The sequence below is a fragment of the Salmo trutta genome, unplaced genomic scaffold (genome assembly GCF_901001165.1).
Source record: "Salmo trutta unplaced genomic scaffold, fSalTru1.1, whole genome shotgun sequence".
NCBI lineage: Eukaryota > Metazoa > Chordata > Actinopteri > Salmoniformes > Salmonidae > Salmo > Salmo trutta.
Window position 1 is genome coordinate 12,946,485 of NW_021822911.1, and position 72,089 is coordinate 13,018,573.

General features: G+C 39.7%; 1 protein-coding gene across 1 annotated transcript; it reads right to left on the bottom strand.

Moving 5' to 3' along the window:
* Positions 1-28,995: 28,995 nt before the first annotated feature.
* On the bottom strand, positions 28,996-36,581 carry LOC115186484 (zinc finger protein 239-like; the record flags this gene model as incomplete). The annotated part of the gene is made up of 2 exons (XM_029746106.1): positions 28,996-29,133; positions 36,012-36,581. Coding segments are annotated over 2 exons (708 nt in total), but the record flags the coding sequence as incomplete, so codon positions are not given.
* Positions 36,582-72,089: the final 35,508 nt, after the last annotated feature.

Here is a 72,089-nt window from a genome sequence, read left to right on the forward strand (position 1 = left end):
CTGAGCGTTAATGGCATCTAATTTAATGTTGAGTTCTGTACGTTAGGATCTCAGTTCAGAAAGGATGTCTTCGACAGAGTGCGAGGTTGGGCCTTGTGGGGGAACGGGTCCTCTTGCTCCTGGCTAATTGCGCTAGCTTTTTCTAAAGCTAGCTGCTTCTTGGAGTCTTTTTCCGCCGCCAATGCTCGAGTCAGGATAAAAATGTCACTTGTAACATCGCCTTTGTAGGCGCCATGACTTTTTGACAAAAGCTAAAGGAGTTTTAACTTGAAGTGGAGGTAAGATTAGGAATTGGAAACTACTTATGCGGAGCTCTTAGTTCATGCAGCCATCTTGATCAAGGGTCACGTGATTTCCCCACGGTAATTTTTTTATAGTTAAATGTAATTCAAGTAACAGTACCCCGATAATGCCATAATATTACAATACTGAACTGTATAGATGGGTTATGGTTAAGCTGGCATAAGCGAATGATAGTGGATTTCAGTGAACTTGTTTTTTTTTGTTTCGTTTTGAGTTATCTGACTGAAATTTACCTCTAGGTTCTTAGAGAAATGCACATGCTAGTTTAATTTGTAATTTAAAAAACAACCTATTCTTATGTTTTTTTGAGTGACAATTGGCAGCCAGCAGGAAGCCTACATAGCTACAGTAGGTATTTTCCTTTCTGCAACTTCTACAAAGAACGTTAACCATTATATTGATGAAAAAGGATTTTTGTGTTTACCATCAGTGGCATTAAAAAGCCTTAATTATCATAATGGTATTAAGATATTGACTCTTGATTAATCTAATGTATTGGAAGACTGTACTAAATGTCTTGGGTATGATGGGATAAGTTATACTATCCTGACTGTATTAGTCTCAACCTACCATTTCTGAATTTAACTATATGGTTTAAAACATATTTGGTACTGTTGGGTTCGCGTCAATTCGAATCTGGTATCAGAACAAAATAGTCAGCACAGAGTAACTTCTGATTTCTTTGTACTTTAATTAATGCAAACACTTGAATGGTAAATATGATGTTCGTATATACGGGCTCACTGTGACACCACACAGGGCAGACAGAGAACTGGAATGACATCACAAGTTTTTCTTTAAATACTTCTTGACAGACTTAGTTCCCTCTCCCTGAGGGCCTGTCATAGTAGAGGCTTGGGTGTGGTTTAGACTTACTCCAGCCTATCGTTGGCGTGCAGCCTGTAGACGCATCTTTGTTGCCAAGCATAGTTGTCTTCTAGCTTATCTTCGTGTGTGTACCTGAGAGTCAGACACCCAAGGACAGTGCCTGTTCTTATGACACAGCCATTTTCCCCTCTATCAGTTCCTCACATACACCTGTCCTTGAGAGGCCCCACAACCAGGCATTGTGTGTGTGTGTGTGTGTGTGTCACGAGTCTACTCAGCCTACACTCCAGTAACCCTCCAGTTAGTCACACATTATCATATGTAGCTCAATCCATGTTAGTACAATACAAACCTGTTATGTTTAACATTAATTTACTCATAAGCTATGCATCACATTAAGTTTAAGAAAATATAACCCAACAGTACAAGGTGACTTATCAATATTTACAGTGATTTGGAAAGTATTCAGACCCCTTGACTTGTTTGACATTTTATTACGTTACAGCCTTCTACAATTGATTACATTGGTTCTCTCATCAATCTACACACAATAGCGAACAACGTCAAAGCAAAAGCAGGTTTAGTATAAGAGCACAAAGCGAGACCCAGATGCAGACACGGGAGGCAGATGGTTTGAGTCTTGATATTTATTAAACAATCCTAAAGGGCTAGGCAAGAGTGGTCGTGGAAAGGCAAAATGTCAACCAGTTCAGAGTCCAAGAGGTACAGAGTGGCAGGCAGGCTTGAGGTCAGGGCAAGCAGAATGGTTAAGCAGGCAGGTATGGAGTCACGAAAACGTGAGGACTAGCAAAAGAGAATAGAAGCAGGAGTAAGGGAAACGCTGGTTGCCTTTAAAAGCATACAAGATGAACTGGCACAGAGGCTAGGGATAATAAGCGACACCTAGAGGGGGTGGAGACCATCACAAGAAAGGTGAAACAGATCAGGGTGTGACATTTAGAAATGAATTCCAATTTATTAAATCAAAATTTGATAAAATTTACATAGGTATACAGACCCTTTACTCAGTACTTTGTTGAAACACCTTTGGCAGCGATTACAGCCTTGGGTCTGATGCTACAAGCTTGCCACACTTGTATTTGGGGAGTTTCTCCCATTCTTCTCTGTAGATCCTCTCAAGCTCTGTCAAGTTCGATGGAGAGCGTTGCTGCACTGCTATTTTCAGGTCTCTCCAGAGATGTTCGATTGGGTTCAAGTCACAGTTCTGGCTGGCCCACTCAAGGAAATTCAGAGACTTGTCCTGAAGTGTCAATACAGGACTAAGATTGAATCCTACTACACCGCCTATGATGCTTGTTGGATGTGAAAGGGCTTGGAAAATATTATTGACTACAAAGGGAAACCCAGCCAGGAGCTGGCCGGTGACAAGAACCTACCAAATGAGCTAAAAGACTTTTATGCTCGCTTCGAGCAACGCAACACTGAAGCATGCACGAGAGCACCAGCTGTTCTGGATGAATGTGGGATCACGCTCTCCATAGCCGATGTGCGCAAGACCTTTAAACAGGTAAACATTCCCACAGCCGCGGGCCCAGACTGATTACCAGGCAAGTGTCTTCACTGACATTTTCAACCTCTCCCTGACCGAGTCTGTAATACCTACATCTTTCAAACAGACCACCATAGTTCCTGTGCCCAAGAAAGCAAAGGTAACCTGCCTAAATGATTAGCGCCCCGTAGCACTCACATTGGTAGCCATGAAGTCCTTTGAAAGGCTGGTAGTGGCTGACATCAAGCAATCATGCCGGAAACCCTAGACCCACTCCAATTGGCATACTGGCCCAACAGATCCACAGATGATGCAATCTCTATTGCGCTCCACACTACCCTCTCACCTGGACAAAAGGATCCCCTCTGTGAGAATGCTGTTCATTGACTACAACTCAGCGTTCAACACCATAGTGCCAACAAAGCTGATCACTAAGCAAAGGACCCTGGTACTAAACACCTCCCTCTGGAACTGGATTCTGGACTTCCTGACGGCCCGCCCCCAGCTGGTAAGGATAGTTAACACATCCGGCATGCTTTTCCTCACCACGGGGGCCCCTCAAGGGTGTGTGCTCAGTCCCCTCCTGTACTCTGTTCACTCAATTCTGCACAGCCAGGCACGACTCCAACACCATTATGTTTGCTGATGACAACAGTGGTAGGCCTGATCACCGGCAACGATGAGACAGCCAATAGGGAGTAGGTCAGAGACCTGACCATGTGGGGCGAAGACAACAACCTCTCCTTCAACGTGACCAACATAAAGGAGATGATTGTTGTCTACAGGAAAAGGATGACCGAACATGCCCCCATTCTCATCGATGGGGCTGTAGTGGAGCAGGTTGAGAGCTTCAAGTTCCTTGGTGTCCACATCGCCAACAAACGAACATGGTCCAAGCACACCAAGACAGTTGTGAAGCGGGTGCGACAAAACATATTCCCACTCAGGAGACAAAATATTTGGAATGGATACTCAGATCCTCAAAAGGATTTACAGCTGTACCGTCGAGAGCATCCTGACAGGTTGCATCACCTCCTGGTATGGCAACTGCTCGGCATCCGACCATAAGGTGCTACTGAGGGTGTATCGTCGGACGGGGCCACAGTGTCTCCCGACCACTCCTGTCTCAGCCCCCATTATTTACGTTGCAATAGTTTGTGTAGGGGGGTTAGGGTCAGTCAGATATACCTGGAGTATTTATCCTGTCGTATCCAGTGTCCCGTGTGAATTTAAGTATGCTCCCTCTAATTCACTCTCTCCTTCGCACTTCTATCTTGGAGGACCTGAGCCCTGGGACCACGTCTCAGGACTACCTGGCCTGATCACTCCTTGCTGTCCCCAGTCCACCTGGTCATGCTGCTGCTCCAGTTTCAACTGTTCTGCCTGCAGCTACGGAACCCTGACCTGTTCACCGGACGTGCTACCTTGTCCCAGACCTGACATTTACTCCGGAGATGCTGACCTGTTGCACCCTCTTGAACCACTGTGATTATTATTATTTGAGCCTGCTGGTCATCTATGAACGTTTGCCCATGTTCTGTTATAATCTCCACCCGGCACAGCCAGAAGAGGACTGGATACCGCTCAGAGCCTGGTTCCTCTCTAGGTTTCTTCCTAGGTTCCTGCCTTTCTAGGGAGTTTTTCCTAGCCACCGTGCATCTGTACTGCTTGCTGTTGGGGGTTTTAGGCTGGGTTTCTGTACAGCACTTTGTGACATCGGCTGATGTTGAAAGGGCTTAATGAATAAAATTTGATTGCGTACGGCCGAGTACATCATTGACTAGAAGCTTACTGCCATCCAGGATCTACTGTATATACTAGGCGGTGTCAGAGAAAGGGCAAACAAAATGGTCTGCAAAAGGCAACTTTTACCTGGGGGGCATGCTTTGTAGACCCTTCAAAGGCGTTCCGATACGTGGTCCCCAAGAAAAAACCCACATGGTATGATAGCTTATAGACAGTAGTAGGCAAATGAAGGGAAAAAGTGACAATATTAAGATCATGGAATAACATTTCGAGGGTCTATTTGCTGGTAATTGGAAACAGGTCCCTTTGGAATTTCGTCCCCCGTTCCTAAACACATCCATCCTATAGTGTAGGTTTTGAAGATTCATAATCTCTGATTGTAGTCATCAGAAGAAGATTGAGGAACGGTTGATAGGTCCAAGAAGTACAAGCCCCCACACCGTTCTCCAACCTCTGAAATGTTGTCTGTGATGCGTGCATTTTGATGGACCCCTTAACATTTTGACTCTGTCTGTACGGTAGAGTAGTGGTTATGGTGGATGCTCCCCATACTAGAGTTTGAGAGTTCAAATCCAAAAAGAGCATTTTTTAGAGAGCCATTTTTGTTGTTGCCTTTTGTTGGCATGAAAGAGCAAACTTCAGGTGTGTAGGGGCTCGTTCCCATGAAATAAAAGGAATGAAGTGACACTTTGTGTAGAATGTCCTTTTAATAGAGTTGTGATAACATATTATGTCGTGGAGTAACAATACAATCCTTGTCTGCAAAAGGCAACTTTTACCTGGGGGGCATGCTTTGTAGACCCTTCAAAGGCGTTCCGATACGTGGTCCCCAAGAAAAAACCCACATGGTATGATAGCTTATAGACAGTAGTAGGCAAATGAAGGGAAAAAGTGACAATATTAAGATCATGGAATAACATTTCGAGGGTCTATTTGCTGGTAATTGGAAACAGGTCCCTTTGGAATTTCGTCCCCCGTTCCTAAACACATCCATCCTATAGTGTAGGTTTTGAAGATTCATAATCTCTGATTGTAGTCATCAGAAGAAGATTGAGGAACGGTTGATAGGTCCAAGAAGTACAAGCCCCCACAGCGTTCTCCAACCTCTGAAATGTTGTCTTTGATGAGTGCATTTTGATGGAACCCTTAAATTTTTGATTCTGTCTGTACGGTAGGGTAGTGGTTATGATGGTTGCACCCCAAACCAGAGATTGAGAGTTCAAATCCAAGAAGAGTATTTTTTAGAGAGCCATTTTTGATGTTGCCTTTTGTTGGCATGAAAGAGCTAACTTGAGGTGTGGAGGGCGGTAGGGGCTAGTTCCCATCAAATAGAAGGAATGAGGTGACGCCTTGTGTGGAATGTCCTTTTAATAGAGTTGTGATAACATATTATGTCGTGGAGTAACAATACAATCCTTGTCTGCAAAAGGCAACTTTTACCTGGGGGGCATGCTTTGTAGACCCTTCAAAGGCGTTCCGATACGTGGTCCCCAAGAAAAAACCCACATGGTATGATAGCTTATAGACAGTAGTAGGCAAAGGAAGGGAAAAAGTGACAATATTAAGATCATGGAATAACATTTCGAGGGTCTATTTGCTGGTAATTGGAAACAGGTCCCTTTGGAATTTCGTCCCCCGTTCCTAAACACATCCATCCTATAGTGTAGGTTTTGAAGATTCATAATCTCTGATTGTAGTCATCAGAAGAAGATTGAGGAACGGTTGATAGGTCCAAGAAGTACAAGCCCCCACACCGTTCTCCAACCTCTGAAATGTTGTCTGTGATGCGTGCATTTTGATGGACCCCTTAACATTTTGACTCTGTCTGTACGGTAGAGTAGTGGTTATGGTGGATGCTCCCCATACTAGAGTTTGAGAGTTCAAATCCAAAAAGAGCATTTTTTAGAGAGCCATTTTTGTTGTTGCCTTTTGTTGGCATGAAAGAGCAAACTTCAGGTGTGTAGGGGCTCGTTCCCATGAAATAAAAGGAATGAAGTGACACTTTGTGTAGAATGTCCTTTTAATAGAGTTGTGATAACATATTATGTCGTGGAGTAACAATACAATCCTTGTCTGCAAAAGGCAACTTTTACCTGGGGGGCATGCTTTGTAGACCCTTCAAAGGCGTTCCGATACGTGGTCCCCAAGAAAAAACCCACATGGTATGATAGCTTATAGACAGTAGTAGGCAAATGAAGGGAAAAAGTGACAATATTAAGATCATGGAATAACATTTCGAGGGTCTATTTGCTGGTAATTGGAAACAGGTCCCTTTGGAATTTCGTCCCCCGTTCCTAAACACATCCATCCTATAGTGTAGGTTTTGAAGATTCATAATCTCTGATTGTAGTCATCAGAAGAAGATTGAGGAACGGTTGATAGGTCCAAGAAGTACAAGCCCCCACAGCGTTCTCCAACCTCTGAAATGTTGTCTTTGATGAGTGCATTTTGATGGAACCCTTAAATTTTTGATTCTGTCTGTACGGTAGGGTAGTGGTTATGATGGTTGCACCCCAAACCAGAGATTGAGAGTTCAAATCCAAGAAGAGTATTTTTTAGAGAGCCATTTTTGATGTTGCCTTTTGTTGGCATGAAAGAGCTAACTTGAGGTGTGGAGGGCGGTAGGGGCTAGTTCCCATCAAATAGAAGGAATGAGGTGACGCCTTGTGTGGAATGTCCTTTTAATAGAGTTGTGATAACATATTATGTCGTGGAGTAACAATACAATCCTTGTCTGCAAAAGGCAACTTTTACCTGGGGGGCATGCTTTGTAGACCCTTCAAAGGCGTTCCGATACGTGGTCCCCAAGAAAAAACCCACATGGTATGATAGCTTATAGACAGTAGTAGGCAAATGAAGGGAAAAAGTGACAATATTAAGATCATGGAATAACATTTCGAGGGTCTATTTGCTGGTAATTGGAAACAGGTCCCTTTGGAATTTCGTCCCCCGTTCCTAAACACATCCATCCTATAGTGTAGGTTTTGAAGATTCATAATCTCTGATTGTAGTCATCAGAAGAAGATTGAGGAACGGTTGATAGGTCCAAGAAGTACAAGCCCCCACACCGTTCTCCAACCTCTGAAATGTTGTCTGTGATGCGTGCATTTTGATGGACCCCTTAACATTTTGACTCTGTCTGTACGGTAGAGTAGTGGTTATGGTGGATGCTCCCCATACTAGAGTTTGAGAGTTCAAATCCAAAAAGAGCATTTTTTAGAGAGCCATTTTTGTTGTTGCCTTTTGTTGGCATGAAAGAGCAAACTTCAGGTGTGTAGGGGCTCGTTCCCATGAAATAAAAGGAATGAAGTGACACTTTGTGTAGAATGTCCTTTTAATAGAGTTGTGATAACATATTATGTCGTGGAGTAACAATACAATCCTTGTCTGCAAAAGGCAACTTTTACCTGGGGGGCATGCTTTGTAGACCCTTCAAAGGCGTTCCGATACGTGGTCCCCAAGAAAAAACCCACATGGTATGATAGCTTATAGACAGTAGTAGGCAAATGAAGGGAAAAAGTGACAATATTAAGATCATGGAATAACATTTCGAGGGTCTATTTGCTGGTAATTGGAAACAGGTCCCTTTGGAATTTCGTCCCCCGTTCCTAAACACATCCATCCTATAGTGTAGGTTTTGAAGATTCATAATCTCTGATTGTAGTCATCAGAAGAAGATTGAGGAACGGTTGATAGGTCCAAGAAGTACAAGCCCCCACAGCGTTCTCCAACCTCTGAAATGTTGTCTTTGATGAGTGCATTTTGATGGAACCCTTAAATTTTTGATTCTGTCTGTACGGTAGGGTAGTGGTTATGATGGTTGCACCCCAAACCAGAGATTGAGAGTTCAAATCCAAGAAGAGTATTTTTTAGAGAGCCATTTTTGATGTTGCCTTTTGTTGGCATGAAAGAGCTGACTTGAGGTGTGGAGGGCGGTAGGGGCTAGTTCCCATCAAATAGAAGGAATGAGGTGACGCCTTGTGTGGAATGTCCTTTTAATAGAGTTGTGATAACATATTATGTCGTGGAGTAACAATACAATCCTTGTCTGCAAAAGGCAACTTTTACCTGGGGGGCATGCTTTGTAGACCCTTCAAAGGCGTTCCGATACGTGGTCCCCAAGAAAAAACCCACATGGTATGATAGCTTATAGACAGTAGTAGGCAAATGAAGGGAAAAAGTGACAATATTAAGATCATGGAATAACATTTCGAGGGTCTATTTGCTGGTAATTGGAAACAGGTCCCTTTGGAATTTCGTCCCCCGTTCCTAAACACATCCATCCTATAGTGTAGGTTTTGAAGATTCATAATCTCTGATTGTAGTCATCAGAAGAAGATTGAGGAACGGTTGATAGGTCCAAGAAGTACAAGCCCCCACACCGTTCTCCAACCTCTGAAATGTTGTCTGTGATGCGTGCATTTTGATGGACCCCTTAACATTTTGACTCTGTCTGTACGGTAGAGTAGTGGTTATGGTGGATGCTCCCCATACTAGAGTTTGAGAGTTCAAATCCAAAAAGAGCATTTTTTAGAGAGCCATTTTTGTTGTTGCCTTTTGTTGGCATGAAAGAGCAAACTTCAGGTGTGTAGGGGCTCGTTCCCATGAAATAAAAGGAATGAAGTGACACTTTGTGTAGAATGTCCTTTTAATAGAGTTGTGATAACATATTATGTCGTGGAGTAACAATACAATCCTTGTCTGCAAAAGGCAACTTTTACCTGGGGGGCATGCTTTGTAGACCCTTCAAAGGCGTTCCGATACGTGGTCCCCAAGAAAAAACCCACATGGTATGATAGCTTATAGACAGTAGTAGGCAAATGAAGGGAAAAAGTGACAATATTAAGATCATGGAATAACATTTCGAGGGTCTATTTGCTGGTAATTGGAAACAGGTCCCTTTGGAATTTCGTCCCCCGTTCCTAAACACATCCATCCTATAGTGTAGGTTTTGAAGATTCATAATCTCTGATTGTAGTCATCAGAAGAAGATTGAGGAACGGTTGATAGGTCCAAGAAGTACAAGCCCCCACAGCGTTCTCCAACCTCTGAAATGTTGTCTTTGATGAGTGCATTTTGATGGAACCCTTAAATTTTTGATTCTGTCTGTACGGTAGGGTAGTGGTTATGATGGTTGCACCCCAAACCAGAGATTGAGAGTTCAAATCCAAGAAGAGTATTTTTTAGAGAGCCATTTTTGATGTTGCCTTTTGTTGGCATGAAAGAGCTAACTTGAGGTGTGGAGGGCGGTAGGGGCTAGTTCCCATCAAATAGAAGGAATGAGGTGACGCCTTGTGTGGAATGTCCTTTTAATAGAGTTGTGATAACATATTATGTCGTGGAGTAACAATACAATCCTTGTCTGCAAAAGGCAACTTTTACCTGGGGGGCATGCTTTGTAGACCCTTCAAAGGCGTTCCGATACGTGGTCCCCAAGAAAAAACCCACATGGTATGATAGCTTATAGACAGTAGTAGGCAAATGAAGGGAAAAAGTGACAATATTAAGATCATGGAATAACATTTCGAGGGTCTATTTGCTGGTAATTGGAAACAGGTCCCTTTGGAATTTCGTCCCCCGTTCCTAAACACATCCATCCTATAGTGTAGGTTTTGAAGATTCATAATCTCTGATTGTAGTCATCAGAAGAAGATTGAGGAACGGTTGATAGGTCCAAGAAGTACAAGCCCCCACAGCGTTCTCCAACCTCTGAAATGTTGTCTTTGATGAGTGCATTTTGATGGAACCCTTAAATTTTTGATTCTGTCTGTACGGTAGGGTAGTGGTTATGATGGTTGCACCCCAAACCAGAGATTGAGAGTTCAAATCCAAGAAGAGTATTTTTTAGAGAGCCATTTTTGATGTTGCCTTTTGTTGGCATGAAAGAGCTAACTTGAGGTGTGGAGGGCGGTAGGGGCTAGTTCCCATCAAATAGAAGGAATGAGGTGACGCCTTGTGTGGAATGTCCTTTTAATAGAGTTGTGATAACATATTATGTCGTGGAGTAACAATACAATCCTTGTCTGCAAAAGGCAACTTTTACCTGGGGGGCATGCTTTGTAGACCCTTCAAAGGCGTTCCGATACCTGGTCCCCAAGAAAAAACCCACATGGTATGATAGCTTATAGACAGTAGTAAGCAAATGAAGGGAAAAAGTGACAATATTAAGATCATGGAATTACATTTCGAGGGTCTATTTGCTGGTAATTGGAAACAGGTCCCTTTGGAAATTCGTCCCCCGTTCCTAAACACATCCATCCTATAGTGTAGGTTTTGAAGATTCATAATCTCTGATTGTAGTCATCAGAAGAAGATTGAGGAACGGTTGATAGGTCCAAGAAGTACAAGCCCCCCACACCGTTCTCCAACCTCTGAAATGTTGTCTTTGATGCGTGCATTTTGATGGACCACTTAACATTTGGACTCTGTCTGTACGGTAGAGTAGTGGTTATGGTGGATGCTCCCCAAACTAGAGTTTGAGAGTTCAAATCCAAAAAAGAGAATTTTTCAGAGAGCCATTTTTGATGTTGCCTTTTGTTGGCATGAAAGAGCAAACTTGAGGTGTGTAGGGGCTCGTTCCCATGAAATAAAAGGAATGAAGTGACACTTTGTGTAGAATGTCCTTTTAATAGAGTTGTGATAACATATTATGTCGTGGAGTAACAATACAATCCTTGTCTGCAAAAGGCAACTTTTACCTGGGGGGCATGCTTTGTAGACCCTTCAAAGGCGTTCCGATACCTGGTCCCCAAGAAAAAACCCACATGGTATGATAGCTTATAGACAGTAGTAGGCAAATGAAGGGAAAAAGTGACAATATTAAGATGATGACGTTAATATAAAATGACTCAAGTAAAAGTGAAAGTCACCCAGTAAAATGCTAATTAAACGTCATTGCTAAAATATACTTAAGTATCAGTGGTAAAAGTATAAATGATTTGACCTTCCATATATTAAGCAAACCAGACAGCACGATTCTCTTGTTATTTTATTTAAGAAATAACCAGGGGAACACTCCAACAATCAGACATCATTTACAAATGAAACATGTGTTTAGTGAGTCCGCTAGATCTGAGGCAGTAGGGATGACCAAGGATGTTCTCTTGATAAGTGTGTGAATTGAACCATTTTCATGTCCGGCTCAGCATTTGAAATGAAACAAGTACTTTTGTGTGCCAGGGAAACTGTATAGAGTAAAAAATACATTATTTTATTTAGAAATGTAGTGAAGTAAAATTTCAAGTTGTAAAGAAACAGAAAGAGTAAAAGTACAGATACAAAATAAACAGATATATAAACGAAATGTAGTGGAGTAGTTTAAATACATTTTTTGTTAAGTAATTTACACCACTGGAATTGAAAGGAACACCTCAATTACCTCGACAAACCGGTACCTATGTATATAGCCTCGCTATTTAGATTTTACTACTGCTCTTTAATTATTAGTTAATTTTATTTCTTATTTTTTACTTAACACATCTTTTTCTTAAAACGAAATTGTTGGTTAAGGGCTTGTCAGTCAGCATTTCACTGTAAGGTTGCACATGAATACATGTTGTGACCCTGGTGTGACATTATTGAAGCTGTGATGACACCTAGTGGACATCAAGAGGAACTACACCACACACATACACACTATAACCTTAAAACAGATGGGATGCTTTACATACGTTGCCCTTTTTTAAGACACTAATATATATGTCCAATAAACAGACGTTGAAAAATCGTAATGTAAAGCACAAACGATTGGAAAGTTCTTCAAAAGCAACTATAGTGAATCAAGCATCTTTAGGTTACCTGAAATAGGTCAAAGCATATTGTATACGTTTATTTTATTTAATATTTATTTAACTAGGCAAGTTGAACTAAACAACATCGACACAGACACAAGTTAGCTGATATTTGGGAAACAGGATTAACACAGAGAGAACTTGGCAAAATACAATGTATGTTTCTGTAATACGAGTAGGCTGGTATATACAGTATCATCGGTAACAATTGTGTACAATCCACCTAGCTAATAAAATACTGGGGCTGGCAGTCATTAGTTGCATTTCAACCATAGCGATTCCCTAATTGAGGCGCAACAGAGTTCACCGGCGAATGCAGGAACACCGGAAATAATAACTAAACCAACGAACGAGGAATGGTGGAGGCTACCAGAACGAAGAGACATTTTTCGGGATAAACGTGGTGAGTGAAAAACGTTATTACATTGCTCACTCCCTACCCGGTATCTCATTCTACCGTTATACGACTTTGTATGCGTTGTTGGTTGGCAACCTTGACATTTACGGAGCTTTTGGAACGGATTCCTGTTGGAACGTTCCACAAATTATACCCACCCTCAGAATACAGCAAAGGTAACAATCCAAAATCAGCTCCTTGGAAGTGTGTTCTCTCTCAGTATAAAGTTCTATTGAGAATGACTTCTCTTGAGAAGGCCATTATATACACACTCAGATAGGCACAACCCTTTTTCAACATTTAAATATTGAAACAAGAAAAAAACCTGGGTTTAAAGTTGTGTTAAATTGATCATTCAGGAGATGAGATTAACACCTTGCATTGATTGTCCATCCAAGGTGGTTGCCTACGTCATTGTTATGTTGAGGTCAGAGGATCATCAGGGTGATTCATTTCAGGGCTGGGCTCTCTTTCATTCAGTAATACAGAGGCAGGGCAATCAAAGGCTCCAACTCACTGAACTGCCCATCAGCCCAGCCATTGTTATTATTCATACTGTTCATACCATACGTATATATATATATATATATATATATATATATATATATATATATACTTCTGTGAATATCTGAACCATTTGCATCCAAAAAAAACTGCTCACATTCAGGAGATAAACTTTGTAAGGACTCTGTGTGTGTTTTTGTGTAAATAGTTTCTGAAAAGAAGTGTGTCCAGCTCAAACGCTGATTGTTGCGTCATTGGTAACTGTCCGTTTTAAAAGAGGGTTCTAAAAGAGCGTTCTAAACAAGCGTTCTAAACGAGCGTTCTAAATGAGCGTTCTAAAAAGCGTTCTAAACGAGCGTTCTAAATGAGTGTGTCCAGCTCAAACGCTGATTGTTGCGTCATTGTAAAGTGTCCGTTGTAACGGGGTTCCAACCTACTAATCAACCCGCTTCAGGGACTGTAGAACGGCTGGTAGGAATAATAACAATGGCTGGGCTGATGGGCACTTCAGTGACTTGGAGCCTTTGATTGCCCTGCCTCTGGGAGCCTGTCCACTTGTTACATGATTACTGAGTGAAAGAGAGCCTATGAAAGTTTTCATGGAGGGTGGGTGACCCCCTTGGTGGCTGAACCTGAGATCAATGAGAGAACTTGTCAGAAAAAACGACAGAGTCCCACTTTCTCTGTCATTGTACAAAGTAGAGAGTGGGGGAAAAATGTGTAAAAATGTATACAGAGGCTCTGGAATTTGTCATAAAAAAAATTAAAAAAAATAGTGAAAAAGGATTAAAATAAAGTTCCAACAGTACATGAGATGATCAGACTGAACCAACTGCTATCTTAAAATGTTTATTCAGTTAGGAAACAGAGGATGTATTACATCAAGTTATCACACAATTAAATAATAAATCTTCACTCACACTATCGTGGACACTTGTCTCCAAGCAGCATTCTTTTGTGTTTATGTCCCTGTAGCTGTCAGCAGTTGTGTCAAAAATACACGGTTTTGAGGATACAGCGAAAATGATTCTCTCCTCCATGTGTACAACCGCATGCGACCATCTGCAAAAGGTTCCTGCATCAGTATCGTTGCGTAGCTGCGTAAAATGTTACGTAGCAGTGACGCCATGACGCAGTCGGTGTGTTCGAAGCGTAAGTGACCCGTTATACAAAATAAGAATTGTTCTTATCAGCCTGACTAGGGCTGGGCGATATATCGATATAAAAAATATATCGATATATATTTTAAATGTGATATGAAATTAGACCATATATCGATATAGTTGAAATTTGCGCTTTGATCCTTGCTCCAAGCAAGCTGCAGACCCGGAGCTCTCTGCGCTGCTCCCCGCGCCTCCTCTTTCATGCACAGAGGGCGGAGGGGCAGGAACAGACACTTCAACAAACATGGAGGAAGCAACAGCGTCTGCGGAGCGTTTTGACGAGGAATTGGTTAGTAAAAGAAAAAGCATTGGCTCAGTCATTTGGAGATGGTTCGGATTCAAAGTATCAGATGAGCAACAAAATCACGTTATATGTCGGCAGTGCCATAAAAAAAGTTCCAGCACTACAAATCTTTTTCACCACCTAAAACAGTGGCACAAACTGCAATACGAAGAGTGTGTGAAACTGCGCGCTGCAGAAGCCCCAGCCGCAAGCCGTCGACAACCCGAAAAAGCTCCAGCCCCGAAACAAAGCTCACTGCAAACTTCATTTTCCCGCAGTGTGGTGCCTAATGAAAAGAAAATTGGCAAGTGGTGTACTATAACTAAAGCGGTGTCCTATCACATTGCTAAAGATATGGTCCCTGTTGCAACTGTGGAACAAGTCGGATTCAAAAAGCTACTGAAAACTATGGACCCGAGATATGAGCTTCCCAACTACTTTGCACGAGAAGCACTGCCACAAATGTCCACTGAAGTCAGGCAGAGCCTTGCTGACCGGCTCGCTAACGGGACCCATTTTGCGTTGACCAGCGATATGTGGTCGAGCAGGACATGTGAGCCTGAGATGATGATGAAAACAGCGTCGTGTCGTCTCCAAAACAAGTTATTTCCCCCCCCCAGGATCACACCGGTGAGCATATAGCTGAGGCCTTGCAGGACGCAAGCTGGGAAACTCCCGAGAAAAGCATCCGGTTGCTATAACAACCGACAACGGGAGCAACGTGGTCAAAGCGGTGGAGCTGAACGAGCGGCTGAGGATGCAGTGCTTCGGTCAGACTACACTTGGCTATTGGGGAGTGCAGTGTTTTAAGGACTATTCACACATTTTACTGATTACAATATTACTTTTTCATTCTTTTTTCCTTTGTGTCTTGTCTGCAACTTTTTTTGGTTTTATGCTGCTGTCTTGGCCAAAAATTTATTAAGTAGATTAATAAAACATATTAAAATATTAGTTTTTCATTATTTTCCTTTGTGTCTTGTCTGCAACTTTTTTTGTTTTATGCTGCTGTCTTGGCCAAAAATGTATTAAGTAGATTAAAATATTAGTTTTTCATTATTTTCCTTTGTGTCTTGTCTGCAACTTTTTTTGGTTTTAAGCTGCTGTCTTGGCTAAAAATTGATTAAGTAGATTAATAAAACACAAAACATAAAGTACTTTAAAGAAAAAAACATATTAAAATATTACTTTTTCATTATTTTCCTTTGTGTCTTGTCTGCAACTTTTTTTGTTTTATGCTGCTGTCTTGGCCAAAAATGGATTAATAAAACACAAAACATAAAGTACTAAAAGTAAAATCACTTACAATACAGGATGGTAGATTTCAGAAGCATATTTATTAGGTTATTGGATAAGAATTAGTGATGCATTGATGTGTTTACCACTTTAATGTTACAGCTGGTAAAGGTGAGGTAATTATGACTTTAAAATGCTCGTTAGCCTGTTGATATCATCAAGGTAACATATTTAGTTATTATGATAGACTATAGTTTTTTCTCTGGATTGAAAGAGCCAACTGCAAAGTAACTAGAAACTAATGTTGACACGTAGGTCGGCCTAAACATTGTGGAGTTTTTAGTGGAGTAGAAATATGAAGTAGCATTAAATACTAAGCATAAATACTAAGAACAACAACAAGAACGAAACATGAGTAAATGTACATACAGTATAGTCATCATTTATAAATTATACAAAAATAATAATACATAAAAATCACTTACAGGATTAAAATTCAGAAAATAAATGAATATAATATTTGATATTTATGATTAGGACTGGCGTTGATTAAAAAAATAAACTATGAAACAAGAAAATATTAATGTAGAATATTTCTAAAGCTTGATTTTGGAAAGCACTTAGTTGTATGAGTGTGTTAAAGTGAAAACAGAGTCAAATTTCTCGCATAAGCACATTTGTTTAATAGTTTTTTTATGATTCTGACAGGACATGGCATGAATGACAAGCGCTTCACCCGGGCCATTTCTAATTAATCAGATTACATGGAGAGGGGGGACCTGATCCTAGATCATAATGAATCAGATTACATGGAGAGGGGGGACCTGATCCATAAGCACATTTGTTGAATAGTTTTTTAATGATTCTGACAGGACATGGCATGAATGACAAGCGCGTCACCCGGGCCATTTCTCTGTGCAAGAGAATTGTAAGCTGTTTTTCGTACAGCTGGAAGAAAAGGAGACATCTTGCTGAAGTCCATATTCAGCTGGGTCTGCCAAGTCACCAACTCATAACCGAGTCTGCCACACGCTGGGGATCAAGGCAGCAGATGATAGAGTCCTGGAGCAGGAAGGAGCACTGGCCAAAGTCCTGTCTAATGACAAAAAGACCAGGCACCTTGTCCCTACCTGGCAAGACTTAGAGGTCCTAGAAGCAGTCCAAAAGGTCCTGAAACCTCTCCAGGACTTTACCGATGCTTTGTCAGGTGAGGAGTACGTCACTCTATCATCTGTAAAACCTGTGCTGCACCTTTTTAACGAAAGTCTCCTGGCATGTGAAGAGGGTGATAGCGAGCTTTGCAAATCGATCAAGACCAGCATTGTTGAGTACCTCAACCGCAAGTATTCTGACCCAGACACTACTGACATATTGGAGATGGCTTCATTTGTGGATCCACCTATATCCCAAGTGAAAAAGTTGATGCATTGAAGCACAGAGCTGTCTTGGAGGTGGAGACGCTACTGGCTGATCAGAGCAGCTGTCAACCGCCTTACCTACGTGTGCCAACTGAGCCTGCAGATGGAGAAGCAGCAGTGGCACCAAAAGCTAAGACACTGGCAAGCTTCTTCAAGCAGCGCACAGCCACCACCACCGCGCCACCAACCAAGAGGGAGGCTATTGAAAATGAACTGTCAAGTTACTTGCAGTCAGCAAGTGTGGAGAGTGACACTGATCCCCTCAAGTGGTGGAAGGATCATGAAGTTGTCTTTCCAGCTCTGAGCCACCTGGCAAAAAAAAGTATCTCTTGGTACCAGCTACCAGTTCACCCTCCGAAAGGGTTTTCAGCTGCAGTGGCAATATCGTGACCTGCCACAGAGCATCTCTGAAGCCGGATGCCGTTGACAGGCTGGTGTTTCTCGCACAAAATCTTTAAACGAAGGAGGACACGCTTGTCTTCTAATGTCTACCTCAAGACAGCATTACTGTTTATCAAAGTAAAAAAAGAGGGGAAATGTTTATTGAGTTGATAGTCTGTTTCTTGTGCAACTTGTTGAGGCTGTTCAGATAAGAAATTGAGTTAACAAAAAGCAAATGGTAATCTCAGGCTGATGTTTAAAAAAACATTTTCTCAAACTGAGCACTTTATTTTGTTCTTTATTTATATATAATTGCTGCCCTTACTAGGGTTTGTCATATTTTATTATTTTGTAATGTTCGTTATTTGCATCTGTGGATTTGTTAGAAAGGAGAAGAAATCTGTAATTTGATTTTAATAAGCCATTTAAAAGTTGTCAAACTAAAAAAAAAGTTGACTTTTCTCATAAATATATATAATATTTATTTCAGAAAAAGATAGGCCTATTTTATTTTATAGGCTATTTTTGTTTAAGATATTTGTATTTATTTAAATGTGCACCTTATGGAGCTTTGATTTCAAAAAAGGTACTCCTGTTGTTATACAGTGTTTATGTTTACATGTTATTGTTATTTGAACAGCTGAACATTTAATCTGAACCAGGTGAAGAGCCCTGTTTATTATTTATTCATTTGATTTTTCAACTGTTCACTGAAATAGCCGGTTTCAATAAAACTACTTGAGACATGTCATATCTGGCTTTGACTTTGACTGAACATTTGCTCTCACTTTGCAGAAAAAAATATCAGGATATATATCTTATATCGATATTCAGCCTAAATATATCGGGATATGACTTTTGGTCCATATCGCCCAGCCCTGCCTACCAGACATCTTCTTGAGAGAAGATAAGATCAGGGACTCCTGACTGACTCTCCGTCATGTTGAAATAGGTTCTCCTGTCTTACATTCTGTCATGTTGAAATAGGTTCTCCTGTCTTACTTTCTGTCATGTTGAAATGGGTTTCCCTGTCTTACTTTCTGTCATGTTGAGATGGGTTTGTTCTTCTTGAGAGAACTAACCCAAAATTAGTCCAACTAACCCAAAATTTGTCGAAAGGCTAAGGGATTCTCTTCCTGAGAAGAAGCTGACAGCCTTCAAACAGAGCAAAAAAAGTGGTCCCAAACAATATGTCAAAATGAATAAAATAATTATACCTTAAGTTGCAACTTATTCTGTTTAGGTTTAACCTCTATGGGCTAGGTGGGACGCTTGCACCTACTAAAGTGTTTTTAAATAAGCATCCTATCATTTGAAAATTAGTTGAAAGGCTAAGTGATTCTCCTCCTGACAAGAAGCTGACAGCCTTCAAACAGAGCAAAAAAAGTGGTCCCAAACAATATGTCAAAATGAATTTAAAAAATGATACAGCTGTCTTTAATAAGATCAAACTGAACTAACTGCTATCTTGAAATGTTGAAAAAGTGTTTTTAAATAGGCATCCTATCATTTGAAAATTAGTCGAAAGGCTAAGTGATTCTCCTCCTGACAAGAAGCTGAGAGCCTTCAAACATAGTGCAAAAAAAGTGGGCGTGAACATAGAATATTTTTGGGTCAAAAAAAAGAATATACAGCTGTCTTTAATAAGATCAAACTGAACTAACTGCTATCTTGAAATGTTGAAAAAGTGTTTTTAAATAGCTCAGTCTTATCACTCAATATGAGTCAAAATCTGTCACTTCCAGGACTGCTCATTTTGTCAAAAATGAAAAAATGAAAAAAATAACAACTCACAGCTGTGTTAATAGACCCAACTCAAACATCTGCTATCTTGAAATGTCCAAAAAAGGTATTTAAATGGGCCTACCAGACATCTTCTTGAGAGAAGATAAGGTCAGGGATCTCTCTGGTCACCCACAAAGCCATTTCCTCCTTTGGCCGTCTCTCCTTCCAGTTCTCTGCTGCCAATGACTGGAACGAACTACAAAAATCTCTGAAACTGGAAACACTTATCTCCCTCACTAGCTTTAAGCACCAGCTATCAGAGCAGCTCACAGTTCACTGCACCTGTACATAGCCCATCTATAATTTAGCCCAACTACCTCTTCCCCTACTGTATTTATTTATTTATTTTGCTCCTTTGCACCCCATTATTTCTATGTTACTTTGCACTTTCTTCTACTACAAATCTACCATTCCAGTGTTTTACTTGCTATATTGTACTTCGCCACCATGGCCTTTTTGCCTTTACCTCCATTATCTCACCTCATTTGCTCACATTGTATATAGACTTATTGTTCTACTGTATTATTGACCCTATGTTTTGTTTTACTCCATGTGTAACTCTGTGTTGTTGTATGTTGTCGAACTGCTTTGCTTTATCTTGGCCAGGTCGCAATTGTAAATGAGAACTTGTTCTCAACTAGCCTACCTGGTTAAATAAAGGTGAAATAAATAAAAATGTATTTACTGTATTCTAGTCCTGGTTCATCCTATATAACTACTGCTGTCCACTTCATATGTATATACTGTATTCTATATAACTACTGCTGTCCACTTCATATGTATATACTGTATTCCAGTCATGGTTCATCCAATATAACTACTGCTGTCCACTTCATATGTATATACTGTATTCTATATAACTACTGCTGTCCACTTCATATGTATATACTGTATTCTAGTCCTGGTTCATCCTATATAACTACTGCTGTCCACTTCATATGTATATACTGTATTCTATATAACTACTGCTGTCCACTTCATATGTATATACTGTATTCTATATAACTACTGCTGTCCACTTCATATGTATATACTGTATTCTATATAACTACTGCTGTCCACTTCATATGTATATACTGTATTCTAGTCCTGGTTCATCCTATATAACTACTACTGTCCACTTCATATGTATATACTGTATTCCAGTCCTGGTTCATCCTATATAACTACTGCTGTCCACTGCATATGTATATACTGTATTCTATATAACTACTGCTGTCCACTTCATATGTATATACTGTATTCTATATAACTACTGCTGTCCACTTCATATGTATATACTGTATTCTAGTCCTGGTTCATCCTATATAACTACTGCTGTCCACTTCATATGTATATACTGTATTCTATATAACTACTGCTGTCCACTTCATATGTATATACTGTATTCTAGTCCTGGTTCATCCTATATAACTACTGCTGTCCACTTCATATGTATATACTGTATTCTAGTCCTGGTTCATCCTATATAACTACTGCTGTCCACTTCATATGTATATACTGTATTCTAGTCCTGGTTCATCCTATATAACTACTGCTGTCCACTTCATATGTATATACTGTATTCTAGTCCTGGTTCATCCTATATAACTACTGCTGTCCACTTCATATGTATATACTGTATTCCAGTCATGGTTCATCTATATAACTACTGCTGTCCACTTCATATGTATATACTGTATTCTAGTCCTGGTTCATCCTATATAACTACTGCTGTCCACTTCATATGTATATACTGTATTCTATATAACTACTGCTGGCCACTTCATATGTATATACTGTATTCTATATAACTACTGCTGTCCACTTCATATGTATATACTGTATTCTAGTCCTGGTTCATCCTATATAACTACTGCTGTCCACTTCATATGTATATACTGTATTCTAGTCCTGGTTCATCCTATATAACTACTGCTGTCCACTTCATATGTATATACTGTATTCTAGTCAAGGACTATCCTATTTAATTATTGCTGTCCACATACTGTTCTTCAGATATACTACATATTTGATCCATATTACCTATACATCCCTTTACATTTATATATACACTACCGGTCAAAAGTTTTAGAACAATTAAGGCTTTTTCTTTATTTGTACTATTTTCAACATTGTAGAATAATAGTGAAGACATCAAGACTATGAAATATCAGATATGGAATCATGTAGTAACCAAAAAAAGTGTTATATTTATATATTTTATATTTGAGATTCTTCAAAGTAGCCACCCTTTGCCTTGATGACAGCTTTGCACAATCTTGGCATTCTCTCAACCAGCTTCATGAGATAGTCACCTGGAATGCGTTTCAATTAACAGGTGTGCCTTGTTAAAGTTAATTTGTGGAATTTCTTTCCTTCTAAATGCATTTGAGCAAATCAGTTGTGTTGTGACAAGGTAGGGTTGGTATACAGAAGATAGTCCTATTTGGTAAAAGACCAAGTTCATATTATGGCAAGAACAGCTCAAATAAGCAAAGAGAAACGACATGAATGTAAAAATAAAGAAAAACCCTTGAATGAGTAAGTGTGTCCCAACATTTGACTGGTACTGTATATATATATATATATACTCCAGACTGGTTCTCTGTGTATATATATATATATATATACTCCAGACTGGTTCTCTGTGTATATATATATATATACTCCAGACTGGTTCTCTGTGTGTATATATATATATATATATATATATATATATATATATATATATATATATATACTCCAGACTGGTTCTGTGTATATATATATATATACTCCAGACTGGTTCTCTGTGTATATATATATATATATATATATATATATATATATATATATATATATATATATATATATATATATATATATATACTCCAGACGGGTACTGTGTGTATATATATATATATACTCCAGACTGGTTCTGTGTATATATATATACTCCAGACTGGTACTGTGTGTGTATATATATATATATATTATATATATATACTCCAGACTGGTTCTGTGTGTGTATATATATACACTCCAGACTGGTTCTGTGTGTGTATATATATATATATATATATATATATATATATATATATATATATATATATATATATATATATATATATATATACTCCAGACTGGTTCTGTGTGTATGTGTGTGTATATATATGTGTGTATATATATATACTCCAGACTGGTTCTGTGTGTGTGTGTGTATATATATATATATATATATATATATATATATACATATATATATATATATACACACATCACATATACACACATATATATATACACACATATACACACAGTATATACTCACAGTATATATATTTATATTCCAGGACTCCAACATTGCTCATCCTAATATTTCTATATTTCTTAATTCCTTTACTTTTTACTGTCACGTCCTGACCAGTAATAGGGGTTATTTGTTATTGTAGTTTGGTCAGGACGTGGCAGGGGGTGTTTGTTTCATGTGGTTCGGGCTATGTATTTAGGTAGAGGGGTGTTTGGTTTATGTGGTTCGGGCTATGTATTTAGGTAGAGGGGTGTTTGGTTTATGTGGTTCGGGCTATGTATTTAGGTAGAGGGGTGTTTGGTTTATGTGGTTCGGGCTATGTATTTAGGTAGAGGGGTGTTTGGTTTATGTGGTTCGGGCTATGTATTTAGGTAGAGGGGTGTTTGGTTTATGTGGTTCGGGCTATGTATTTAGGTAGAGGGGTGTTTGTTTTATGTGGTCCGGGCTATGTATTTAGGTAGAGGGGTGTTTGGTTTATGTGGTTCGGGCTATGTATTTAGGTAGAGGGGTGTTTGGTTTATGTGGTTCGGGCTATGTATTTAGGTAGAGGGGTGTTTGGTTTATGTGGTTCGGGCTATGTATTTAGGTAGAGGGGTGTTTGGTTTATGTGGTTCGGGCTATGTATTTAGGTAGAGGGGTGTTTGTTTTATGTGGTTCGGGCTATGTATTTAGGTAGAGGGGTGTTTGGTTTATGTGGTCCGGGGTTTGTTAGTCTATGTTCTACGTTAGTGTATTTCTATGTTCTGTCTTGTCTATTGTAGTTCTATGTTTAGTTAATTGGGGTTGGACCTTCAATTGGAGTCAGCTGGTTATCGTTGCCTCTGATTGAAGGTCCTATAATTAGGAGTTTGTTTTGTCATGGGGGTTTTGTGGCAGATTGTTGCTGTGTATAGCTTTGTGCCTTACTGGCCTGTTCTTTGTCGTTTTGGTTTTCCTTCTTTGTCCTTTAATAAAAGAAGATGAGTGTACATTTTCCCACTGCGTCTTGGTCTAAACCCTACGACACCCGTGACATTTACATTAGGGTGTATTGTTAGATACTACTGCACTGTTGGAACCAGGAACACAAGCATTTCACTACACCCACAATAACATCTACTAAATATGTGTATGTGACCAATAACATTTTTATTTGATTGTATTTTTGAAAGTGTTACATAATTCTCAATCCGCTTTGCGTGGTGCCTAAAAACAGCACTTAGCCGTGTTACTGTATATTAGCCATATACTGTCACCACTTCCACCGAAGTCGTTTCCTCTCCTCGTTCGGCGGTCGGCGTCACCGGTCTTCTAGTCATTGTCGATCCACTTTTCCATTTTCCATTTGTTTTGTCTTGTTTTCTTACACATCTGGTTTCCATTTCCATCATGAATTGTTGTGTATTTAACCCTCTGTTCCCCCCATGTCCTTGTGTGGAATTGTTTGTTTGTAAGTGCTTGTACTCTGTTACTGGTGCGCATCGGGTTTTGTTCCCATGTAGGTTCGTTTTGTATTAAACTGCTCCGGCTATTACCTATCTCTGCTCTCCTGCGTCTGACTTCACTGCCACCAGGTCCGCAATCCTTACATATACCACACCTCCTCAGGCCTTATTGCTTATTAGAACACATAAGTGTATTATAAGGCATTATAAAGGTCATTAAAATAATTATAATATGTACTTCATAGAAACTGTTACCCTTTATATTCTAATAACTCACATTTTAAGATTCATTATTTCATTTATTCCATGTTAAGGGCTCTAACCAATGAACAAGACTATTTGTCTCCCTCTTGCTGTTGCATGCAGTTCCTCTCTCTCTTCCTCCCTCCCTCTAACCCCTCCCTCCCTCTAACCCCAGCCCTCTGGCAGAACCAGGAAATCCCTCCCCCTCCCACAAACTCTCTTCTGAGGAAACGAAACTGATCTGAGTCTCTGTGTCGTCTGTCTGTGTGAGAGTGAACAACCGTCCAAATGGCTCAACAGGGAGTTCTGCTGGACCAGGACCAGTTCTGTTGTTCTGTCTGTCTGGAACTACTGAAGGAACCAGTCACCATCCCCTGTGGACACAGTTACTGTAGGAGCTGTATTGAGGGCTGCTGGGATCAGGATGTTCTGAAAGGGGTCTATAGCTGTCCTCAGTGCAGACAGACCTTCAGTCCGAGGCCTACGCTGAGTAAAAATAACATGTTGGCTGAAATGTAGAGAAAGTGTTTTAAAATAGGCATCCTATCATTTGAAAATTAGTTGAAAGGCTAAGTGATTCTCCTCCTGAGAAGAAGCTGACAGCCTTCAAACATAGTGCAAAAAAAGTGGTCCCAAAAAATATGTCAAAATGAATAAAAAAATGATACAGCTGTCTTTAATAAGATCAAACTGAACTAACTGCTATCTTGAAATGTTGAAAAAGTGTTTTTAAATAGCTCAGTCTTATCACTCAATATGAGTCAAAATCTGTCACTTCCAGGACTGCTCATTTTGTCAAAAATGAAAAAATGAAAAAAATAACTACTCACAGCTGTGTTAAAACCTCTTGGGGATAGGGGGCAGTATTGAGAATTTTGAAAAAAAATATGTGCCCATTTTTAACTGCCTCCTACACCAACTCAGAAGCTAGAATATGCATATTATTGTTCAGGTTTGGATAGAAAACACTGAATCTCTTCTCACTCACTGCTCTCTGCTCTCTCTCTCTATTCTCTCTCTCTGTTTTCTGCTCTCTCTCTCTGCTCTCTCAGCCTGCTCCCTCTCTCTGCGCTCTCTCTCCCTCTGCTCTCTCTGTTCTCTGCGCTCTCTCTCCCTCTGCTCTCTCTGTTCTCTGCTCTCTGCTCTCCCTCTGCTCTCTCTGCTCTCTGTTCTCTGCTCTCTCTGCTCTCTCTGCTCTCTCTCTCCCTCTGCTCTCTCTGCTCTCTCTCACTGCTCTCTCCCTCTGCTCTCTCTCTCTGCTTTCCCTGCACTCTCTCTCTCTGCTCTTTGCTTTCCCTGCTCTCTCTGCTCTCTCAGCCTGCTCCCTCTCTCTCTTCTCTCTGTTCTCTGCTCTCTCTGCTCTCTCAGCCTGCTCTCTGTTCTCTGCTCTCTCTGTTCTCTGCTCTCTCAGCCTACTCCCTCTCTCTCTTCTCTCTCTTCTCTGCTCTCTCTGCTCTCTCTGCTCTCTCTCTGCTCTCTCTGCTCTCTCTGCTCTCTCTCTGTTCTCTGCTCTCTCTCTTTCTGCTCTCTCCCTCTCTGCTTTCGTGTCTTTGGTTATGCCAGATTAAGTGATATGACATGCTATCCTATAAAATCCTTTCTCTGTAATTAATATCACCTGATTAGCTAATCATGTAAATGTAATTAACTAGAAAGTCGGGACACCACGGAAGAGTGTTTATAGAGCCATTATCTTCCGAATAAACTCTTAACCTGATGGGGATAGGGGGCAGTATTTGCACGGCCGGATAAAAAACATACCCGATTTAATTTGGTTACTATTCCTGCACAGTAACTAGAATATGCATATAATTAGATTTGGATAGAAAACACTCTAAAGTTTCTAAAACTGTTTGAATGGTGTCTGTAAGTATAACAGAACTCATATGGCAGTCAAAACCCTGAGACAAATTCTGACAGGAAGTGGATACCTGATGTGTTGAATTACCTTTAAGCCTATGCCATTGAAACACACAGGGGCTTATTAATCGTTGAGCACTTCCTATGGCTTCCACTAGATGTCACCAGTCTTTACAAAGTGTTTTGAGTCTTATACTGTGAGATCTGACCGAACAAGAGTCTTGGAACGGTGGTGGCCGATTAGACTCTGGCGCGCGAGTTCATGTTGGGTACTCTCGTTCCAATACGTTTTAAAAGAGAATGCAATCGTCCGCCTTGAATATTATTCATGTTCTGGTTAAAAAAGGCACTAATGATTTATGCTATACAACGTTTGACATGTTTGAACGAACGTAAATATATTTTTTCCCCTCGTTCATGAAGTGAAGTCCGGCTGGCTTAGATCATGTGCTAACAACACGGAGCTTTTTGGACATAAATTATGAGCTTTTTCGAACAAAACTACATTTGTTATGGACCTGGGATTCCTGGAAGTGACATCTGATGAAGAGAATCAAAGGTAATGGATTATTTACATAGTATTTTCGATTTTAGATCTCTCCAACATGGCGGTTAGTCTGTATCGCAATGCGTATTTTTCTGGCGCAGTGCTCAGATTATTGCAAAGTGTGATTTCCCAGTAAGGTTATTTTTAAATCTGGCAATCCGGTTGCGTTCAAGAGATGTAAATCTATAATTCTTTGAATGACAATATAATATTTTACCAATGTTTTCGAATAGTAATTATTTAATTTGTTGTGCTGATTTGACTGGCGGTATTGGAGGGAAAAGATTTCCTCAACATCAACGCCATAGTAAAACGCTGTTTTTGGATATAAATATGAACTTGATAGAACTAAAAAGGCATGTATTGTCTAACATAATGTCCTAGGAGTGTCATCTGATGGAGATTGTCAAAGGTTAGTGCATAATTTTAGCTGGTTTTCTGCTTTTGGTGACGCGTGTCTTTGCATTGACAAAACATTACACACAGCTATAAAGGCACTGCATCTCAGTGCTAGAGACGTCACTACAGACACCCTGGTTCAAATCCAGGCTGTATCACAACTGGCTGTGATTGGGAGTCCCATAGGGCAGCGCACAATTGGCCCAGCGTTGTCCGAGTTTGGCCGGTGTAGGCCATCATAGGTAAATAATAATTAGTTGTTAAATGACTTGCCTAGTTAAATAAAATAAAACATATGACCATGGTTTGTTTATTTGGTCTATTCAGCATGGCTCTGTTCTGCCCTGCCTTGCCCCCTTGTGGAGCTCAAAAGTTACATTCTTACTGTTAGAACTCAAATCTGGGATTTTGTCAATGCAATAAACTATTTTTATGTTATTTGTAATATTGTTTTATTGCTATATCCTTATATTGTATTCTAATGAATAATTACTCTTTATTCTGTACTTTCAGAAACCACAAACAGTATTTGCCAATATCATAACTGGAACTGGACATCTTTTCAGCTGCAGATTGAGGACAGCTTTTGTATGCTAAGGTTCTCTCCTTAACAGTTTTACTGGATGGAAACACAGCAAGAAAACACACAGGCCAATATGTAATAGTCCTCTATTTTATTGAAGTATTGGTAGTTGGTTCAACAACAACTTGTTTTACTAGAGGACAAAAAAATTGAATATGCATAACCCATATTTAATATTCATGCAGTGACTGAACAACAACTGCATTTCCACCCCCACCTCTAAAGGCATAGTATCATGGCAGGTCACCTGTCAAGTCACCTGTCAGGTCAGTCAGTCACTTATTGCTGCAGATGTGCTCAATAATGCTTGAGCATGTGATACTCCTCAAAGCATGGTGAAATACATAGAGGTGTATCACAAGCTAAACACATGTATTTTGTCATCTTCCTCTGCTTACTTCTCCTGGCGCCAGACAGGCAGACTTTGCAGTGCCTCCGTGTGCGACTACCTTGAGCAGCAGTTTGAGGGACTTTGCAGGGAAAATGCCGTGCAGTGAGGCGTAGGGGATTGTCTACAGCAGGGCGACCCCCCCAGTGGAGGGGCGCCGAAGGGTGTGGTGCTCCTCCAACAGCTCTCTCATGAGGTTCTCTCTGTATTTTTGGTAGGTAATTACTTTACCTATGAGGGAGTGGGGAGGATGAGGAAAGTTAGAGGATGATGAGGCAGTGGGTAGGTTGGTGAGATATTGTCACTGTAATTGCATAATGGATTTGTATGTGAACTGTACATCCAATTACAAAGGGTGTGGTGCTCCTCCAATAGCTCTCTCATGAGGTTCTCTCTGTATTGAGCTAGGGCTGGGCGATATGGACCAAAAGTCATATCCCGATATATTTAGGCTGAATATCGATATAAGATATATATCATGATATTTTTTCCGCAAAGTGAGAGCAAATGTTCAGTCAAAGTCAAAGCCAGATATGACATGTCTCAAGTAGTTTTATTGAAACCGCCTATTTCAGTGAACAGTTGAAAAATCAAATGAATAAATAATGATGATGATTTCTAATATTGTGTCTGGTTTCATCCATCAGATGTCTGTGATCTCACACTGGACCTAAACACAGTAAACAGACACCTCTCTCTGTCTGAGGAGAACAGAAAGGTGACAGGTAGGAGAGAGGAGCAGCCGTATCCTGATCACCCAGAGAGATTTGAGGACTGTGGACAGGTGCTGTGTAGAGAGGGTCTGACTGGGCGCTGTTACTGGGAGGTAGAGTGGAGTGGGTGGGCTGTTATAGGAGTGACATATAAAGGAATCAGCAGGAGAGGATGGGGTGATGACTGTTGTCTTGGATACAATGACAAGTCCTGGAGTCTGTCCTACTCTGTTACTGGGATGAGACGCTTATCCATTGTGATGTAGAAGCTCTCAATCTTGCTCTTCTGACGCCCAACAGCGAGGAGGTACGGCTGCCGACCCTGCTGGTTGCGGAGATGCTCCTCCAAACTGCAGCATGACTAGGGTTGAGATCAGAAAACTGAAAATTAGACACAAGAATAATGTCTGTCTGTTGTTCTTGTTGTTGTTCTTAGTATTTATGCTTAGTATTTAATGCTACTTCATATTTCTACTCCACTAAAAACTCTACAATGTTTAGGCCGACCTACGTGTCAACATTAGTTTCTAGTTACTTTGCAGTTGGCTCTTTCAATCCAGAGAAAAAACTATAGTCTATCATAATAACTAAATATGTTACCTTGATGATATCAACAGGCTAACCAGCATTTTAAAGTCATAATTACCTCACCTTTACCAGCTGTAACATTAAAGTGGTAAACACATCAATGCATCACTAATTCTTATCCAATAACCTAATAAACATGCTTCTGAAATCTACCATCCTGTATTGGAAGTGATTTTACTTTTAGTACTTTATGTTTTGTGTTTTATTAATCCATTTTTGGCCAAGACAGCAGCATAAAACAAAAAAAGTTGCAGACAAGACACAAAGGAAAATAATGAAAAACTAATATTTTAATCTACTTAATCAATTTTTTGGCCAAGACAGCAGCATAAAACAAAAAAAGTTGCAGACAAGACACAAAGGAAAAAAGAATGAAAAAGTAATATTGTAATCAGTAAAATGTGTGAATAGTCCTTAAAACACTGCACTCCCCAATAGCCAAGTGTAGTCTGACCGAAGCACTGCATCCTCAGCCGCTCGTTCAGCTCCACCGCTTTGACCACGTTGCTCCCGTTGTCGGTTGTTATAGCAACCGGATGCTTTTCTCGGGAGTTTCCCAGCTTGCGTCCTGCAAGGCCTCAGCTATATGCTCACCGGTGTGATCCTGGGGGGGGAAATAACTTGTTTTGGAGACGACACGACGCTGTTTTCATCATCATCTCAGGCTCACATGTCCTGCTCGACCACATATCGCTGGTCAACGCAAAATGGGTCCCGTTAGCGAGCCGGTCAGCAAGGCTCTGCCTGACTTCAGTGGACATTTGTGGCAGTGCTTCTCGTGCAAAGTAGTTGGGAAGCTCATATCTCGGGTCCATAGTTTTCAGTAGCTTTTTGAATCCGACTTGTTCCACAGTTGCAACAGGGACCATATCTTTAGCAATGTGATAGGACACCGCTTTAGTTATAGTACACCACTTGCCAATTTTCTTTTCATTAGGCACCACACTGCGGGAAAATGAAGTTTGCAGTGAGCTTTGTTTCGGGGCTGGAGCTTTTTCGGGTTGTCGACGGCTTGCGGCTGGGGCTTCTGCAGCGCGCAGTTTCACACACTCTTCGTATTGCAGTTTGTGCCACTGTTTTAGGTGGTGAAAAAGATTTGTAGTGCTGTAACTTTTTTTATGGCACTGCCTACATATAACGTGATTTTGTTGCTCATCTGATACTTTGAATCCGAACCATCTCCAAATGACTGAGCCAATGCTTTTTCTTTTACTAACCAATTCCTCGTCAAAACGCTCCGCAGACGCTGTTGCTTCCTCCATGTTTGTTGAAGTGTCTGTTCCTGCCCCTCCGCCCTCTGTGCAGGAAAGAGGAGGCGCGGGGAGCAGCGCAGAAAGCTCCGGGTCTGCAGCTTGCTTGGAGCAAGGATCAAAGCGCAAACTATATCGATATATGCGAAATGGTCTAATTTCATATCACATTAGGATGATTGTGTTGTGCTATATATATAAATATATATACTTCTGTGAATATCTGAACCATTTGCATCCAAAAACAAACTGCTCACATTCAGGAGATAAACTTTGTAAGGACTGTGTGTTTTGTGTAAATAGTTTCTGAAAAAAGTGTGTCCAGCTCAAACGCTGATTGTTGCGTCATTGGAAACTGTCCGTTTTAAAGAGGGTTCTAAACGAGCGTTCTAAACGAGCGTTCTAAATGAGTGTTCTAAACGAGGAGCAAAAGATCATTTGAAGAAAGTAGAAGCTGTATTATCATACAGTAGAAAGAGTCAAGGCAAACATGGCAATACTATTCCCATAGAATTAATACCTGTAGATTGGGATCGCATCGCAATACCAGGTCAACCATACAAAATGAATAAAAAAATGATACAGCTGTCTTTAATAAGATCAAACTGAACTAACTGCTATCTTGAAATGTTGAAAAAGTGTTTTTAAATAGGCATCCTATCATTTGAAAATTAGTTGAAAGGCTAAGTGATTCTCCTCCTGACAAGAAGTTGACAGCCTTCAAACATAGTGCAAAAAAAGTGGGCGTGAACATAGAATATTTTTGGGTCAAAAAAAATAATATACAGCTGTCTTTAATAAGATCAAACTGAACTAACTGCTATCTTGAAATGTTGAAAAAGTGTTTTTAAATAGCTCAATCTTATCACTCAATATGAGTCAAAATCTGTCACTTCCAGGACTGCTCATTTTGTCCAAAATTAAAAAATTAAAAAATTAACAACTCACAGCTGTGTTAATAGACCCAACTCAAACATCTGCTATCTTGAAATGTCCAAAAAAGGTATTTAAATGGGCCTACCAGACATCTTCTTGAGAGAAGATAAGGTCAGGGACTCCTGACTGACTCTCTGTCATGTTGAAATAGGTTCTCCTGTCTTACTTTCTGTCATGTTGAGATTGGTTTCCCTGTCTTACTTTCTGTCATGTTGAGATTGGTTAGTTCTTCTTGAGAGAACTAACCCAAAATTAGTCCAACTAACCCAAAATTAGTCGAAAGGCTAAGGGATTTTCTAAATAGCTCAGTCTTATCACTCAATATGAGTCAAAATCTGTCACTTCCAGGACTGCTCATTTTGTCAAAAATGAAAAAAATAACAACTCACAGCTGTGTTAATTAATAGACCCAACTCAAACATCTGCTATCTTGAAATGTCCAAAAAAGGTATTTAAATGGGCCTACCAGACATCTTCTTGAGAGAAGATAAGGTCAGGGACTCCTGACTGACTTTACTCTCCGTCATGTTGAAATATGACAAAAGCTCTAGGCTGTTTTTAACCACTTCCGGTTGTCACAGGAAGTTCTTACTCAACACACGTTGTCTTTGGGGTAGACATAAACAGAATCCTGAATAAGAAGTCTCTACCTTAATAATTGACTGAATGACACATGGTTGAGTTGCGTAATTTTCACTATCTGCAGGTGGCCATATGACAAGAGCTCTAGGCTGTTTTTAACAACTTCCGGTTGTCACAGGAAGCTCTTGCTTCACACACGTTGTCTTTGGGTTAGTCTCAGTCCTGTCTGATGGCACCAGTTTGTAGCGTGGTTCGTTCTGCGTTGTGTACTTTTAATCAGGACACTGCCACAACTGGAATTATGATGGTTGAATCATGTTTATTGGTCCTGCACACGAAGAGACAACACACAATATGTTAGCCCTCGGTGCAGTCACAGCTCTCGGGCACCTTGCTAGCTGAAGGTCCGGCCAAAGAGAACGATAAAAGGGTCCGTAAGTACGGATAACCCGCGATGGACCAAACCAAAATATACAAACTTTTACAATTAGGTGTATTTACAATATAGATCTCAAAAAAAAATTGTACACCGAAAAATAACATTAACTATGCAGCTGTAATTAAATAAAGAAAACACGTTGAATTATTATTATTGTTATTAACTTATTAACATCCCCTCTTGACCTGGCCTACTTGAACTGTCCTTGCGTGCAACTTGGTGCATAATCTAGGGGAACAACATCACTCTACTACATGTGCAAGTCGCTTTAAGACAGCTCAAACAAGCATTTTAGTCTGGGACTAAGCTTAAGCCTTGTCTGTGAAACCGGCCCTGAGTGTTTTATATAATATGACTAAATGTGTTTATTTCTGTGTTGCAGGGGCAGTCAGAAATGGAACAGCAAGGCCACAGAACATGACATAAGCAGAGCTGTGGGAGACCACCTCAAGCCCCTGGTAGAGCCGGGGGTGGTGTTTACCACTCCACCACGCCTTCAGCAGGCTGGAAATGTGAAGTTGATCTGGTTGATCCATTTGTTTGTTTCAGTTTTCAGTAGTTGAATCCTCTGATGTATTGTTGATTTCAAAACTTTTCAGTTTCAACAAATGCACTGGGTTGGTTGAAGTGATACTAAACTTACATACCAGCACTATTTTGACATAGTGGAAGATATACTGAATTTATACTGTTTTTCATACTAAGATACGTGTTGCTTTTACACATATTTCTTCATTGAAGAGTCTGTTGATTGGACATTGGGTGCATTTGTTTTATAGGATGATAAAATCAAATCAAGCTTTATTTATACAGCACATGTCAGACATGGATGCAACACAATGGCTTCACAGGAAAAAACTATGAAAATAAACAGAAATATTTAGTACACAAACATAAGAGGATAAAAAAACAGAAGACTAACAACTGAAAGACCAATGACTAGTGATCATTCTAAGGAAATGCCATTGATTAAAATATTAACAATTGGATGCAACATCAACCCAAAATATCAGCTTGTTTTACTACATTGTTTATTGTTACGTTTCCCAGCAAGAAAACCAGAAATGTCACTAAAATAGAAGGTGGAACTAACAAAGAGTCACTGACAACAACCACAACTAAACAGGTGGGGTTTTAGGAGGGGTTCTGAAATACACTATGGGGGTGTCCACTGAAAGTTGACTAGTAACAACAACTGGGAGCTAAAAGACACCCACCATGAGACCCACTAAATCTGCCCAAGAAGAGGCAAACAAAAGAAAAACCCACACCAAACTTAAAGACAGGAAGCAAACCAAAAATGTAGAACAACTAAAGGTGTTGACTCTCCACATGTATCAAGACAACTGGAGCACTGGGCCAGACACTCTTAAATAGAACCTGGACCAGCTCAGGTGAAACACCTTCCCACTAACGAGATGGACAAGCCAGCACAGGTGTAACACATACTGACTAACGAGGTGACACCAATCAGTGCGTCCTACGTGCTAACGAGCTAGACGTGCTAACGAGCTAGACGTGCTAACGAGCTAGACGTGCTAACGGGCTAGACGTGCTAACGGGCTAGACGTGCTAACGAGCTAGACGTGCTAACGGAGCTAGACGTGCTAACGGAGCTAGACGTGCTAACGGAGCTAGACGTGCTAACAAGCTAGACGTGCTAAAGTCCAACCTCAAAACACATATGGAAAAACCAAAGCCTGTAACACCTTCCCCCTTAAGACAACAAATAAATCCTATATTTTTGTTGGACAAGTTTGCTCACCACCAACAGAAAACAATTTCCATTTCACATTATAATCAACTACAATGCTTCACCTTCACCAATATAAACATGGTGTCTACTGGCTGTCAACAATTAAAAACAAGAAAAAAACGCGTATTTCTAAATAATAATATACAATAGTATTATTTGTTTCTCCTTTTTCTTTCTATAGAATCCTAAAACTCACTAGCTTCTAGAACACTCGTCTTCCTAAAACTCACTAGCTTCTAGAACTCTCGTCTTCCTAAAAATCACTAGCTTCTAGAACTCTCATCTTCCTAAAACTCACTAGCTTCTAGAACTCTCATCCCCTTGGAACGATCCCAAACAAAACTAATCTCCAATACGTGCACTCAAAATAAATTGTGATCCATGGTAACGCACTGGCTAAACGAAAAACGTTTTGACTGCCCACCCTTGAGACAATCAGCAACCAAGTTGTCCTTACCACAGACATGTCTGATTTCAAGAGGAAACTCCTGCAATATCCGTAGTAACTTTCCACCTCACTGCAGAGCTTCTCTCTCTTTTCAGGGTTCACTCAATAGGCATGTTGTTAGATCGGGGCCCAGTCCCCAATGTCATGCTCTAGTACATTTGGGTTGGCACATGTGAGAATAAACCCTGATATTCTAAAAGCAGGGCAACAATGTCAATATAATTGTACCAAAAAAACTGTCAGTTGGTTACATAAATAATTATCATTAGTAAATGTTACATGAATTGTAAATATGAAATATTTGATTGCATAGTCTTATTTTCGACGTCTTTTCAATTACATTTTGCTAGGTGGGACAGCCCCAATGTCAAAACAAAGTTTTAACGTGTCCAAATCAATAACCAATATGCAGAAACAGTTTGTGATAAATTGAAAACCTAAACATAACATGTGCTATGTACACAAACATCTGCCACAATAACCATATTACTTGTATTTTTTTAAACAAGCACCTTATAAACTGCACAAGTACCAGAAACGCTGTTGTTTTGACAAGTAGCAATAAATCACTGATATCAATTAGGGGGGAAATCAGGTTGTACGTGCTGTTGAAACTAACACAACAAAAAAAACACATGGAAATGGGACATATATTTTACCTCACTGGTTAGAGGACAACCAGCAGAAGACAGTCAGCTACATTTTGAAGTGTTGCATTGTGATTCCAGTGGGTCACCAACATGGTAAGTGTAACACAACTCTTTTTTTGTTAGTCACTTTTTGTTAAATCTCATAAATAGTACTCTTCCATTTCAGAGCCTGGATTTTCCCCCTGAGGCTAATATCCATATCATGTTGAAATCAATAGAACAGGGGACAAACGTTTAGGGTTCTACATTGTGACATCATTAATATACTCCTACAATGTTAAAACATTCTACATTGTGACATTATATCATTGATATCATGAAACAACTCCTTCATGTATTTTCTGATGTTTAATCAGAGATCTTTTATCAGAGTATCTCTTGTCACATTGACCACAGCTATAAGATTTCTCTCCTGTGTGTGTTCTCTGGTGCACTGTCAGATGTCCAGATTGACCAAAACTCTTCCAACATTTACCACAGCTATAAGGTTTCTCTCCTGTGTGTATTCTCTGGTGCACTGTCAGATGTCCAGATTGACCAAAACTCTTCCAACATTTACCACAGCTATAAGGTTTCTCTACTGTGTGTATTCTTTGGTGTACTGTCAGATTATCAGATGTAGTAAAACTCTTCCCACATTGATCACAGCTAAAAGGTTTCTCTCCTGTGTGTCTTCTCTGGTGTACAGTCAGAGTGCTTGATGTAGTGAAACTCTTCCCACATTGATCACAGCTATAAGATTTCTCTCCTGTGTGTATTCTCTGGTGTACTGTCAGATGATCAGATGTAGTAAAACTCTTCCCACATTGATCACAGCTAAAAGGTTTCTCTCCAGTGTGTGTTCTCTGGTGTATAGTCAGTTCTCCAGATTGACCAAAACTCTTCCCACATTGACCACATATATAAGGTTTCTCTCCTGTGTGTCTTCTCTGGTGTACAGTCAGAATGCTTGATGTAGTGAAACTCTTCCCACATTGATCACAGCTATAAGATTTCTCTCCTGTGTGTATTCTCTGGTGTACTGTCAGATGATCAGATGAAGTAAAACTCTTCCCACATTGATCACAGCTAAAAGGTTTCTCTCCAGTGTGTGTTCTCTGGTGTAAAATCAGCTTTCCAGACCGACCAAAATTCTTCCCACATTGACCACAGCTAAAAGGTTTCTCTCCTGTGTGTATTCTCTGATTAATTTTAATGCCTGATGAGGTGCATCTCTTTCCACAGTCAGAGCAGCAGTGAGTTCTCTTCACTGTGGATCTCTGCAGGCGTTTATTGAGGTGTTCTGATCTGGAGAGACTCTTCTCTGCCTCTTCAGCATCACGAGGTTGTTGAGGCTCCCCAGAGGATCCACGATAGTCCCGTCTCTCTCCTGTGTGAACAACAAAGTCAGACAGATGGTTAAAGGCCCACAACAGTGAAAATCCACTGTAAAAGGTGATGCCAACAGCGTAGCCATGATGTTGTACAACAATTGACATCTGTAATGAATGTAATGATTACTTGACATTTGTCTTAAAATGAGCAAGAATAGTCATATTTTGTCTTGTTTTCACATTAGTGGTAACATCGATGATTGTAGGCTAGAAATAAATTATTACAGTTGTTGAAAACTCTAAGCAGTGTGCCAGACGACTTTTGGTCTCCAATATAGGCCACTTTCTGTGTTAGCTAAAATTGCGGCATGAGGGTGATGCACATGCAATTTGGTTGTAGAAACTCCTCCCCACTAATGAGGAAACCGATATTTATTACATTTACATTACATTTAAGTCATTTAGCAGACGCTCTTATCCAGAGCGACTTACAAATTATGGATGTACTATATCTGGTAATGAGGAAACCGATAGTTATGGATGTAGTATATCTGCCTGGAGCAAAAATGGTGAGAAAAGATTTTAGTTTTTCACAATTTATTCTGAATGTGAATGGGGGAAAACTCGGGGGAGTAACCTCCATTTCCAGGTTGCTTATGAGTTCATTTCACACTACTTTGGATTATAATTGTAAGGCTCATTTGAATCTCCTGCTTAATATGTTTGCGTTATTGTCGCAAATCAACCGCTTTGTACTTAAAAAAAACACTTCAACCAGAAAAAATGCTCTTTGGCTTTTCCATCAAGGTGACAATGAGGGTTTGTACACTGTTTGTTTGCAAAATTGGCCCATAACTTCACCTAAAAACAAATATAGGAAAATAGCTCTGTGTTGTACAATAGCCTATCCATCAAGAAACAGTTCTCTACACATTATGACCAAAGTAGGAATGTTGGATCATTTATGAACATTTGAACATCTTGGCCATGTTTTGTTATAATCTCCACCCGGCACAGCCAGAAGAGGACTGGCCACCCCTCATAGCCTGGTTCCTCTCTAGGTTTATTTCTAGGGAGTTTTTCCTAGCCACCGTGCTTCTACACCTGCATTGCTTGCTGTTTGGGGTTTTAGGCTGGGTTTCTGTACAGCACTTTGAGATATCAGCTGATGTAAGAAGGGCTACATAAAAACATTTGATTTGATTTGAAATTTGATTTAACAACAACATAGACCTACTGTAGGACCCATAACTTCACCTAACAATAACATAGACCTACTGTAGGACCCATAACTTCAACTAACAACAACATAGACCTACTGTAGGACCCATAACTACACCTAACAACAACATAGACCTACTGTAGGACCCATAACTTCAACTAACAACAACATAGACCTACTGTAGGACCCATAACTTCACCTAACAATAACATAGACCTACTGTAGGACCCATAACTTCACCTAACAACAACATAGACCTACTGTAGGACCCATAACTTCACCTAACAATAACATAGACCTACTGTAGGACCCATAACTTCACCTAACAACAACATAGACCTACTGTAGGACCCATAACTTCACCTAACAATAACAGCTTTATTGTTCGGCTATTTTGTCTAGCAAGCTACCGAGGTGGCTGAATCACTGTTGCTGCTGTTGAAAGAAACGTTCCGTCCACTAGATTATACGTCACACCAACCGCATCACCTTAAATTCCCACACCGCCATCTGCTGACTGGAGTGGGTAACGCAGTTAATTAAAATATATATTTTATATTCAGACAAGTTAAAGTGTAGGAAGCATGAGTTTTTACTCACCAGCGTAACAACACAGTGTGGTTAAAGACCTAGTAAGCTAGTTGTAGTCACGATATGGTTACCTATAAGTACAAACAGTTATGTTTTTGCATTATTACAAATGTATTAACTTATTTCGGGAAATCTTCTAAACTACCCACAATGCACTATTTCCCAACGTCATATGTATTATCACCTCTATGCTACCGAGTTTGTATGCCAGTGTAACGGTGTAATGAAGTTACATTTAAAAAAAATTATTTAACCTTTACTTAACCAGGCAAGCCAGCTAAGGACAAATTCTTATTTACAATGACGGCCAAACCCCTGCCAAACCCTAACCCAGACGATGCTGGGCCACTGTGCGTTGCCCTATGGGACGCCCAATCCCGGCCTGTTATGATACAGCCTAGTTTTGAACCAGGGTCTGTAGTGACACCTCTAGCACTGAGATGCAGGGCCTTAGACTGCTGCTCGTGTGTTTACATTACAGTCAGTGATAAAGGTATGGGATTCTGGGTAATCCACAGCAGATTTATGGAGAATTTGGAAATTGAGTGGTCCTGGGATAGAAATGTATAAAGTTGACATTAGATCATAAAATCCACCTTTTACATCATAAATTAGCAATTTATGTTTTAGTAACTTCTGTTGTTGGTTTGGCCTCTCTTTATATGTTATTTGCCGAATCTCAGTTATTCATGTGTGTTTTATACTAAAGTTCCCTCTTTCAAGTTGGTAACTAACTGGAAAATGCATCTTCTATAGGAGTGCTATTTATATCCTGATCATTCATCCACACTGCATCTTCTTTAGGAGTGCTATTTATATCCTGATCATTCATCCCCACTGCATCATCTATAGGAGTGCTATTTATATCCTGATCATTCATCCACACTGCATCTTCTATAGGAGTGCTATTTATATCCTGATCATTCATCCACACTGCATCTTCTATAGGAGTGCTATTTATATCCTGATCATTCATCCACACTGCATCTTCTATAGGAGTGCTATTTATATCCTGATCATTCATCCACACTGCATCTTCTATAGGAGTGCTATTTATATCCTGATCATTCATCCACACTGCATCTTCTATAGGAGTGCTATTTATATCCTGATCATTCATCCTCACTGCATCTTCTATAGGAGTGCTATTTATATCCTGATCATTCATCCACACTGCATCTTCTATAGGAGTGCTATTTATATCCTGATCATTCATCCACACTGCATCTTCTATAGGAGTGCTATTTATATCCTGATCATTCATCCACACTGCATCTTCTATAGGAGTGCTATTTATATCCTGATCATTCATCCACACTGCATCTTCTATAGGAGTGCTATTTATATCCTGATCATTCATCCACACTGCATCTTCTATAGGAGTGCTATTTATATCCTGATCATTCATCCACACTGCATCTTCTATAGGAGTGCTATTTATATCCTGATCATTCATCCACACTGCATCTTCTATAGGAGTGCTATTTATATCCTGATCATTCATCCACACTGCATCTTCTATAGGAGTGCTATTTATATCCTGATCATTCATCCACACTGCATCTTCTATAGGAGTGCTATTTATATCCTGATCATTCATCCACACTGCATCTTCTTTAGGAGTGCTATTTATATCCTGATCATTCATCCACACTGCATCTTCTATAGGAGTGCTATTTATATCCTGATCATTCATCCACACTGCATCTTCTATAGGAGTGCTATTTATATCCTGATCATTCATCCACACTGCATCTTCTATAGGAGTGCTATTTATATCCTGATCATTCATCCACACTGCATCTTCTATAGGAGTGCTATTTATATCCTGATCATTCATCCACACTGCATCTTCTATAGGAGTGCTATTTATATCCTGATCATTCATCCTCACTGCATCTTCTATAGGAGTGCTATTTATATCCTGATCATTCATCCACACTGCATCTTCTATAGGAGTGCTATTTATATCCTGATCATTCATCCACACTGCATCTTCTATAGGAGTGCTATTTATATCCTGATCATTCATCCTCACTGCATCTTCTATAGGAGTGCTATTTATATCCTGATCATTCATCCACACTGCATCTTCTATAGGAGTGCTATTTATATCCTGATCATTCATCCACACTGCATCTTCTATAGGAGTGCTATTTATATCCTGATCATTCATCCACACTGCATCTTCTATAGGAGTGCTATTTATATCCTGATCATTCATCCACACTGCATCTTCTATAGGAGTGCTATTTATATCCTGATCATTCATCCCCACTGCATCTTCTATAGGAGTGCTATTTATATCCTGATCATTCATCCACACTGCATCTTCTATAGGAGTGCTATTTATATCCTGATCATTCATCCACACTGCATCTTCTATAGGAGTGCTATTTATATCCTGATCATTCATCCTCACTGCATCTTCTATAGGAGTGCTATTTATATCCTGATCATTCATCCACACTGCATCTTCTATAGGAGTGCTATTTATATCCTGATCATTCATCCTCACTGCATCTTCTATAGGAGTGCTATTTATATCCTGATCATTCATCCACACTGCATCTTCTATAGGAGTGCTATTTATATCCTGATCATTCATCCACACTGCATCTTCTATAGGAGTGCTATTTATATCCTGATCATTCATCCCCACTGCATCTTCTATAGGAGTGCTATTTATATCCTGATCATTCATCCACACTGCATCTTCTTTAGGAGTGCTATTTATATCCTGATCATTCATCCACACTGCATCTTCTATAGGAGTGCTATTTATATCCTGATCATTCATCCACACTGCATCTTCTATAGGAGTGCTATTTATATCCTGATCATTCATCCTCACTGCATCTTCTATAGGAGTGCTATTTATATCCTGATCATTCATCCACACTGCATCTTCTATAGGAGTGCTATTTATATCCTGATCATTCATCCACACTGCATCTTCTATAGGAGTGCTATTTATATCCTGATAATTCATCCACACTGCATCTTCTATAGGAGTGCTATTTATATCCTGATCATTCATCCTCACTGCATCTTCTATAGGAGTGCTATTTATATCTTGATCATTCATCCACACTGCATCTTCTATAGGAGTGCTATTTATATCCTGATCATTCATCCACACTGTGTGTCTCATCAATGCAAGTAATTTATGACATGTATAAAGTATGTGTTTTATAAACTCATGAACACCAGCCAGTTTATCAGCCCGGTTCTGTTAGTGTAGGTGGATTATACTTCTCCACCACCAGAGGGGGACATTGAGTAATATTTCAGGTTAATTTGATATATTATGATACCCAAAATGTTGTTTTTATTTTATTAAAGTACATTAGGAATTAGTAGGAATTGTTAAATCCACCATGCCATCACAATAACTTTGACAGACATCTTGATTGTTTTTTGTTAGTATATTATAGGGCAGATTTATGGAGAATTGCTGTGGGAGTGCTATTTATATCCCATCCCTACTGATCATTCATCCATACTGTGTGTGTCCCATCATTGCAGCTTTGGAAATAAATGAACTATCCATCCATTGCTCCTTCCTGTGTTGACTCACTGACTTGAGGGACCAGGAAGGTCACACTAGCTCGATATCTAGCTCAAGCTTCACCTCATGCTTTTCATGAACTGTGTGGTTGTGTTATCTAGTGGGAACCCGTTAGCACGGTAGGCTCTGGTGCCTCTTGCCGTGGGTTCAAAACGACAGAGGAAATCAACCTGCTTGATCGTTTTTTTTTTTTTTTTTGACACAACAGGCTGAAAAGCTTCGTTTCCCCATCACTACCTTTCAGCATATTCTCTGTCAAGTAGACTACGGGAGTTTTGTAACTTTTTCCACCTTGGCTTACTGCTAGCGCGCTGACTGACATCTGGAATCTATATATTTTGGATGCTGGGGATTTTCCCTGACATCATTCCGTATGTCTCTGCTCTTTTGATCTGCAGTCATTTTTTAGTTGGGTTTTGTTATTTAGGTTCTAACTGGTCTCTGGTAGTTGGGCTCCAGCTCGCTGACCATAGCTAGTTGGCTAAATAGCTAATGTTAGCTGGCTGGCTAAGATAACTGCATATAGCTAACATTCTTTGATTAGATGGCGTTATGTATTTCCAAAACGTTGGTTTACTTTAGTCACTCAAGTCATGAGTGGAAACGATTGGTTTAATTTGAAGTTCTACATTTGAAGTTCTTTCTGTTGTTGTTTACATCACAAGGAATAGACCGGTCTTCCATATTACATCACACCTGACTTTGGCATTCTTCTGAATTCTGATTGGTTTAATGTAATAAAACCAAAAATAGAACAGGGAGGTTAACTTTGCATTGGGACTTAAAACAATTTTTGGGAAAAATATTTTATTTGATCTTTTATAAACTTTACCATAACCTAACCATTTTATTTCTCTCCGTCTCCCACTTTACATGTGTAGATAATAAAGCATTTGACCTTTCCACTGCGTTAACAATGGAGGATTGGTTGATTTTCAGTTTAAGTATTTAAGATGATTAACGAGAAAAGTATTGTCCAACCATCGGGTAACTTGTTTCATCCACATCAAAGGTGAGGGTGAATTTCAGATGTTCACTGCTTGTATTGATGAAGGAGTGGAATCGATGAAGTTTCTCTGCTGTCCCCTGGAATAGATGGAACACGTCATCAATGAAGACTTTTACAGAGCCTGATGAGCTGCTAGAATGGATTGTTAGGGCTGACAATCACATTCTTCTCTAACAACCCCACATACAGTTTGGCATAATTTACGGTGACCAAATTTTAGTTTTCCAAAAAGAGGACATGTCCGGGAAAAAGAGGACGTATGGGCACCCTACTGTAAATGCAATATATTAGGAAAAAATCCCATTATTTTCCAGTGTTTCTTTGATGTATTGCGCGATCGTATCAGCTGTCTCTTTTGGAGTGTTTTTAACTTCGACTACTTTGCACGCCACCATTCTTCCAATCCAAATACTGAATAAGCAGAGGGAATATTTTCACAGCACCGTGATTGCTCCCATCAGTAGAAACACCACAGTAAGGTATGTCTTCTAGTGCTTTCTGAGCTATGTCGACAGAATGTGGTGCTATCACAGCGTTAACAATTGTTTCGGTCTTAGTACGAGCGCTTGAAAGTGGTCAAAGCAATGCAAAACCCCCAAAACGCACACAATGAATGGCGACTGTAGGAAGCAAAAGCCGAATCCCGGACATTTTGGGCGATTTAGAAATCCCGGCCGGGAGCCTTTTTTTAGTTCACCCTACATAATTAGATACTATTTTTTTAAACTACAATGACCATAATGCACTGCGTGCCTACTTGTCTTGTCTGTGTTTATTTTACACCTGCTATGTAAAAGAGACAGAAGAATTCACAATGGTCAATGCTTTCTGGGATCCTTGGGACATCCCTACCCTAAACCCTAACCTTAACCCCTACCTTAACCATTTTAAATGTCAACTTCAATGGGCTATGGACGTCCCAAGGATGTATCTCTACCTGAAAATACATGATCTAAGTGATTGATAGTTGGTATTCAGCAGTCATAAAGCCTTATTTACTTTAATGAACTACTAAAATAGTGATTTTGTCAGACAGCATAGACAGCAGCTCTACACTTTATTGAGTGACTGATCCATTCATCCTTCCATCCCTCCTCAGCCTTCCTCTCCTCTGAAGACCCAGTGAGGGTGGAGCTCAGTCAGAGAGCTGTTGAGGGACTGGTTAGGAAGAACACTTCTACAGCCAGAGAGGTGAGAGGTCACACATGGTTTAGATGGTAAATATTTATGTCCCCTTAGCGGTTCATCACGTCAGCAAAAGGGAATATGTTCCATCTATGTTAATTTACATTTATGCAAATTGTCCACTGATATTGGTGTAATTTCTCACCCCTTCTGGCTGTATGAACGTTAATTTGCATATTCGGTGGCCAGACTCAAATTCCGAACACAATGCTGGCAGATCTAAACCTAATGCAGCACATTGTGACTTTTGTGCATCCAGACCTAATGCAGTTTGGAGTCATCAGATGACAGAAGTCACATTTAGGTGCCAGGTGTAACTGAGGCTGTAGATGCTCCATATCCATTACTTTGAGTGTTTTATATAATATGACTAAATGTGTTTCTGTGTTGCAGGGGCAGTCAAGAAATGGAACAGCAAGGCCACAGAACATGACATAAGCAGAGCTGTGGGAGACCACCTCAAGCCCCTGGTAGAGCCGGGGGTGGTGTTTACCACTCCACCACGCCTTCAGCAGGCTGGAAAAGTGGGATTGATACTGTTTTTCATACTAAGATGGACCAAGAGTCTGTTGATTGGTCAGTCATTGGGTTCATTTGTTTTATTATATGTTCAAATAAAATCAAGCTTTATTCATACAGCACATTTCAGACATGGATGCAAAAAAATGGCTTCCCAGGAAAAATATTTTAAAAACATTGAAAATTTAAAAACACAGAAATATTTAGTACACAACAAACATAAGAGGATAAAAAACAGAAGACTAAACTGAAAGACTAATGAGGAAATGACACCAATCAGTGTGTCCTACGTGCTAACGAGCTAGACGTGCTAACGAGCTAGACGTGCTAACAAAGCTAGACGTGCTAACGAAGCTAGACGTGCTAACGAAGCTAGACGTGCTAACGAAGCTAGACGTGCTAACGAGCTAGACGTGCTAACGAGCTAGACGTGCTAACGAGCTAGACGGGCTAACGAGCTAGACGGGCTAACGAGCTAGACGTGCTAAAGTCCAACCTCAAAACATAAATGGAAAAACCAACGCCTGTAACACCTTCCCCCTTATGACAAATATATCCTATATTTTTGTTGGACAAGTTTGCTCACCACCAACAGAAAACAACTTCCATTTCTCATTATAATCAACTACAATGCTTCACCTTATACAATATAAACATGGTGTCTACTGGCTGTCAACAATTAAAAACAAGAAAAAAACACGTATTTCTAAATAATAATATACAATAGTATCTTTTCTCCTTTTTCTATAGAATCCTAAAACTCACTAGCTTCTAGAACTCTCATCTTCCTAAAACTCACTAGCTTCTAGAACTCTCATCTTCCTAAAACTCACTAGCTTCTATCCACTTGGAACGAGTCCAAACAAAACTCAACTCCAATATGGAAAAATGTGCAGTCAAAATAAATGTTGATCAAATGTACACCCCTTTGCTAATATTATTGGCAATAATTCACTTAATGGTGAGGCATGGAATAATAATAACTCAATCTTTTTGAAATATGAGGTGATTTGAGTCCTGCTTCTTCAGTAGTGGAATAAAGACAATTAGCACTTGAATCTTGTCAATAAATACTGGAGTGTACTAGTTAATACTAGTTATGGATGTAGTATATCTGGTAATGAGGAAACCACTACTTATGGATGTAGTATATCTGCTAATGAGGAAACCACTAGTTATGGATGTAGTATATCTGCCTGGAGCAAAAAATGGTGAGCAAAGATTTTAGCTTTTCACAATGTATTCTGAATATCACAGCACAAGATCAGGAGTGCTACTCAAGGAAACTCACATTAAGCTCTGTGTCTATTCACTAATTCACCACCGTGGGGGAAAACTCAGGGGAGTTCTCATAGGCTGACAGCAAATAAAGCCTCCATTTACATGTTGCTTATAAGTGCATTTCACATTAAATAAGGATTATAATTGTAGGGCTCGCTTGAATCACCTGCTTAATATGTTTGTGTTATTGTCGCAAATCAACTGATTTATAGTTAAACACTTCAACCAGTAAAATGCTCTTTGGCTTTGCCATCAGCCTGACAATAAGGGTTTGTACACTAAGTTTTTAACCAATTGGCCCATAACTTCACCTAACAACAACATATACCTACTGTAGGACCCATAACTTCACCTAACAATAACATAGACCTACTGTAGGACCCATAACATCACCTAACAATAACATAGACCTACTGTAGGACCCATAACTTCACCTAACAACAACATAGACCTACTGTAGAACCCATAGCTTCACCTAACAACAACATAGACCTACTGTAGGACCCATAACTTCACCTAACAACAACATAGACCTACTGTAGGACCCATAACTTCACCTAATAACAACATAGACCTACTGTAGGACCCATAACTTCACATAACAACAACATAGACCTACTGTTGGACCCATAACTTCACCTAACAACAACATAGACCTACTGTAGGACCCATAACTTCACCTAACAACAACATAGACCTACTGTAGGACCCATAACTTCACCTAACAATAACATAGACCTACTGTAGGACCCATAACTTCACCTAACAACAACACAGAGCTACTGTAGGACCCATAACTTCACCTAACAACAACATAGACCTACTGTAGGACCCATAACTTCACCTAACAACAACATAGACCTACTGTAGGACCCATAACTTCACCTAACAATAACATAGACCTACTGTAGGACCCATAACATCACCTAACAATAACATAGACCTACTGTAGGACCCATAACTTCACCTAACAACAACATAGACCTACTGTAGGACGCATAACTTCACCTAACAACAACACAGACCTACTGTAGGACCCATAACTTCACCTAACAACAACATAGACCTACTGTAGAACCCATAACTTCACCTAACAATAACATAGACCTAGGACAACATGCACTGCTCACTTAAACACTTAAACAACACAATGTAAGAAAAAAATCTACTAAAAAAAAATCACACATTAATTCAACAACTGCAGAGTTTGTGTCCCAGTTCTATTAGATAGTACTATATGTATTTACTGGTGTTAATCAGATCAATGTCCCTGTTCTATTAGATAGTACTCGCTGTATTTACTGGTGTTAATCAGTTCAATGTCCCTGTTTTATAAGATAGTACTCACTGTATTTACTGGTGTTAATCAGATCAATGTCCCTGTTTTATAAGATAGTACTCACTGTATTTACTGGTGTTAATCAGAATAATGTCCCTGTTTTATAAGATAGTACTCACTGTATTTACTGGTGTTAATCAGATCAATGTCCCTGTTTTATTAGATAGTACTCACTGTATTTACTGGTGTTAATCAGATCAATGTCCCTGTTTTATTAGATAGTACTCACTGTATTTCCTGGTGTTAATCAGATCAATGTCCCTGTTTTATTAGATAGTACTCACTGTATTTACTGGTGTTAATCAGATCAATGTCCCTGTTTTATTAGATAGTACTCACTGTATTTACTAATGTTAATCAGATCAATGTCCCTGTTTTATTAGATAGTACTCACTGTATTTACTGGTGTTAATCAGATCTCCAGTCTTCTCTTCTTCGTCCTCCTCTAATGTGACAGTAATCTCCCCCTCTTCATCCTTCATTCCAAAAACGTCTTCATCTTCTTTCACTTCATCCTCCACTCCAAAAACTGCATCTTCCTCCTCTTCTTTCACGGAAACGTCTTTCTCTTCTTCTTTCACGGTAACAGCCTCACCCTCTACTTGTTTTTGTATTGTAACATCCTTCTCTTCCTCCTCCTCTTTCACCAGAGCTTCTTTCTCCGACCAGCAGACCTCCTCCTCTTTAACAGAAGGAGAGTAGCTTAGTGAACTCATGGTCGGGGATAATAGCTAGTTAGCATTAGCGACTAGACTAGTGCTAACTTAACCAGCCAGCTAGCTGACTTACAACGTAAATATTACATACAATGTAGTACTATGTTTAAATCACAGTGGCAATTAAACCACGAAATTGTCTAAACAGCTTGAATGTTCCGACTTTGTTGCCTAGCGAGCTACCGAGGTGGCTGCAGTTGTTGAAGAAGCGTTCCGTCCACTAGATTATACGTCACACTAGAAACATCGCCTGAAAGACACATATCGCCATCTGCTGTCTGGAGGGAGGAAACGCAGTTGAGGAGGGAAAACTTTTTTTATTCTTCATTGAATTATAATATTATAAAGCAGTTTAGGGAAACGTTTTTTTCCTCTCCATTAAATATGAATATTATATCAACACGTACAAAGAGCAACAAGTGTTGTTTGATTAGTTCAGATTTTTATGAGAATTTAAAACAAACTCTACATCTACTCCACATCTGTATTTCTGACTCAGTCAAATAATTAGATATCAAAATAAGCACCTAGATATTGATACCCTTGATAAAGATGAGAAAAAATGACTGTATAAAATAAATAAATAAACTTTACCCACTACTAGGATATTTAAGCCCAAAACCTGGTTACCTCTCTGCTAGGAGGCTGAAACTTGGCCATAAGTGGATCTTCCAGCAAGACACATCAACATCCACAAAGAAATGGTTAATTGGGCACAAAATCAACATTTTCAATGGCTATCTCAGTCTTCAGACTTGAACTCCATTGAAAACCTGTGGTTTGAATTGAACAGGGCAGTCCATAAGACAGACTAAATAAATTGAGGACCTGTAGAGATTCTGTATGGAGGATTGGTCTAAGATCCCACCCAATGTGTTCTCTAATCTCATTAAACATTTCAGTGTCGTTATCCTCCCAAGGGGAGGGTGCTGGAGTATTGAAAAATGGGTGGCAATAATTCAGACCCCTGCCTTTTGAGAATTACATGTTAAACTAAATCTATTTCTCTGAGCAATTCCATTAGTATAAAATAATATAATTTCTTTATTTTTTACATACAATATAGCTCAGTATTTTAATTCTTTATTTAATAGAGTCATTTATCTCATCTTTATCAAGGGTGTCAACAATTTTGTCCCCCACTGACCTCCATACTGCTGCTACATGGTGTAACAATACATCATGTAGATGTATATAATGAACAGACTAGGTCTATACTGCTCCGACATGGTGTAACAATACATCATGTAGATGTATATAATGAACAGACTAGGTCTATACTGCTCCTACATGGTGTAACAATACATCATGTAGATGTACATAATGAACAGACTAGGTCTATACTGCTCCTACATGGTGTAACAATACATCATGTAGATGTATATAATGAACAGACTAGGTCTATACTTCTGCTACATGGTGTAACAATACATCATGTAGATGTATATAATGAACAGACTAGGTCTATACTGCTCTGACATGGTGTAACAATACATCATGCAGATGTATATAATGAACAGACTAGGTCTATACTGCTCCTACATGGTGTAACAATACATCATGTAGATGTATACTACCGTTCAAAAGTTTGGGGTCACTTAGAAATGTCCTTGTTTTTGAATTTTTTTTTTTTTTTGTAAACAGTGTGCTGGCTTTCTTGTTCTTTAATAACAAAGCTTTTGTAAACAGTGTTTGTTGCATGCAGCAATTCAACCATGAAGGCCTTATTCATGCAGTCTCTGAACAGTTGATGTTGAGATGTGTCTGTTACTTGAACTCTATGAAGCATTTATTTGGGCTGCAATCTGAGGTGCAGTTAACGCTAATGAACATATCTTCTGCAGCAGAGGTAACTCTCGATCTTCCTTTCCTGTGGCAATCCTAATGAGAGCCACCCATACCTTGTCCCAACACAACTGATTGGCTCAAATGCATTAAGAAGGAAAGAAATTCCACAAATTAACATTTAATTGAAATTAATTCCAGGTGACTACCTCATGAAGCTGGTTGAGAGAATGCCAAGAGTGTGCAAAGCTGTCATCAAAGCAAAAGGTGACTGCTTTAAAATATCTCAAATATAAAATATATTTTGATTTTTTAAACCCTTTTTTGCTTACTACATGATTCCATATGTGTTATTTCATAGTTTTGATGTCTTCATTATTTTTCTACAATGTAGAAAATAGTACAAATAAAAACCCTTGAATGAGTAGGTGTGTCCAAACCCTTGAATGGTACTGTATGTAAATGTGATATTTCAGTTGATGTTTTTGTTACATTTGAAACATTTATAAAAACCTGTTTTTGCTTTGTCATTATGGGGTATTGTGATGTCACTATGGGGTATTGTGTTTAGATTGAGGGTAAAATATTGATTTAATCCATTTTAGAATAACGTAACAAAATGTGTAAAAAGTGAAGGGGTCTGAATACTTTCTGAATGCACTGTATATATAGGGGCAGTACTTAGTGACATCACTTCCTGAAACAGGAGGTACAAATATATAACATAGTTTCACAATATCAACATTCAATGTATCAAAATATATGACCAAGCTGGAAGTGTAAACGCCAGCACAGCCACAATCCTAGAGGTTCACTGATGATCAACCTCCTCCTTCACATCTGACTCCTGATGATCAACCTCCTCCTTCACATCTCACTCCTGATGATCAACCTCCTCCTTCACATCTGACTCCTGATGATCAACCTCCTCCTTCACATCTGACTCCTGATGATCAACCTCCTCCTTCACATCTGACTCCTGATGATCAACCTCCTCCTTCACATCTGACTCCTGATGATCAACCTCCTCCTTCACATCTGACTCCTGATGATCAACCTCCTCCTTCACATCTGACTCCTGATGATCAACCTCCTCCTTCACATCTGACTCCTGATGATTAACCTCCTCCTTCACATCTGACTCCTGATGATCAACCTACTCCTTCACATCTGACTCCTGATGGTCAACCTCCTCCTTCACATCTGACTCCTGATGATCAACCTCCTCCTTCACATCTGACTCCTGATGATCAACCTCCTCCTTCACATCTGACTCCTGATGATCAACCTCCTCCTTCACATCTGACTCCTGATGATCAACCTCCTCCTTCACATCTGACTCCTGATGATTAACCTCCTCCTTCACATCTGACTCCTGATGATCAACCTACTCCTTCACATCTGACTCCTGATGGTCAACCTCCTCCTTCACATCTGACTCCTGATGATCAACCTCCTCCTTCACATCTGACTCCTGATGATTAACCTCCTCCTTCACATCTGACTCCTGATGATCAAACTACTCCTTCACATCTGACTCCTGATGGTCAACCTCCTCCTTCACATCTGACTCCTGATGATCAACCTCCTCCTTCACATCTGACTCCTGATTATCAACCTCCTCCTTCACATCTGACTCCTGATGATCAACCTCCTCCTTCACATCTGACTGCTGATGATCAACCTCCTCCTTCACATCTGACTCCTGATGATCAACCTCCTCCTTCACATCTGACTCCTGATGATCAACCTCCTCCTTCACATCTGACTCCTGATGATCAACCTCCTCCTTCACATCTGACTCCTGATGATCAACCTCCTCCTTCACATCTGACTCCTGATGATCAACCTCCTCCTTCACATCTGACTCCTGATGATCAACCTCCTCCTTCACATCTGACTCCAGTGATCAATCCAGAGCATCTTCTTTTTTGGAGAATCCCGATGGACGACGTCATCAAATAGGCCGTCATCACCACCACCACCCACAAGTTAATTGTCATTCAGGTTATCAATAGGAAGAGCATTAGCAATATGTCCTGTCTGGTAACTTGTCTCGTTCAACAGATTTACATTGGCAGGTGCACAGGGAGAACCCCCATTAAAAAAACTCAGTTGATCTTAAACTGCGGAAACACTTTTGGAAGTTTTTAACTATATCAAAGTCTGTGGCCTGTGATGTTGGGACAGATAATAGTCCCTTATTATACAAGAGACAAAATCCCCTAATTCTACAGCACAACGGCAGAGTCATGTCTTCAGTGTAAAACTAACAATGACTCAATAATCCTTCTGGGAATGTTATGATGTCATAAAGTTATGGGCGGAGTTAGAAAGTTGGCTGTCAGAAGTACAGGATTATAATGTAAATGTACTTTTAATCCGTCTGTCTGCATATTTCAAGACATGGCATTTGAGCGTGCAGTGAGATACCCCCAGAGTTGGACGATACTTTTCTCGTCAATCATCTTAAATATTATACTTAATTAAAACCTGGAAATCAACCGATCCTCTATTGTTAATTCAATAGAATGGTATAATGCTTTATTATCTAAAAGTTGAAAGTGACGGAGAGAAATAAAATGGTGCTGATGCGGGCGCTGGAGATGGGGGTGTGTTCTAGTGGACAGGTGTGATGTAGTTAATGGAGATGGAGGTGTGTTCTAGTGGACAGGTGTGATGTAGTTAATGGAGATGGAGGTGTGTTCTAGTGGGTCTGGACAGGTGTGATGTAGTTAATGGAGATGGAGGTGTGTTCTAGTGGGCAGGTGTGATGTAGTTAATGGAGATGGAGGTGTGTTCTAGTGGGCAGGTGTGATGTAGTTAATGGAGATGGAGGTGTGTTCTAGTGGGTCTGGACAGGTGTGATGTAGTTAATGGAGATGGAGGTGTGTTCTAGTGGGTCTGGGCAGGTGTGATGTAGTTAATGGAGATGGAGGTGTGTTCTAGTGGACAGGTGTGATGTAGTTAATGGAGATGGAGGTGTGTTCTAGTGGGTCTGGACAGGTGTGATGTAGTTAATGGAGATGGGGGTGTGTTCTAGTGGGTCTGGGCAGGTGTGATGTAGTTCATGGAGATGGAGATGTGTTTAAGGTTTGCAAGCTTGAGCTAGATATCGACCTAGTGTGACCTTCCTGGTCCCTCAAGTCAGTGAGTCAACACAGGAAGGAGCAATGGATGGATAGTTAATTTATTTCCAAAGCTGAAATGATGGGACACACACAGTATGGATGAATGATCAGTAGTGATGGGATATAAACAGCACTCCCACAGCAATTCTCCATAAATCTGCCCTATAATATACTAACAAAAAACAATCAAGATGTCTGTCAAAGTTATTGTGATCGTATAGTGGATTTAACAATTCCTAATAATTCCTAATTTACTATAATAAAATAAATACATAGTTTCCATGTGTAATCTCATATTCACAACATCAGAATAAACTGTCATCCATTTTAGTATCAAAATATATCAAATTAACCTGAAATATTACTCAATGTCCCTCTCTGGTGGTGAAGAAGTATAATCCACCTAAACTAACAGAACCGGGCTGATAAACTGGCTGGTGTTCATGAGTTTATAAAACACATACTTTATACATGTCATAAATTACCTGCATTGATGAGACACACAGTGTGGATGAATGATCAGGATAGAAATAGCACTCCTATATAAGATGCAGTGGGGATGAATGATCAGGATATAAATAGCACTCCTATAGAAGATGCAGTGTGGATGAATGATCAGGATATAAATAGCACTCCTATAGAAGATGCAGTGTGGATGAATGATCAGGATATAAATAGCACTCCTATAGAAGATGCAGTGTGGATGAATGATCAGGATATAAATAGCACTCCTATAGAAGATGCAGTGAGGATGAATGATCAGGATATAAATAGCACTCCTATAGAAGATGCAGTGTGGATGAATGATCAGGATATAAATAGCACTCCTATAGAAGATGCAGTGTGGATGAATGATCAGGATATAAATAGCACTCCTATAGAAGATGCAGTGTGGATGAATGATCAGGATATAAATAGCACTCCTATAGAAGATGCAGTGTGGATGAATGATCAGGATATAAATAGCACTCCTAAAGAAGATGCAGTGTGGATGAATGATCAGGATATAAATAGCACTCCTATAGAAGATGCAGTGTGGATGAATGATCAGGATATAAATAGCACTCCTATAGAAGATGCAGTGTGGATGAATGATCAGGATATAAATAGCACTCCTATAGAAGATGCAGTGTGGATGAATGATCAGGATATAAATAGCACTCCTATAGAAGATGCAGTGTGGATGAATGATCAGGATATAAATAGCACTCCTATAGAAGATGCAGTGAGGATGAATGATCAGGATATAAATAGCACTCTTATAGAAGATGCAGTGTGGATGAATGATCAGGATATAAATTGCACTCCTATAGAAGATGCAGTGTGGATGAATGATCAGGATATAAATAGCACTCCTATACAAGATGCAGTGAGGATGAATGATCAGGATATAAATAGCACTCCTAAAGAAGATGCAGTGAGGATGAATGATCAGGATATAAATAGCACTCCTATAGAAGATGCAGTGTGGATGAATGATCAGGATATAAATAGCACTCCTATAGAAGATGCAGTGTGGATGAATGATCAGGATATAAATAGCACTCCTATAGAAGATGCAGTGTGGATGAATGATCAGGATATAAATAGCACTCCTATAGAAGATGCAGTGTGGATGAATGATCAGGATATAAATAGCACTCCTAAAGAAGATGCCAGTTCAGTTAGCTACCTAATGAATTTTCCAGTTAGCTACAAACTTGAAAGAGGGAACTTTAGCATTAAACCCACATGGAAAACTGAGATTCAGCAAATAACATATAAAGACTGGTTTATTTGACACCAAACCAACAACAGAAACATAAACTGCTAATGTACAATGTAAAAGGTGGATTTTATGATGTAATGTCAACTTTATACATTTCTATCACGGGACCATTCCATTTTCAACTCAACCACAGCAACTCCCCATAAATCTGCTGTGGATTACCCAGAATCCCGAAATAAATTAATACATATGTGATCATTCAAAAACATAACTGTTTGTGCTTATAGATCTTCAATACAACTAGGTTACTAAGTCTTTAACCACACTGTGTTGTTACACTGGTTCCTACCCTTTAACTTTTTGTCTGAAAATTAAATATACATTTTACTCAACTGCGTTACCCACTCCAGTCAGCAGATGGCGGTCTGGGAATTTAAGGTAATACTGTTAGTGTGACGTATAATCTAGTGGACGGAACGCTTCTTTCAACAGCAGCAATAGTTAGTCAGACACCACGGTAGCTTGCTAGCCAAAATAGCCGAACCAATAAAGCTCTTTAGACGCTTTAGTGTATATTAGCCACTGTGTTTTAAACCCACTTCTGTCGTCTAGTTAGTTATCCGTTTTAATTTCATATTTATGGTGTTGTTGTTATTAGTCAGCTAGCGGGCTGGTTAAGTTAGCATTAGCATAGCTAGCTAACATCCCGACCATGAGTTCACTAAGCTACTCTCCTCCTGCTAAAGTAGAAGAGGTCTGCTGGACGGAGAAAGAAGCTGTCGTGGAAGAGGAGGCTGTTTCAATACAAAAACAAGTAGAGGGTGAGGCTGTTACAGTGAAAGAAGAAGAGAAAGACGCGTTCAGAGTGAAAGAGGAGGAGGATGTTACAGTAAAAGAAGAGGCAGAAAAAGAGGAGGATGCAGTTTTTGGAGTGAAAGAGGAGGAGGGGGAGATGACTGTCACATCCAAAAAGGAGGTGGAAGAAGAGGAGGAAACGGGATATCTGGGCCCGGTTTCCCAAACGCATCTTAAGGCGTCCAATGGTTCTAACGGTGAACTTAGCAATAAGATGGGTTTGAGAAACCATTCCCTGATTAACACTAGTAAGTACTGTCTTAAATACAGAGGCACAAACTCTGCAGTTGTTGAACTGATGTGTGGTGTTAAAGGGGAAATCTGCAATAGCTACATCCATATTGTGACTTTTAAATTATTTATTTATAGCCATTGATTCTTGAAGAATATAACACATGCTTCATGAGCTTAGTTCAACTGTTGTACCCCATCAGAACCACAAATAAGCTTTTTTTTTACTCCAATGTTTAGAAACAATGTAAATCAACACTGTATAGCCTCAACATAGTTAAAACTATAATGTTGATATCATGGATGGTCAGTCCTTGCATCCATAGGTCTGTCTATGAATTTGAAAGTAGTTACATTTCTCCAACCCCATAATCATCTTATAACCAAAACAGTGGTGGAATGACAGATTTGTTATTGTTTGAACTGCAGATTGCTGGGTTGTGTGGGTTTTTTAAACAGTAACAAAATGGCTGCCCAGAGACGTGGTTTGGTAAACAGCTGAGGGATGGGGGATGGAGAAATGTAACCACTCTCAAATTCATAGAGAAAGCTATTGTAGCAACCTTCAGGCTATCCCCTGAATTCACTACACTATGAATACAAAGACTGGCCATCCATGATGTCATAATGATAGTTTAACCAGGTTTCTAGGATATATAGTATATTCTAGAATTCATCCATGATGTCATAATGATAGTTTAACCAGGTTTCTAGGCTATATAGTATATTCTAGAATTCATCCATGATGTCATAATGATAGTTTAACCAGGTTTCTAGGCTATATAGTATATTCTAGAATTCATCCATGATGTCATAATGATAGTTAACCAGGTTTCTAGGATATATAGTATATTCTAGAATTCATCCATGATGTCATAATGATAGTTTAACCAGGTTTCTAGGATATATAGTATATTCTAGAATTCATCCATGATGTCATAATGATAGTTTAACCAGGTTTCTAGGATATATAGTATATTCTAGAATTCATCCATGATGTCATAATGATAGTTTAACCAGGTTTCTAGGATATATAGTATATTCTAGAATTCATCCATGATGTCATAATGATAGTTTAACCAGGTTTAGATATAGTATTTAGATATAGTATAGATATAGTATATTCTATAACTGCCAGTGCAGATTTCCTGTGGAGGCAAATTATTAGAGCTGTTGATAAGTCATTGTATAATATTCAGCCAATTGTTTTTCATGCCATTACATTAAAGGCAAGACATACCTAGATTCAATTACATTCATGAATTGGTTTGAAACCTTTGTTTTAAACCCTTCTCAAAATTGGTGCCTTGCCGGATTTGTAAAAAATGGTTTTAGCTGTGGTTTGGGTTTTTGTGACATTATATGCTAGCTTGAAAAATGGGTGTCTGATTATTTCTGGCTGGGCACTCTCCTGGCATAATCTAATGTTTTGCTTTCGTTGTAAAGCCTTTTTGAAATCGGACAGTGTGGTTAGATTAACGAGAGTCTTGTCTTTAAATAGCAGTAAAATAGTCATATGTTTGAGAAATTGAAGTAATAGTATTTCAAACGTTTTAAAAATCGCGCCACAGGATTCAACTGGCTGTTACGTAGGTGGGACGAATTCGTCCCGCCGGTCCCATAGAGGTTAAAGATTAACTTCTTGTTAATCAAACCACGGTGTCAGATTTCAAAAAGGCTTTACCGTGAAAGCATACCATACGATTATCTGAGAACAGCGCCCAGCAGACAAATCATTACAAACAGTTACCAGCCAAGTAGAGGAGTTACACAAGTCAGAAATAGCGATAAAATGAATCACTTACTTTTGATGATCTTCATATCGTTGCACTCGCAAGACTCCCATTTACTCAATAAATGTTCGTTGTGTTCGGTAAAGTCTCTCTTTATATCCAAAAACCTCAGTTTTGTTCATGCGTTTTGTTCAGTAATCCACAGGCTCAAAGGCAATCACAACAGCCAGACCAAAAATCAGAAAAGTATCAGTAAAGTTCGTAGAAACATGTCAAACGATGTTGATAATCAATCCTCAGGTTGTTTTTAGCCTAAATAATAGATAACATTTCAACCGGACAATAACGTCTTCAGTATAAAAGGTAAACAAGAAAGGCGCGCTGTCGATCTCGCGCATGAAAAATCTATGGGACACTGAATGGTCTACTCATTCAGAGTGGTCTTAAGGATTTTTAAATCTCAAGGATTTTTACCTCATCCAGTCAGTAGAGGATGCCTGGTTGTTCTTTAAAAGTAATTTCCTCACCATCTTAAATAAGCATGCCCCTTTCAAAAAATGTAGAACTAAGGACAGATATAGCCCTTTGTTCACTCCAGACCTGACTGCCCTCGACCAGCACAAAAACATCCTATGGCGGACTGCACTAGCATCGAATAGTCCCCGCGATATGCAACTTTTCAGAGAAGTCAGGAACCAATACACACAGTCAGTTAGGAAACCAAAGGCTAGCTTTTTCAAACAGAAATTTGCATCCCGTAGCTCTAACTCCAAAAAGTTTTGGGACACTGTAAAGTCCATGGAGACTAAGAGCACCTCATCCCAGCTGCCCACTGCACTGAGGCTAGGAAACACTGTCACCACCGATAACTCCACGATAATCGAGAATTTCAATAAGCATTTCTCTACGGCTGGGCACGCTTTCCTCCTGGCTACCCCAACCCCGGCCAACAGCTCCCCACAGCTACTTCCCTAAGCCTCCCCATCTTCTCCTTCACCCAAATCCAGATAGCTGATGTTCTGAAAGAGTTGCAAAACCTGGACCCGTACAAATCAGCTGGTCTTGACAATCTGGACCCTCTCTTTCTATAATTATCCGCTGCTGCCATTGTGGCAACCCCTATTACTAGTCTGTTCAACCTCTTTCGTATCGTCTGAGATTCCTAAAAATTGGAACGCTTCCGTGGTCATCCCCCTCTTCAAAGGAGGTGTCACTCTAGACCCAAACTGTTACAGACCTATATCCATCCTGCCCTGCCATTCTAAAGTCTTCGAAAGTCAAGTTAACAAACAGATCACTGATCATTTTGAATCCCACCGTACCTTCTCCACTGTGCAATCCAGTTTCCGAGCTGGTCACGGGTGCACCTCAGCCACGCTCAAGGTACTAAACAATATCATAACCGCCATCGATAAGAGACAGTACTGTGCAGCCGTCTTCATCGACCTGGCCAAGGCTTTGGACTCTGTCAATCACCGTATTCTTATCGGCAGACTCATCAGCCAAAAAGAACAACCGATCAATCAACAACCGATCGCTGCCTACACCCGCCCGACTAGCATCACTACTCTGGACGGTTCTGATTTAGAATATGTGGACAGCTACAATACCTCGGTGTCTGGTTAGACTATAAACTCCTTCCAGACTAATATTAAAATATTAAGCATCTCCAATCCAAAATGAAATCTAGAACCGGCTTCCTATTTCACAACAAAGCCTCCTTCACTCACGCTGCCAAACATACCCTCGTAAAACTGACTATCCTACCGATCCTTAACTTCGGCGATGTCATTTACAAAATAGCCTCTAACACTCTACTCAACAAACTGGATGCTCTTGTCGGCTGGCTCTCGCTACATATTCGTCGCCAAACCCGCTGGCTCCAGGTCATCTATAAGTCTTAGCTAGGTAAAGCTCCGCCTTAACTCAGCTCACTGGTCACCATAGCAACGCCCACCGTAGCACGCGCTCCAGGAGGTATATCTCACTGGTCATCCCCAAAGCCAACACCTCCTTTGGCTGCCTTTCCCTCCAGTTGTCTGCTGCCAATGACTGGAACGAATTGCAACAATCGCTGAAGTTGGAGACATATATCTCACTCACTAACTTTAAGCATCAGCTATCTGATCAGCTTACCGATCGCTGCAGCTGTACATAGTCCACTGTAAATAGCCCATCCAACTGCCTACCTGATCCACATGTTTTTATTTACTTTTATTTACTTTTGTTTTTTTTGCTCTTTTGCACCCCAGTATTTCTACCTGCACATCATCATCTGCACATCTATCTCTCCAGTGTTAATTTGCTAAATTGTAATTACTTCGCTACTATGGCCTATTTATTGCCATACCTCCGTACTCCATTTGCACACACTGTATATAGATTTATCTATTGAGTTATTGACTGTTCGTTTGTTTATCCAACGTGTAACTCTGTTTTTTTTGTCGCACTGCTTTGCTTTATCTTGGCCAAGTTGCAGTTGTAAATGAGAACTTGTTCTCAACTAGCCTACCTGGTTAAATAAAGGTCAATATATATATATATATATATATATCTTAACTTTATTGACACCCAAATGGATACTGTCATTAATGCGGTTCTTCAATAATTACACATAATACTTAATACTGTAGCTGTTTAGTTACAGTCACATGTTCAACTATCATCAGCTGATCCAGGAAATCCTTTTCTGAATGACAGTCACATGACAAACATCACGACATGCAACAACAACCAAAGTGCTTCTTCATTCATTATTCTGGTAAAGACAGTTATGCCGTGCTCCACTTTGGATCCAACATTCCTACTTTGGTCATAATGTGTAGAGAACTGTTCCTTGATGGATAGGCTATTGTACAACACAGAGCTATTTTCCTATATTTGTTGTTAGGTGAAGTTATGGGCCAATTTTGCAAACAAACAGTGTACAAATCCTCATTGTCACCTTGACGGAAAAGCTAGCCAAAGAGCATTTTTTTCTGGTTGAAGTGTTTTTTTTAAGTACAAAGCGGTTGATTTGCGACAATAATACAAACATATTAACCTGTTGGGGATAGGGGGCAGTATTTGCACGGCCGGATAAAAAACGTACCCGATTTAATCTGGTTACTACTCCTGCCCAGTAACTAGAATATGCATATAATTATTAGCTTTGGATAGAAAACACCCTAAAGTTTCTAAAACTGTTTGAATGGTGTCTGTGAGTATAACAGAACTCATTTGGCAGGCCAAAACCTGAGATTCCAAACAGGAAGCGCTCTCTCTGACCATTTCATGGCCTTCTTGATCATCTCTAACCAAAACAGGGGATCTCTGGCATAATGTGACATTTTCTAATGCTCCCATAGGCTCTCAGAAGGCGCCAGAAAGCTGAATGGTGGCTTTGCAGGCCCTAGCTGAAAAACAGTAGCGCATTTTGTAAGTGGTCGATCTGAGGACAATGAGACTGGAGGCGCGTGCACGAGTCGACTCCATGTTTACTTTCTCTCTCTTTGAACTAAAACAGGGTTTCCGGGTCGGAATATTATCGCTTTTTTACGAGAAAAATCGCATAAAAATTGATTTTAAACAGCGGTTGACATGCTTCGAAGTACGGTAATGAAATATTTTGACATTTTTCGTCACGAAACGCGTCGGGCGCGTCACCCTTCTTTACCCTTCAAGACACTATCCGAACGCACGAACAAAACGCCGCTATTTGGATATAACTATGGATTATTTGGGACCAAACCAACGTTAGTTATTGAAGTAGAAGTCCTGGGAGTGCATTCTGATGAAGAACACCAAAGGTAATCAAACTTTTCTAATAGTAAATCGGAGTTTGGTGAGTACCACACTTGGTGGGTGTCAAAATAGCTAGCCTGTGATGGCCGGGCTATCTACTCAGAATATTGCAAAATGTGCTTTCACCGAAAAGCTATTTTAAAATCGGACATAGCGAGTGCATAAAGGAGTTCTGTATCTATAATTCTTAAAATAATTGTTCTGTTTTTTGTGAACGTTTATCGTGAGTAATTTAGTAAATTCACCGGAAGTGTTCGGTGGGAATGCTAGTCACATGCTAATGTAAAAAGCTGTTTTTTGATATAAATATGAACTTGATTGAACAAAACATGCATGTATTGTATAACATAATGTCCTAGGATTGTCATCTGATGAAGATCATCAAAGGTTAGTGCTGCATTTAGCTGTGGTTTGGGTTTATGTGACATTATATGCTAGCTTGAAAAATGGGTGTCTGATTATTTCTGGCTGGGTACTCTGCTGACAATCTAATGTTTTGCTTTCGTTGTAAAGCCTTTTTGAGATCGGACAGTGTGGTTAGATTAACGAGAGTCTTGTCTTTAAAATGGTGTAAAATAGTCATATGTCTGAAAAATGGAAGTTTTGGGATTTTTGAGGAATTTGAAAGTGTCCCACCTAGCCCATAGAGGTTAAGCAGGAGATTCAAATGAGCCTTACAATTATAATCCAAAGTAGTGTGAAATGCACTCATAAGCAACCTGGAAATGGAGGTTACTCCCCTGAGTTTCCCTCATTCACATTCAGAATACATTGTGAAAAACTCAAATCTTTTCTCACCATTTTTGCTCCAGGCAGATATAGTACATCCATAACTATCGGTTTCCTCATTAGCAGGGAGGAGTTTCTGCAATCAAATTGCATGTGCATCGCCCTCATGTTGCAATTTTAGCTAACACAGAAAGGGGCCTATATTGGAGACCAAAAGTCGTCTGGCACACTGCTTAGAGTTTCAACAACATGAATAACTTATTTCTAGCCTACAATCATCGATGTTACTACTGTGAAAACAAGACAAAATATGACTGTTCTTGCTCATTTTAAGACATGTCAAGTAATCATTACATTCATTACAGATGTCAATTGTTGTCCAACATCATGGCTACGCTGTTGGCATCACCTTTTACAGTGGATTTTCGCTGTTGTGGGCCTTTAACCATCTGTCTGACTTTGTTGTTCACACAGGAGAGAGACGGGACTACCGTGGGTCCTCTGGGGAGCCTCAACAACCTCATGATGCTGACGAGGCAGAGAAGAGTCTCTTCACATTAGAACACCTCAAGAAACACCTGCAGACATCCACAGGGAAGAGAACTCACTGCTGCTCTGACTGTGGGAAGAGATTCACCTCCCCATCAGGCATTAAAATTCACCAGAGAATCCACACAGGAGAGAAACCTTATAGCTGTAATCAATGTGGGAAGAGTTTTGGTCTATCTGGAAATCTGACTATACACCAGAGAACACACACAGGAGAGAAATCGTATAGCTGTGATCAATGTGGGAAGAGTTTTGGTCAATCTGGAAAACTGACAGTACACCAGAGAATACACACAGGAGAGAAACCTTATAGCTGTGATCAATGTGGGAAGAGTTTTGGTCAATCTGGAAAACTGACAGTACACCAGAGAATACACACAGGAGAGAAACCTTATAGCTGTGGTCAATGTGAGAAGAGTTTTACTACATCTGACTGTCTAACTAAACACCAGAGAACACACACAGGAGAGAAACCTTATAGCTGTGATCAATGTGGGAAGAGTTTCACTACATCAAGCATTCTGACTGTACACCACAGAAGACACACAGGAGAGAAACCTTATAGCTGTGATCAATGTTGGAAGAGTTTTGGTCAATCTGGACATCTGACTCAACACCAGAGAACACACACAGGAGAGAAACCTTATAGCTGTGATCAATGTGACAAGACATACTCTAATAAAAGATATCTGATTAAACATCAGAAAATACATGAAGGAGTTGTTTCATGATATCAATGAATTAATGTCACAATGTAGAATGTTTAAACATTGTAGAAGGAGTATTTTAATGATGTCACAATGTAGAACCCTAAACGTTTGTCCCCTGTTCTATTGATTTCAACATGATATGGATATTAGCCTCAGGGGAAAAATCCAGGCTCTGAAATGGAAGAGTTACTATTTTTATGAGATTTAATAAAAAGTGACTAACCAAAAAAGAGTTGTTACAACAAAATATCTTATAGTTGTGGTCATTGGGAAGAGTTTTTCTCAATCTGACTCTCTGACTACACACCAGAGAACATACACAGGAGATAAACGTTATAGCTGTGACCAGAGATAATCTGATTTAAAGATCTAATCAAATATTAGAAAATACATGCATGAAGGAGTTGTTTCATGATATCAATGAAATGTCACAATGTAGAATGTTTTTAACATTGTAGTTGGAGTATTTTAATGATGTCACAATGTAGAACCCTAAACGTTTGTCCCCTGTTCTATTGATTTCAACATGATATGGATATTAGCCTCAGGGGGAAAATCCAGGCTCTGAAATGGAAGAGTTACTATTTATGAGATTTAACAAAAAGTGACTAACAAAAAAAGAGTTGTTACACTTACCACGTTGGTGACCCACTGGAATCAAAATGCAACACTTCAAAATGTAGCTAGCTGTTTTCTACAAGTTGTCCTCTAACCAGGGATGTACACATTACTCCCAGATTCCATGTGGTTTTTGAGCTGTTAGTTTTAACAGGACTTGCAACCTCATCTCCCTCCTCTCACACAATTGATTTCAACATGATATCGATGAGTGATGACAAATAAGTTCCTTTGTTTAGCGACCCCTATATTTAAATGTATCACTCCAAAATGTAGCTGACTGTCTTCTGCAGGTTGTCCTCTAATCAGTGAGGTAAAATATATCTCCCATTTCCATGTGTTTTTGTTTAGTTGTTAGTTTCAACAGCACGTACAACCTGATTTCCCCCCTAATCGATATCAGTGATTTATTGCGACTTGTCAAAACAACAGCGTTTCTGGTGCTTGTGCAGTTTATAAGGTGCTTGTTTTAAAAAAATACAAGTAATATGATTATTGTGGCAGATGTTTGTGTACATAGCACATGTTATGTTTAGGTTTTCAATTTATCCCAAACTGTTTCTGCATATTGGTGATTGATTTGGACACGTTAAAACTGTTTTGACATTGGGGCTATCCCATCTAGCAAAATGTAATTGAAAAGAATACTATGCCCGACGGCCAATAATCAATTTGTCTATAATCAACTTTATTAACAATCCTACATCACTCCAGTATTTCTTTACAACATTCAAATGCTAATTCTTTATTCCACTACTGAAGTAGCATGACTCAAATCACCTCATATTTAAAACATTCAGCCTGACAAAAGATACATGTTTTATTATTTCATGCCTCACGATTAAGTTAATTATTGCCAATACATATTAACAAAGGGGTGTACATTTGGTTTGATATTTAATATTTACAATTCATGTAACATTTAGTAATCATAATTATTTATGCAACCACAATTTTTGGGTACAATTATATTGATATTGTTGCCCTGCTTTTATATCAGGGTTCATTCTCAGATGTGCCAACCCAAATGTACTAGAGCATGACATTGGGGACTGGGCCCCGATCCAACAACATGCCTATCGAGATATTGCAGGAGTTTGCTCTTGAAATCAGACATGACTAATTCAATTTGATTTGATTTTTGTTTGGGCTCGTTCCAACGGGACGAGAGTTCTAGAAGCTAGTGAGTTTTAGGAAGACGAGAGTTCTAGAAGCTAGTGAGTTTTAGGATTCTATAGAAATTATATGATTGTATATTATTATTTAGAAGTACGTGTTTTTTGTTGTTTTTAAATGTTGACAGCCAGTAGACACCATGTTAGTATTGAAGAAGGTGAAGCATTGTAGTTGATTATAATGTGAAATGGAAGTTGTTTTCTGTTGGTGGTGAGCAAACTTGTCCAACAAAAATATAGGATATATTTGTTGTCTTAAAGGGGAAGGTGTTACAGGCTTTGGTTTTTCCATTTATGTTTTGAGGTTGGACTTTAGCCCGTTAGCACGTCTAGCTCGTTAGCACGTCTAGCCCGTTAGCACGTCTAGCTCGTTAGCAGGTCTAGCTCGTTAGCAGGTCTAGCTCGTTAGCACGTCTAGCTCGTTAGCAGGTCTAGCTCGTCAGCACGTCTAGCTCGTTAGCACGTATAGCTCGTTAGCACGTCTAGCTCGTTAGCACGTCTAGCTTGTTAGCAGGTAGGACGCACTGATTGGTGTCACCTCGTTAGTCAGTATGTGTTACACCTGTGCTGGCTTGTCCATCTCGTTAGTGGGAAGGTGTTTCACCTGAGCTGGTCCAGGTTCTATTTAAGAGTGTCTGGCCCAGTGCTCCAGTTGTCTTGATACATGTGGAGAGTCAACACCTTTAGTTGCTCCACCTTTTTGGTTTGCTTCCTGTCTTTAAGTTTGGTGTGGGTTTTTCTTTTGTTTGCCTCTTCTTGGGCAGATTTAGTAGGTCTCATGGTGGGTGTCTTTTAGGTCCCAGTTGTTGTTACTAGTCAACTTCCAGTGGACACCCCCATAGTGTCTTTCAGAGCCCCTCCTAAAAACAAGTTATATTTTGAGTTGAATATAGCATCATATTGTTGATATTTTAATCAATGGCATTTCCTTAGAATGCTCATTAGTTGTCATTCTTCTGTTTTTTATCCTTGTATTTGTGTACTAAATATTTATGTTTATTTTCATTGTTTTTTCCTGTGAAGCCATTGTGTTGCATCCATGTCTGACAAGTCTGTATAAATAAAGCTTGATTTTATTTGAACACATTGTAAAACAAATTTACCCAATGACTGACCAATCAACAAACTCTTGGTCCATCTTAGTATGAAAAACAGATCAATCCCACTTTTCCAGCCTGCTGAAGGCGTGGTGGAGTGGTAAACACCACCCCCGGCTCTACCAGGGGCTTGAGGTGGTCTCCCACAGCTCTGGTTATGTCATGTTCTGTGGCATTGCTGTTCCATTTCTTGACTGCCCCTGCAACACAGAAACACATGTAGTCATATTATATACAACACTCAAAGTAATGGATATGTAGCATCTATGGCCTCAAATACACTTGGCATCTAAATGTGACTTCTGTCATCTGATCACTCCAAGCTGCATTAGGTTCAGATCTACCAGGATCAGGCCACTGATTATGCATAAGCAATGTAAAGAGATGGGGTGAATGAGTGGGGAAAAGTACATTTTACACAAATTACTTTCATAACAAATCAAATGTTGTTGGTCACATACAGGTGTTCAGATGTTATTGCAGGTGTAGCGAAATGCTTGTCCTTCTAGTTCCCACAGTGCAGCAATGATAATAATTAATATCTAACAATTTCACAACAAATACCTAATACACACAAATCTAAGTAAAGGAATGGAATTAGGAATATATAAATATATGGATAAACAATGTCAGAGCAGCATAGACTGAGATACAGTTTATACATATGAGATGAGAAATGATATGTAAACATTATTAAAGTGACTAGTGTTCCATTTATTAAAGTGGCCAATGATGTCAAGTCTATATGTAGGCTGCAGTCTCTCTGTGCTGTTTAACAGTCTGATGGCCTTGAGATAGAAGCTGTTTTTCAGTCTTTCGGTCCCAGCTTTGATGCACCTGTACTGATCTCGCCTTCTGAATGATAGCGGGTGAACAGGCAGTGGCTCGGGTAATAACAAAGAACATGTATGTATGCCTGGGGGGAAATTCACTTTCATACAGCCAAAAGTGGTGAGAAATTACAGCAATACCAGTGGACAATTTGCACTAATGTAAATAAACATAGATGATGGAATATATTCCCTTTAGCTGACGTGATGAACCACTAAGGGGACATAAATATTTACCATCTAAACCATGTGTGACCTCTCACCTCTCTGGCTGTAGAAGTGTTCTTCCTAACCAGTCCCTCAACAGCTCTCTGACTGAGCTCCACCCTCACTGGGTCTTCAGAGGAGTGGAAGGCTGAGGAGGGATGGAAGGATGAATGGATCAGTCAGTCAATAAAGTGTAGAGCTGCTGTCTATGCTGTCTGACAAAATCACTATTTTAGTAGTTCATTAAAGTAAATTAGGCTTTATGACTGCTGAATACCAACTATCAATCACTTAGATCATGTATTTCCAGGTAGAGATACATCCTTGGGACGTCCCTAGCCCGTTAAAGTTGACATTTAAAATGGTTAAGGTTAGGGGTTAAGGTTAGGGTTTAGGGTAGGGATGTCCCAAGGATCCCAGATAGCATTGACCATTGTGCATTCTTCTGTCTCTTTTACATAGCAGGTGATGGGTTCTGACTTCTGAACTTGAAAATATGAAATATCCTTATTATGTGAAATTGAATGAAACAATAATGTATGTTGATGCTATTATGATGTACAATATTCCATGATGTTTCTATATGATAACAATACAGTAATATATTTAATATGATGTACAATATTCCATGATGTTTCTATATGATAACAATAGAGTAATATATTTAATATGATGTACAATATTCCATGATGTTTCTATATGATAACAATACAGTAATATATTTAATATGATGTACAATATTCCATGATGTTTCTATAAGATAACAATACAGTAATATATTTAATATGATGTACAATATTCCATGATGTTTCTATATGATAACAATAGAGTAATATATTTAATATGATGTACAATATTCCATGATGTTTCTATATCATAACAATAGAGTAATATATTTAATATGACATATACTATTTAACTATTCAACATCAACAACTGACTGCCCAGTTCAACATCAGTTCACCGTCTCACCTCATACTGTATTGGAGCAGCAGCAGCTGACTGCCCAGTTCAACATCAGTTCACCGTCTCACCTCATACTGTATTGGAGCAGCAGCAGCTGACTGCCCGGTTCAACATCAGTTCACCGTCTCACCTCATACTGTATTGGAGCAGCAGCGGCTGACTGCCCAGTTCAACATCAGTTCACCGTCTCACCTCATACTGTATTGGAGCAGCAGCGGCTGACTGCCCGGTTCAACATCAGTTCACCGTCTCACCTCATACTGTATTGGAGCAGCAGCGGCTGACTGCCCGGTTCAACATCAGTTCACCTTCTCACCTCATACTGTATTGGAGCAGCAGCGGCTGACTGCCCGGTTCAACATCAGTTCACCGTCTCACCTCATACTGTATTGGAGCAGCAGCGGCTGACTGCCCGGTTCAACATCAGTTCACCGTCTCACCTCATACTGTATTGGAGCAGCAGCGGCTGACTGTCCGGTTCAACATCAGTTCACCGTCTCACCTCATACTGTATTGGAGCAGCAGCGGCTGACTGCCCGGTTCAACATCAGTTCACCGTCTCACCTCATACTGTATTGGAGCAGCAGCGGCTGACTGCCCGGTTCAACATCAGTTCACCGTCTCACCTCATACTGTATTGGAGCAGCAGCGGCTGACTGCCCGGTTCAACATCAGTTCACCGTCTCACCTCATACTGTATTGGAGCAGCAGCCGCTGACTGCCCGGTTCAACATCAGTTCACCGTCTCACCTCATACTGTATTGGAGCAGCAGCAGCTGACTGCCCGGTTCAACATCAGTTCACCGTCTCACCTCATACTGTATTGGAGCAGCAGCAGCTGACTGCCCGGTTCAACATCAGTTCACCGTCTCACCTCATACTGTATTGGAGCAGCAGCAGCTGACTGCCCGGTTCAACATCAGTTCATCGTCTCACCTCATACTGTATTGGAGCAGCAGCAGCTGACTGCCCGGTTCAACACCAGTTCACCGTCTCACCTCATACTGTATTGGAGCAGCAGCAGCTGACTTGATCGTTGATACTAATCATCATGTTTGAATCTGAGAGTAAATAGAGCCGACTACACTCTAAAAATGAAGGGTTCAACTGGAGTTGTTCTCAGATCCCCTAAGAACCGTAGGGTTCTCGGTCAATGAAAAACAGCCCCAAAAGGTTCTTCAAAGAACTTGTTAGAAGGTGGGTTCATCGAGGAACCTCCGTTGTTGCTGGACTTCTTCCGGGAACTTCGCAATTACAACTGAAAACGATGGTGACAAGTTTGGATGCGACAACAGTTAAAAAGGTTAAGTTGGTTTGATGTTTGGCTCTGAATATGTCTCGAAATAATTTATTATAAGAATATAACATACTAATAATGAATAACGAAGACAATGATGGTTTTCTGTGAATATCTTCCATAACGTTAATACAGTTAATAAACGTAAATATTAGAAAGCCGGGTTTGACCGTCGGCGTTGTATGAGCTACAGTACAGTACAGTTATCTAGCTAGCTAACGTTATGTCCTAACTAGGCACAACTAGGTTTGGATTATTTCCTCAACTATATTCTTTCCTATATATTGTATATCGTTTCCATAAAGCCAACATATCTTTACACTCATTAACGTAAGTTTCCAATCTAGAGCAGTTCTCACTTTTGTGATAATGAACTAGCTAACGTTAGCTTTGTTAACTAACTAACTAACTAACTAACTAACCAACCAACCAACCAACCAACCAACCAACCAACCAACCAACCAACCAACCAACCAACCAACCAACCAACCAACTAACTAACTAACTAACTAACTAACTAAGGACGGTGACCTGTCCAGACCAGATGTTACAACGAACTGAATCGTCAATGGAGGTCTTCCTCTTTATATAGCCTGCTACAGCATGCAATACTATTAACTCACAAGGGGGCATAACGTAACATGTACAATACTATCCCATTTTGGAAATGTTACATGGACAATACTATCCCATTTTGGAAACGTTACATGTACAATACTATCCCATTTTGGAAACGTTACATGTACAATACTATCCCATTTTGGAAACGTTACATGTCCGCCCCCTTGTGGAGGGAAATTAATATCTTAGCCTCTTATGGCTAGGGGGCAGTATTTTCACGGCTGGATAAAAAACGTACCCGATTTAATCTGATTATTAGTCCTGCCCAGAAACTAGAATATGCATATAATTATTAGCTTTGGATAGAAAACACTCCAAAGTTTCTAAAACTGTTTGAATGGTGTCTGTGAGTATAACAGAACTCATTTGGCAGGCCAAAACGTGAGAAGATTCTGTACAGGAAGTACCCTGTCTGACCATTTCTTGCCCTTCTTTGTCATCTCTATCCATTACAAAGGATCTCTGCTGTTACGTGACACTTCCTACGGCTCCAATGGGCTCTCAGAGCCCGGGAAAAAGTTGAATGACGTAATTCAAAGCCCTGGCTGAAACACACGAGCGCTTTTGCTAAGTGGTTTATCAGAGGACAAAGGGCTTAGGCTCGTGCACTGGCCTCCCCCGCCTTTCTGTTTTTCCCTCTATTTACCGAAACACAGATTCCCGGTCGGAATATTATCGCTTTTTTACGAGAAAAATGGCATAAAAATTGATTTTAAACAGCGGTTGACATGCTTCGAAGTACGGTAATGAAATATTTAGAAATCTTTTGTCACAAAATGCGCCATGTGCGCGACCCTTATTTACCATTCGGATAGTGTCTAGAACGCACGAACAAAACGCCGCTGTTTGGATATAACGATGGATTATTTTGGACCAAACCAACATTTGTTATTGAAGTAGAAGTCCTGGGAGTGCATTCTGACGAAGAACAGGAAAGGTAATCAAACTTTTCTAATAGTAAATCTGATTTTGGTAAAGGCTAAACTTGGTGGGTGTCTAAATAGCTAGCCCTGTGATGCCGGGCTATCTACTGAGAATATTGTAAAATGTGCTTTCACCGAAAAGCTATTTTAAAATCGGACATATCGAGTGCATAGAGGAGTTCTGTATCTATAATTCTTAAAATAATTGTTATGTTTTTTGTGAACGTTTATCGTGAGTAATTTAGTAAATTCACCGGAGGTTTGCGGGGGTATGCTAGTTCTGAATGTCACATGCTAATGTAAAAAAGCTGGTTTTTGATATAAATATGAACTTGATTGAACAAAACATGCATGCATTGTGTAACATAATGTCCTAGGGTTGTCATCTGATGAAGATCATCAAAGGTTAGTGCTGCATTTAGCTGTGGTTTTGTTTTTTGTGACATTATATGCTAGCTTGAAAAATGGGTAGTCTGATTATTTCTGGCTGGGTACTCTGCTGACATAATCTAATGTTTTGCTTTCGCTGTAAAGCCTTTTTGAAATCGGACAGTGTGGTTAGATTAACGAGAGTCTTGTCTTTAAAATGCTGTAAAATAGTCATATGTTTGAAAAATGGAAGTTTTCGGATTTTAGAGGAATTTGTATTTCGCGCCCCGCCCATCATTGGATATTGGAGCAGGTGTTCCGCTAGCGGAACATCTAGATGTAAGAGGTTAGATGGTAGCTGTAGATGGGATTCAAATGCATAATGGTATTACTGCAGTGTCTAGACTACCTCTTTTGTATAAATGCCCTTCAGAATCCAAACACAGTATTGCCACGCAGCAAAATGTTGCATATAATCTTTCAAGTCAGCCTGATAAAATATTGAACAATTTGTGTACAAAGATATCTTGAAATGTGATATTAGGCCTGTATGGCAGTACTGTTACTGTATGGCAGTACTGTATTGGCTAGTGCTTTCTCCAATA